Raw genomic sequence first — 71,126 nt, 5'->3', positions numbered from 1 at the left:
ACCTTATTTATAGCCTTATTTATAATTTTATACCTTATTTATAGGTTTATTCCTAAATTTTTATCTTATTTATAGCCTTATTTATAAATTTATAGCTTATTTATAGCTTTATTCCTAAATTTGTATCTTATTTATAGCCTTATTTATAAATTTATAGCTTATTTATAGCTTTATTCCTAAATTTGTATCTTATTTATAGCTTTATTTATAAATTTATACCTTATTTATAGCTTTATTCCTAAATTTTTCTTATTTATAGCCTTATTTATAGATTTATAGCTTATTTATAGCTTTATTCCTCAATTTGTATCTTATTTATAGCCTTATAAATTTATATTTTAATTATAGCCTCATTTATATATTTATATCTTATTTATAATTTTATTCCCAAATTTCTATCGTTTTTATAGCCTTATTTATAAATGTATAGCTTATTTATAGCTTTATTCCCAACATTCTATCTTATTTATAGATTTATTTCTAAATTTCTTTCTTATTTATAGCCTTATTTATAAATTTATAGCTTATTTATAGCTTTATTTCTAAATTTCTTTCTTATTTATAGGCTTATTTCTAGCCTTATTTATAAATTTATATCTTATTTCTAATTTTATTCCCAAATTTCTATCTTTTATAGCCTTTTTTATAAATGTATATCTTATTTATAGCTTTATTCCCAAAATTCTATCTTATTTATTGCTTTATTTCTAAATTTCTTTCTTATTTATAGCCTTATTTATAAATTTATAGCTTATTTATAGCTTTATTTGTAAATTTCTTTCTTATTTATATCCTTATTTATAGATTTATAGCTTATTTATAGCTTTTTTCCTCAATTTGTATCTTATTTACATATAGCCTTATAAATTTATGTCTTCATTATAGCCTCATTTATAAATTTGTATCTTATTTATAATTTTATTCCCAAGTTTCTATCTTTTTTATAGTCGTATTTATAGATGTATAGCTTATTTATAGCTTTATTCCCAAAATTCTATCTTATTTATAGCTTTATTTCTAAATGTCTTTCTTATTTATAGCCTTATTTATAGATTTATCGCTTATTTATAGCTTTATTCCTCAATTTGTATCTTATTTATAGCCTTATAAATGTATATCTAACCCTAATCCTAACCTAACCCTTTTATTTATAGCTTTATTCCTAACTTTGTATGTTATTTATATGTTTGTTTATAATTTTATGTGTTATTTATAGCTTTATTTATAATTACCTATGGTATTTATAGCTTTATTTAGATATTTGTTATTTATAGCTTTATTTCTAAATTTAAATGTTATTTATGGCTTTATTTGTAAAATTTTATTTTATTTATTTTGTTTTTCATAAGTCTGTATCTTACTTAGAGCTTTATTTATCAATTTATGTGTTATTTATAGCTTTTTAATTGTATGTTCGTTCTAGCTTTAATTATAATTTTGTATCTTGTTTAGAGCTTTATAAATGTCTATGTTATTTATAGCTTTAGTCATAATTTCATATCTTATTTAGAGCTTTATTCATAAATTTGGATGTTCTTTATGGCTTTATTTCTATATTTGTGTGTTATTTATAGCCTTATTTATAAATTTATATATTATTTATGGCTTTTTTTCCTAAATTTGTTTCTTATTTATAGCTTATTCCTAACTTTGTATGTTATTTATAGCTTTATTTATAACTATCTATGCTATTTATAGCTTTATTTATAAATATCTATGCTATTTATAGCTTTATTTATAAATCTATGTTATAGCTTTAGTCATCCATTTATATGTTAATAGCTTTTTTAACTAAATTTGTATTATTTATAGCTTTATTTAGAAATTTATATGTTATTTATAGCTTTATTTATAATTATCTATGCTATTTATATCTTTATTTAGAAATTTGTTATTTATAGCTTTATTTCTAAATTTATATGTTGTTTATAGCTTTATTTATAAATTTATATGTTGTTTATAGCTTTATTTATAAATTTGTATCTTACTGCTTTATTCATAAGTCTGTATCTTATTTATAGCTTTATTCATCAATGTATGTGTTATTTACAGCTTTATAAATTTATGTTATTTCTAGCTTTATTCCTAAATTTATATCTTGTTTATAGCTTTATTCCTAACTTTTCATGTTATTTATAGCTTTATTTATAAATTTGTGTTATTTATAGCTTTATTTATAAATTTATATTTTATATATAGCTTTAGTCATAAATTGATACCTTATTTATAGCTTTATATAAAATTTGTATCTTATTTATTGATTTATTCATATGTCTGTGTCTTATGTATAGTTTTATTCATCAATGTATGTGTTATTTATAGCTTTATCAATGTATATGTTATTTCTAGCTTTTGTCATATTTTTGTATCTTAGACCTTTATAAATTTATAAGTTATTTATAGCTTTAGTCATAATTTTGTATCTTATTTAGAGCTTTATTCATAAATCTGAATGCTATTTATAGCTTTATTTCTAAATTTGTTTGTTATTTATAGCCTTATTTATAAATTTATGTTATTTATAGCTTTATTCCTAACTTTGTGTCTTATTTACAACTTTATTCCTAACTTTGATTGTTACTTATAGCTTTATTTATAAATTTATGTGTTATTTATAGCTTTATTGATAAATATGTTATTTATAGCTTTATTTATAAATTTATATGTTCTAGCTTTTGTCATGAATTTGTATGTTATTAATAGCTTTATTTATAAATTTGTATCTTATTTATTGCTTTATTCATAAGCCTCTATCTTATTTATAGCTTTATTATTCAATGTATGTGTTATTTATAGCTTTATAAATTTATGTTGTTTCTAGCTTTAGTCATATTTTTGTATCTTAGGGCTTTATAAATTTATACGTTATTTATAGCTTTAGTCATAATTTTGTATCTTATTTAGAGTTTTATTCATAAATTTGTATGCTATTTATAGCTTTATTTCTAAATTTGTTTGCTATTTATAGCCTTATTTATAAACCTATGTTATTTATAGCTTTATTCCTAACTTTGTATGTTATTTATAGCTTTATTTATAGATTTATGTGTTATTTATTGATTTATTTATAAATATCTATGCTATTTATACCTTTATTTATAAATTTATGTTCTTTATAGCTTTTGTCATGAATTTGTATGTTATTAATAGCTTTATTTATAAATTTGTGTTATTTATAGCTTTATTTAGAAATTTGTTATGTATAGCTTTAGTCATAAATTTGTATCGTATTTACAGCTTTATTTATAAATTTGTATCTTATTTATTGCTTTATTCATAAGTCTCTTATTTATAGCTTTATTATTCAATGTATGTGTTATTTATAGCTTTATAAATTTATGTTATTTCTAGCTTTAGTCATAATTTTGTATCTTATTTCTAGCTTTATTCATATATTTGTATGCTATTTATAGCTTTATTTATAAAATTTTATGGTATTTATAACATTATTAATAAATATACGTGTTAGTTATTGCTTTACTAATACTTTATATGTTGTTTATAGCTTTATTAATACATTTGTATGGTATTTATTCCTTTATTCATAAATATGTTATTTATAGCTTTCTTCATAAATTTATATCTTATTTATAGCTTTCTTCACAAATTTATATCTTATAGCTTTTTCATAAATTTATATCTTACCTATATCTGTATTAATAAATTTGTATGTGTTATAGCTGTATTAATAAATTTTTATTATTTATAGTTTTATTCATAAATTATGATGTTTTTTATAGGTTTCTTCATAAATTTGTATGTTATTCATAGCTCTATTAATAAATGTTATTTATAGCTCTATTCATAAATCTGTATATCTTATTTATAGCTTTATTTATAGATTTATATGTTTTTCATAGCTTTATTCATAAATGTGTATGTTATTTGTATCTTTACTCATAAATTTATGTTATTTATAGCTTTCTTCATAAATTTGTATGCGTTAGCTATAGCTTTATTAATAAATTTTATGTTATGTATAGATTTCTTCATAAATTTGTATGTGTTATTTACTGCTTTGTTAATAAATTTATGTTATTTATAGCTTTCTTCATAAATTTGTATGTTATTTATTGCTTTCTTTATAAATCTTTGTGTTATTTGTGGCTTTATTTAGAAATGTGTATGTTATTTATAGCTTTATTCAGAATTGTATATGGTATTTATAGCTTTATTAATTTATATGTTATTTAGAGCTTTCTTCATAAATTTATGTTATTTATAGCTTTCTTCATAAATTTGTGTGTTATTTACAGCTTTCTTCATAAATTTGTGTGTTATTATAGCTTTATTAATAAATTTATATGTTACTCATATCTTTCTTCATAAATTTGTATGTTTTTTATATCTCAATAAATTTATATGTTATGTATATCTTTCTTCATAAATTTGTATGGTTTTTATACCTTTCTTCATAAATTTCTATGATTTTTTACCTTTATTAATAAATTTATTGGTATGTATAGCATTATATGTGTTTATAGTGATAATAAATCTGATGGTTTAAATAGCTGTGTTTGTGTCTTGATGTTAAGAATAGCGCTGACATCTGTGTCTCAGAAATTGTTAATCTGGTCTGTGTTCTCAGCACTGCCATCCCCTCTGTACTTTGGAATCCACGTTGTGGCAACTATTAATAACTGTACCTCTTGACTTTTCTCCTCGAAGGACCAACCTATGGGGGAGACGTCCTCCCACATCTTCTACCTCCGCACCAGGCTATTTACGGTAGCATTTGGGAATTTCAGGGATTTTAAATGTCCTTTGAATACCCATGAAACCAACCTGCTCCTTTGCTGGGAACCAGTGTGTTGCTGCGTATGGTTCAGGTCTTGCTTAAGGGTGAAGAACGATGTGAGCATACCCCCCAGACATCTTCCCCGAGGCTGTACAGTTATGAGTGGCAGGCCGTGTGGGATAGTATGGCCAAGTACCTAGGCCAGTGGCCCCTGCCATGCTGTTGAACTTCACCCCTGAACAAGTGCCAAATCCAGGAAAACTACTCCATTAGCTGGGAAAAGCATCGTCCTGGCAATACCGGAGAGGCAAAATCACCACAACGTGCTGGGGCCTGTCCCATGCCCACCAAGCCCTGCTCAGCACTATCCAGTACCCTCAAGGAGTAAAGGTCCCTGGATCTCATGGCAAAGGAACAGGCAGTGCTTCTGTTAGCGTAAGGACTGACACATAACCACCGGAATGGTTATATGAGGTGCTTTATTGCAGCGCTGATAAACCAGGGGCACATGCCCAAATCTGGCTTCGACCTCGTCACATCGCGTTCGCAATTTATACACTGAAAGTTACGTAACTAATACATATTCAACACAGATTACATCATTAACTAATACATATGCATTAAGGATTGCCACATCAGTCTATTATGACATCAGCCTCTTCTGCGCTTGCGCAGCCCCTCTCTGGTGCTCGTCCTGATGAAGTAAGGAGTCTTCCTCGGATGAAGTAAGAAGTCTTCCTCGGCTTGTTCTTTTCACCTTTTTGTCCTCTTGACATATCCCAGCCATTATGTGGACACCAGCATTGTTCTATTTTCCCTTGACTACCTCTGATAATTTCTAGGTTCTGTTTGGATAGAACTTCACAATATACTTCTCTAAATTCACTCATACACCCTTCACCATATATGGTTATATAAGCTCTTGCTACCAAGACTACCATTGTATCACTGGTTACAGGTTAACCACGATACCGGACTGCAGACGGAACTGCAAAGTTATAACTCTTTCTAATATACAAAATCTCACTATTGATTTATAAACCTCTAAAACATAATCGTTCCTACCATTTTATATGATTATTTTATCTTAAAAACTTCACTCTTTTCTAACATTTCTACTCCAACCCCAGCAAAGAGCACTGCGGCTACTGCACTCTAGCCATTCCAGCTTTGGTGACAGGTATTGGCACACGCAGGCAAAGCCCAGAACCCCGTCGGGCATTGCAGAAGGTGGGAAGGAGTTGGTGGGCTTTGCAGAATCCTGCTGGCGACAATGTCCGCAGCAGCCCCTGTGCTCCCACAGCAGCAGCTGCCAGGACAGGAGCTGTTAATGGGCCTCCCCTGCCCTTGGCAAGCCCTGCCCCAGCCCCAGCAACACTCTGGAACTGCACGTCCTGAAACAAATAATGCTGCTTCCAGCTCTGTGTGATTCGGAGAAAACTCCAGGAACAAACTTGCCAACAGTTTTCAAGCTGACAAGCAGGTATTCTTTATTGTGGCACAGGGAGACACGGGGGATAGCTCCTCCTAACGTGTGTCCCCGTATTGCTATACAAGCCATCCTTACATAGTCCCTGGGCATATATACATATTCATGAGGCTACGTATGGATTACATCATTTTCCAGAGCGTTCCCCGCATGCGTACAGAATTAATTGTGGTGGTGGTCTATGAGGGTCGGTTACTTCTTCCAACAATCTTCATCACTTCTGGCAGCCTTTGAAGCACGCGCAGTAGATGCTCATACCAGTTTAATTGGTTCGTTAGCACCAGAGACATAATAGTCCTCCTATCCTCCTGCTTACCAGTTAGTTTAACTGTAGCTCATCCTGGACACCTGCAGTTCCCAGATACCCCTTATCCCTGTGTCCTGTTCTTCTAGGCTGTTTTTTCTTAAAGCTATGTCAACTGTAACAATTTATCTTGTGATAATTCTCAGTATGTTCTCTAGCTGCACTCTCTCTATGTATTTTTCTCTATGTATCCTGCACCTCAGTAATTTTCCATTGCTACTGTTACAAAGCCATCAAACTTAACATTACTTAGAACTGATTCTAAAGGTTTCTATATTCCATTTTGCAATTTTGTGCCCCCCTTGTCTGAGTGCCCATATACAAAGAGCCCAGCTCCAACACTGCAAATGTCCAGCCTGTGCTGCCACAGCAAAGGGGCCAGGACCAGGTCAGTGTTGGAACCCAGCACCAGCAGCCACTTGCTCAGCACCCAGGTGGGACGGGGAGGAGAATGGGGAAAACTGTAAAACCCACAGGTGGAGATGAGAACAGGTAAGGAATTGAAATCAAGTACACTGTAATATTAGTGCTACTGCTTTCAAATAATGGAAACAACAAGCAGAGAGATACGGAACCAAAAAGGGAAAAAACCACCAAGAGCCAGCAGTGATGCCCAATACAGCTGCTCAGCACCTGCTGAGCGACACCCAGCCCGACCTGAGCAGCAACCCATCCCTTCTGGGTGACTCCCCCCCTTTTCTATGGCCTGAGGTGTCATGGGCCCACTGGGATGAAAAGCATTTCTACTAGAGTGTATGATGTATAAATTGGTATATATTGAAATAATATCTGTTATATAATAATTATAATTACATAATATAGCTTATTACAAAAATAAGTGAGGGTTAGAGTTAGGGTCAAGAATAGGGGTTTTGCTCAGGGATAGGGTTTAGGGTTAGGGGTTAGGTTTTGTTTTAAGCCATGGCATCACAGCAGGGAGGGGACAAGGACATGAGTTTGGGGAATCCCAACAGAGTTTTGGGGGCTCTGGGGATGTTTTAGGGTGTCCGTTGGCTGTTGTGGAGGTGGTTTGGGTTTTTTTTGAGGTGTTTCATGGGTGTGTCTGGGTGTTATGGGGGTGTTTTAGAGTGGTCCATTAGAGCAGGTTGCTCCAAGCCCCTGTGTCCATCCTGGCCTTGAATACTGCCAGGTATAGGGCAGCCACAGCTTCTCTGGGCACCCTGTGCCAGCTCCTCAGCACCCTCACAGGGAAGAACTTCGGCCTAAGAGCTCATCTCAATCTCCCCTCTGCCAGGTTAAAGCCATTCCCCTTGTCCTGTCCCTGCAGGCCCTTGTCAAACACCCCTCTCCAAATTTCGTGTAGGCCCTGTTTAGTTATGGGCTTAGCAAGGTCTCCCTGGAGCCTTCTCTTCTCCATGCTGAACATCCGCAGCTCTCTCATCCTGTCTTCACCAGAGACGTGCTCCAGCTTTTGGAGCATCTTTGCGGCCCTTCATTGCCTCGTCATTGTAGGATCATACAAGAACAGAGGCTGGAAGGGACCCCAGGAAATCTCAAGTGCAACCTGTCAGAAACAGGGTCAGAACAAGTGGTTCAAAGCTTGATTCAGTCCCAGCTGGAAAACCCCAAGGCGAGAAACTGCACAGCCTGTCTGGGTGACCTGATGCAGCACTTTCCTGAGCCTACCGGAACAAGTTTTCCTTATGTCCTGGCTGAACCTCTCCTCTGCCACTATCCCCCCATTGCCTTATGTCCTCCCACCAGCCATCACAGTGAGGGAGCCTGGCTCTGTATTCTCCATGTCCTCCTTGACAGTACAGGCAGCAAGTTCCCAACAGCCTTCCCTGTCCAAGATTTCAGGTCCCCATCAGCCTTCCCTTCTCCAGGCTGGACAAGCCCAGCTCCCCCAGCCTCTCCCCACAGGCACTGTGCTCCAGTACCTGCCTGTCCTGAGGGCCTGTTGCTAAACCCACTCCTCCTTGCCAATGTCATTCCTGAACTGGGGACCTGAAACATGGATGGAGTATTCCGTAGCATCCCTTCCCTTGTTCTCCTGCTGTGCTCCTGGTCATACAGCCTGCGATGCTGCTGTGCTCCCTTGCTGCCAGGGCACACGCTGCCTCCTATCCAGCTCCTGCCCACCCAGACCTTTCCCATGGGGATGCTCCCAGCCAGGCATCCCCAGCCTGTGCCATTGCAGGGGAGTCCCCTGCAGGGACCGGTGTCCCCTGTTCTCCTGCCCAGGACACCCTGAGAGGTTTACAGCCCCCCCATGCCATCCCATCTCCCCACACCAGCACAACAGCCCTGCCCCTTGGGCTCCTCAAGAGCTCTTCCTGCTACACGAACAGAGCAGCCATCCCAGAGAGCCATACCACAGAGAAGAAGTTGCTGCAGGATCATTTCCCTTAAATACAGTGAGAGACCCCCAAGGACACAAACTCTGTGGGTCACAGAAGATGTGTGGATACTTAAGTAGGAAGGGATGAAAACTGACATTTACATGCAGACAAGAACATCACCAGCTGAAACAGAAAGGCATATGTAAAGCAGGAAAGGCAGATACAACCTGTCATGGTCTACACTGAGAGCCCTTTGCAGAGGAAAGCAGGCAGTGTATGGCTGCTGAAACACATCCAGTCACCAGCTTCCTCAGAGCATCCTTGAGCTCCTGGTTCCTCAGGCTGTAGATGAGGGGGTTCGCTGCTGGAAACACCACCAAGTACAGAACTGCCACCACCAGATCCAGGGATGGGATGGGATGGATGAGGGCTTCACGTAGGCAAATGTGGCAGTGCTGACAAGCAGGGAGAGCACAGCCAGGTGAGGGAGGCATGTGGAAGAAGCTTTGTGGTGTCCTTGCTCAGAGGGAATCCTCAGCACAGCTCTGATGATCTGCACGTAGGACCCCACAATGAAAACAAAACACCCCAGTGATAAACAGGTACCAACCACAAGAAGTCCTGGCTGAGGGTTCTGTGAGAAGCAGGACCCCTGCCCATGTGCTGCCATGGAGTCAGCTTTGCTCGGAAGCAGTGGATTGCCCAGCTCTGATGTTCACAAGGGATGTCAGATGAAATCCAAGTTCATTATAAAGTTCAGCACTCGCACTCGTGACTCAGATGAGTCTGGGCTGCACAAGAGAGGCTCAGCATGGCCTTAGAATCACTTTGATTGTGTGATTTATTGACTAGCATAACTCCACTGAGGTTTCTTTCTAGGGGTATAAATCCTTCTTTGTATGACTGAAAACCTCAATAACTGACAAGTGCACGTGACAGCAAATGATCTATAAGACTACTGCATGTGAATGTGAACAATTCCTTTTGGAGTTGGATCTGCAGAGTCAGGTTTATCTCCAAGTCAACGCAACCATGTACCAAGGAAACAGGTAATTTTCAGCTGTACCTGCAGTGCCCTGCTGGGAACTGTACAGCTGGGGACTCCAGAAATAGCTGGGACCTTTTCTCCCAAGAAGGCTACCCCTGACAGGAAGGAAACACACACTCTTCCCTGTGACACCAGGGAACACTCCTTCAGCTGAGTTCTAATCCCTGTTCAGAAACCACACAAACCCACTGTGCATTCAGCACACCAGTGGCTTTTATCAAAACCTGATCTCCTTGGAACACTTCAGTTGTAGAGGCACTAAATATTTATGTACAGGCTTGAAAGGGACCTTAAAGCTCATCCAGTTCCAAACCCCTTCCACCAGAGCAGGTTGCTCCAAGCCCCTGTGTCCAGCCTGGCCTTGAACACTGCCAGGGATGGGGCAGCCACAGCTTCTCTGGGCACCCTGTGCCAGTGCCTCACCACCCTCTCAGGGAAGAACTTCTGCCTAAGAGCTCATCTCATCCCATCCCATCATCTCATCTCTCTTCTGTTAGTTTAAAGCCGTTCCCCCTTGTGCTATCACTACATGCCCTTGTAAAGAATCCCTCTCCAGCTTTCTTGTACACATCCTATTAGGTACTGGAAGGCAAACTCATTGTCTAAATCATTGATTTATCATTTACATCATCTTCAAATCACTGTGAATTCACAGTGGAATTAAAAATCAGTTACTGCTTAATCACCATTGAATTCCGATTTGATTTTAATTCAGTCCCTGATTAATTACCATTGGTCATTAATAAAGCCCTTTCAGTTATCCCCACAAGGATGACTTCTCTGAACCATTGCCCTGTGAAGCACAACGAGTCACAGCTCCAAGTCCATTCCCCTTCAGGTGTGCAGCAGCAGATCCAGCAAGTGCCCCCGTTCCCCACTGAGGGCCATGGCAGACAGAGGAAGCACGGCACATCCAGATTGGGTACAAACAGAGCTAAGAGAAGGTTCCCGAGAGTAGGACAGCTCCGGGCACAGGGACTGGAACAGCTCCAGCCTGCACTGGAGTCCCTGCGCCTCCCGCCCTCGACGACGGGGTCACAGCGGGGCCCTTTGTGACCCGGTCTGTGACACTCCCCGGCGTGGTCGTGTCCCTTGCGCTGCCCTTACCTCCCCCTGCCCACATGCCTCCATCCCGCGGGAGGGCAGAGAGGCCCCGCAGCCGCCCCAGGGTGCCCTGGGAGGAGGTGGGGGCTCCCCAGGAGAGCAGCTCTGGACTGGAACCAGCCGAGGTGTGCCCGGGGCAGCCACTGCAGAGCGGGGAGTGAGGGTCCCTCAGGCCTGGGAAGGATCGGGGCCAGGGATGCTAACAGCTGGATGCTGGCACTGCTGGATCCTGCTTCCTCCTCACGCTTCCAGCAAGGGCCTGCGCTCTGCCCCTGCAGGGCTGCTGCAGCGTTCCCAGAACCAGGTAACCAGTTGTCTCCTGCCCTCACTCTTTGCTCATTCAGAGTCCTCTCCCCTAAGCTGCTGCTTTGAGCTTCGGGCAGTAAAGGCTTACAGGTCTTTCCACGGTCTAATTGTCTCCTTGGACAAGTCTTTAATCATGTTCACAGCTCCCTCTTTGTATCTACCTCTGTCTCTAACACATTTCTCACGAGATTATCCTTGTGTAGGAAAGTGACCCCATGAAGCGCTGCTTGTACCAGGCACGTGGTGCTCGAGTGTATTGTGCATGACACTTTGCCATGCATTTCTTTGTTTTGCTTGCCCAGAGGAACAATCCTGCTGTGCTCGTGTAGAGTTCCCTAAGGCAGCAAGGCTGGGAGCTGGTGCAGAGGAGCTGCACCATCCAGCTGCCAGCGCCAGAGGAGAAGTCTGATTTGATGCAAGTCCCAGGTGGACGATGAGAGAGCAGTGTTGGGTGGGGAGGTGAGGAGCAAAGTGCTCAGTGCAGCGCTAGACCTTAAGGGCTGCTTTTCCTGCCTGCCCAGTGACTCGTAAAACTCACTGGACACTCCGCAACGAAGCTGAAGTTGCCTCGCAGGTATCCTTCAGTGCAGCGCTGGAAACAGCGCGGGGGATAGCTCCACCTAGCGTGTTTCTGCCGAACCTCAAGTAGACCCTGGTTCTATTGTCGCTTAACAGGCGTTGTCGTTGAGCATCGCGCATATTCATTAACCACCCGGCAACCGCTTTACATAATTCCACGCCCGTTTTCATATGCGCACAACAACGTGGTAGTGTTCTGGGGGTCGTTTACGTCTTCCAACAATCTTCATCAGTTCTGTCCGTCCTCGAAGCACTCGCAGTAGATAATGCTTACACTAGCTTAACTGGTTCGGTAACACTGCAGACATAGCCATCCTGTCCTTCTACTTATCAGTTAGCAGCTGCAGCCCACCCTGGACATCTGCTAGTTTCAGGTACTCTTTATCTACACGTCCTGTTTTTCTATCCTGTTTTCCTTACACTTATTTTTGTACTAAGGTCATAAGGACCCAAAACTACACCACCTACAATGGTTTATCTTATGCAAGGATTCTCACTATGTTCCCTAGCTGCATTCTGAATACTTTTTTGTGAAACATGTCCCTCTGTTATTTTCCATCCCATTTACATTTACATTGCCACTGCCATTACATTTCCATTTACAAAGCCATCAAACTTAGCATTACTTTGAACTGAATTCACTTACTTACAAAGGATTAAACACAAGAGATTATATCTCATTTTGTACTTCCTTGTCTCAAATCCCCCCTTTTCTGTCCTCTTGCAAATTCTTTTGCAAGATCCTTTAAATTGTTGGGTTTTTTTGAAGTATTTCCCTGTTTCTACCTGATGCTTACTCTCATTTCTTTTCCATTCTTCATAATTCATCATTGACTGTTTACAACATTGAAGGAAACATTGAATTGAAATGCAAGTGTCTATAATTGGAATTGTAAACATTATTACCCCGGTAAACAACTGCTTCAATCAGGAAATACTTGTTAACCAAAAGGTCAGTCCTTTCCGGATTTCCTCAAATCCCCATGAGGTGTCATCTTTATGTTATCGTGCAACACCTTAACTCATTCCTCTATCTCATTTAGATCAGTTGCGATTCTTCCACTTTGATCTATATCAGAACAACCACTACCATTGATTACTGCACAACCTCCTCCTTCTGAGGCTAGTCCAAGGCCACTTGGTTTTGTAGAACTACTTTGGATAAAACAGATAATTCCTCCTGTACTGCTTGGATAGCATCTATTGTTCTATTCTCTATGTTCTCTATAGTTGCTGATATATTCACAATGGCCTTTTCTAATTCATTTACACCTAATGATGGGATAAGACATCAAACAAAGTTATGAAAGACCGTTTTTCATTCAGCTATCAGACTGTAACCTCTTCTGATGCATTTAATAAAACTCCTAATCCGTGTTGCAGAAGAACATGTGCTAACAATTGTAAGATTAGGGACTACTGCACCCAAGGTGCATACTCGTTTCCAGGTAAAGGGTAATGCGTTACATGCATTTTCTCCACATAACCAGTACCATCCTTTCCCTTCACAGACAGGTCACCACCTGCCTGTGAACCAACCAAACCAGCCAGTATCTATAGTATGGTTACACTTTGGAAGATTTCCCATCAGAACTGTAGAACCTCCACAATCTATCATCATTCCCATCCCTTTTGGTGGGCTACACCTCTGTATACAGGTATAATATTTTTCACCTGGATTGGGGTTCATTATTGTGAGTCCTTGCTTTTGAGTGTGATTCCCAAAGAAGCTGGTATTTACCCATAGGTTCCAAGATATTTTGTAGGGGATAGGTACACTAATTAAGGAGATCTCAAATTTTTCTCTTGATTTAGGCAGTTGAGTACAGACCCAGCATTTGCTTTTGTTAAGAGCACTAGTTACATTTTGCACTAATGTCAAATACCAGTCTGATCCCATGCCCTTATGTTCACAGTCACATAAATCCAAATCACGATTGACACAGTCTCACACATGTAGGTCCTGAAGACTCAACACACCAGTAGTGTTCCCTCAATACCTTTCACATCTGGGACACCCATTCTGCACCAGGACCTCAGCCTCAACTCCACGATACCTTAAAAAATAGGGTTATGGTTAAGGCTAGGATTCAGAGAGCCACAAAGCCAACAGCTCCAGAGATACTGGGGCTGCCAAAGGCATGCCAAGGGGAGCATGGCACTGCACCAACATTGCTCCTTCAACGCCTTTCACATCTGGGACACCCATTCTTCTGTAGGACGTCAGGCTCAGCTCCAAGATGCCTTAAAAATTAAGGTAATCTTTATGGTTAGGATTCAGAGCGCTACAAAGCCTACAGGTCTAGGGATCATCATGCAACAAGGAGAAATAAATTCCATTTACCTCATTCCGCAGCACTGTGAGGTCCATTTAGGCTCTCAGTACTGCTGGTCTTGGTTTTGCTTTTGATCTCTTCACCTAGGGTATTCCATTTCCCTCCCTCACGGGAATCATAGTCACTGGTCTGTATGCAGAAGGGCTCCTTATTTCTCTGGCACTGCAGCTTCCAAGTCTACAAACAACTAGATGGAGGCAACCCCCACTAACCCAAGAATATACCCAGGTAATCCTGTGAGATACATACATTGCAAAAGACCATCCTAGTAAAATAGAAAAGGAGGAATAGTATTTCTGTTTCCGCCTGACAAAGCAGCAGACCTGTACTATAACTACACAAAAGCAAATGCAGCAAGTAGGACGTATGAACACTTACATTTCCAGGTCAAATACCAATGTTTCTGGGCATGCTGTCCTGAACAGACTCATGTTTGAGTAGATACCAGCTCTTGCATAGATATCTGTGCTTTCAGAAATAACAGTGCCTGTCAGAAATCACATTCATCTTGGCCTTTGGAGCAAGGAGCCACTACTTTTCCGCTCATGGGTTCCTATGAGGGCCAAGGTGAGGGGGAGCAGTCCAAGGCTAACGCCAGCCAAAATAGAGAGGGTTCTCAAACTGTGGAGGGCACACATGACTGATGTACTTTTTGAACAGCCACCACAGGACTGAAAGGCAAGCTCCAGAGATCCTCCAAAACCAGAGCCACAGCACCAAAATGTAGGACCCAGTAGAGCAAGCCACTGCAGAAGGCTTGCATGTGGAAAGCTCTTGGTTCCATGAGGTATCTCAATGCTGGCCTGAGAAAAACGACTTTGAAAACCATTGCCTTCCAAGTAATCATCTGCTTGCAGGAGATCCTTATTTATGAAACCACATACCCAGAAAAAGAAGGTTTAAGATAGGTGCAGTAAAAACACAATCTAAGACAAAGGATGACATTGTGCTCTCACAGGTATCAACACTGCCATTCTCACTGATTTCAGAAGTCAAGATGTTTGCTGATAGAAAACAGAATATCCACCTTCATTTCATATAAGTGGAAATACTGTGAAAGGATAATGAAGCCTCCCATTAAGTGGTGTGAACAGAGACAGAAGAAAGCAATACCGTATCCAGACCGTGCTGTGCTGACCTGGCTAAGCTAATGCAGCTAAGACATGCTGCAATGTCTTCAGTGAGATTCTAATTTATTCAAATCAGGTCTATGCTGTGCTGTCCTGTTGGAGCAGGCTGCGGCTACCATGAGGAGCATGTGGCAGCAAAGGCTCTGGTCCAAATGGGGAAAGCACTAATTATCCTTTAATTTTCTATCCGTGATTTTGAGTCCTTCTTGAGGCGCATAACTCCCTGTTTCCCAGACACAGTTGGATAAATGAATGCTTAAGAGGTGTCCTTTCTCCTCTACCTGGAGGTGGCTGGATGCTTTCTCACCTTCAGTTAATCAAATGCTGCAAAGACTTGACTCCCCTTTTCAACAAAATACTTCATGTTACTCATATATTTAGCTAATAGGAAATAGAAATTATTAAATGCACTGCTGTCTGCGCACAGTCTAATAAACTGCACTAATAGTGGTTTTCCTGGCACCACAAAACATCACATTCTTGCGTGATGCCCAATATTGAACCCTGAGGCAGAACAGAAGACACGATTGATCTGTGTTGGAAAATGCCTCCATTCCCAATTAACCCAGCTAGTTTCATTAAACCTTGTCTACCATGCTGGATTGCTCTTCATGCTGAATCCATAGTTACCTTCTGGTTTATCCTCACAGATGAAAAGTGCTTACATGGGGCAAAGCTAGAGGAATGTCTGGCAATAGATTCTAGTGTCTTTTCCTTATTATCCATTTTAAATACTCCTTAGTATCCTTTTAAAATGGTAACTGCACCATTTACCTCCAGTTCCCCGTGGCTGCAGGTTGCAGCCCCAGGCTCTGTGGTACCAAACAACTGGCATTGCAGGCCTAAGACTTTGTCTTCATTCCCACACTCATTTGTGGTGTCTGCACCTACACAGACCAGTCCCATGGCCTAAAAATCCATCAGGAGAGGTGAGGTAGAGGAATGCCTTCTATAGCACATTAATTTGAAAGCCATGCTTTAATTTCTAGGCAGTATCAATCAGGCACAAGTATATTATCAAATAGAAACCAAATATTAGAGAAAAGCAGTCCTTTGGACAACTGCATTTTTTAGTGGGCAACCAAAGTTGCTATAGATGAAAACCAGCCAATTTCCAGATACATAGACACATTAAATCAGTTTGGGATTTGGGACAGCTCTGCTTAGTTTCAAGAAGTCTACAGAAAACTGCAGCTCTTTTCTATGCCTGCTCCTAGGGGGTATTTCTGCAACTTCCATCAATTTTCTTTTGTATTTAAATCTATTTACAATAAATAGCAATACTAAAAGAAGCTAAAATTCACACACCAACACAGCACACAATGACAGTTAGATTCTGGTAGAATATTTGGCCTAATTTTCATTTTTGCACTTCGAATGAAGATCAGTTTTATGCATCACTGAAACCAACCAGCGCAATGATCGATAATGTGGCACGCTGCTGTTATGCCACAGCAAGTGACATATGGCCGTGGAGCTGCACATTGTAATTAAACACTGATTTACAACAGAAAGAGGAGAGACTGGTACATTCAATTAACTTGCCCTCCTCTCAGCTGACATTCAGCTGAGTGCTCAACACTTCATATTCTTCTTGCAAATTTCCTTTTCCACAAGCATTATAATTGCTGTAATTAGCACAGAGCAGCTATTACAGCAGCGCTCTCAGTTATCCAATGTAGGAGCTTATGAAAAGTTCAGATTGATCAGTTTTATTAAGTAGCTCAACCAGCATTTCTCTTTTATCAACATTCTCATATAGTTCCATGTAGGGTTGTTTGGTGGGGTTTTTTTTTCAGATAATTCAGACACATTCTATACAGCTCTACAGAAAAAGAATATTTTCCTAAGAAATATGGCTTGGGATGAGTGCAGTTGGTGACAGTCACATGCACACCTACGAAGAAGTACAGCAGTATGTGAAAAGTGATAGAGGTGCTCCATGTTTGCCGTTGAATGAGAGCTGGTATCAGAACCAGTATAACACTGGTTATAGAATATAACAGAAGATATCCTGTCATGCTCTTTGTTTTCTTACAGATTTGTGTTTGTCCGTAGGAAAGAGGCTGCCAGCACCCTGAACCTCCTTTCTGACTTTCTTCTGTTTCCCATGTGACAGCCTGCTGTCAGAGGTGCTCAGTGTTTTAGCTGACTTGACATTTTGATGTGCCTTTCAGCACAGAGTTAGGAGAGGTTGGAAAAGGTGACTGGCAAGGCTATGGAAGTTTGCAGTAGCTGGTAACTTACCCACTGGGCAGATACAGAGAGATCTGAGCAAATGTGGTCAGGCCTGATCATTATGGGACATCTTCCTTCTGCAGAAGGACCCACAGAGTGACTTCAGGATTGTAACTGTGTTGTGCTTCACGTCAGTTATGATTCTAAAGGGGCCTGCAGGAAATCCTGAGACGAACTTTTTACAAGGGTGTTTAGTGATAGGACAAATGAGAATGGCTTTTAACTAATAGGGGAGACTGAGATACTAGGAAAAAATCTTCCCTGAGAGAGTGCTCAGGCGCTGGCACAGGGTGCCCAGAGAAGCTGTGGCTGCCCCATCCCTGGCAGTGTTCAAGGCCAGGTTGGACACAGGGGCTTGGAGCAACCTGCTCTAGTGGAAGGTGTCCCTGACCGTGGCAGGGGTTGGAACTGGATGAGCTTTAAGGTCCCTTCCAACACAAACCACCCTGTGATTCTATCTACCCAGGGAACGAAAGCTGTAAAGAATAAGAGCGATGCAAGTACTTTGTATGGCACAGTACAACAAACCACATGGTGGCTTCTATTACATTTGCTTGAAGCCTGAAGAAAATGTAATTTGCTGTGATAAATAAATGCTTAAAGGAGATCAGCCACTGACCTGGTGGGTCATTGGATCATGCTCGGTGTAAGGAGTCCACTCTGTTCAGACTCTGTACTGTGGCATATAAATAAACCTTTGGGGTTTACCCTGGTGTCTGCGGTGGGATTGATGAACAGCTCAGGCTGTTCACTACCCCCACTGCCCGACCTTTCACTGTCAATTGAGAGAAGCAGTTGTGACTGACTGCAGGAACATAACCTCACTGTACGATTTGCTTTAGCCTTTGGACATGCATCACTATCTCCTTGTACTGACTGGCCATGGGGTGGCAATGTCAATCTTCTTAAAGCATTTTCTTACACTGCTAGTCTCAGCCCTTGCTCCTGCTCCTTTGTGCTTTTCCCCTTGTTCTTATTTAGTGTGTTTTTATAGTTTATATATATATAGTTATATAGTTATATATATATATAGTTTATATATGTGTGTGTATTTTAATTTTCATTGCAAAAGTCAAATCAGTCCACAACAAAGACTTTCTGATCGCACTAGGCTGTATGCTTTCTTCTGCTTCCCCTTCATTCTATTCCTTACAGGTGCTCAAGTGCACTCTTTAAGGGAATTACATGTCCAAGGCCAGCTTCCCATAAAAGATTCCTCCCTTTCTTGAGGTGCAAAGGTGAGAGACTCTGTCTTTCCATAGAAGTTCCTTTGAGCATTTGGACTTCTGGTTTCTCTCAGGGCAACAGGATCCAGCATCCAGACATCTCCATTTCACAATGTTTTGAAATAAAAAGTCCTTTTGTTCAAGGTCCATTTTTTATTCTTGGTCTAAACGCAAGAAAGGTTATTTTCTATGAATCTCTGTTACTTCACTGTAACAGAGTGGTACAAGGGTACCACTTCAAGGCAGTACAATGAAGTCCGGTAGAAGCACCAGGGCCCCAGCTGAGAAAGATGAATGGCGTGCTCAAGAGTTCCCACCTAGGGCCATTCACATCTTCAGGAATCCACTGCTCACCAGTATCAGCATAAAGGGGCTCAAAGCCTGAAGCAGGACACCCTATTCTTGGTTCAGGAGCATTTTGTTGAACAAGGGTGTGAGTTAAAACTTCCAGTAGCAAGCCTGCAGTTACTGATACAGAATTGGTCCTCCAAGTCCCTCCTAATGACAGTTCTGTTAACATTCCTCTGTGGAAATTACAGACATCTCCCAGAGGATTATCACAGACCTGTAACACTTCCCACTAGAATGTTTTTAATACTCTTGCCCCAAGACAGTTTAAGTGCCACATCCTTTGAGAAAGCAAACAAATTCTTCACATGTACTCGTTGTCTGTCCTCCTTTTCTTCAGCCCTCTGCCAGAAACAGCCCAGAAGTTCCTGACGTGTTGGCTTCAGGTACCAGGCACACATTTTGTGACATTGGAACTTGACAAGCAGATCGTCAATGTTTAAACCTACGTAGCAGAGTGCAGCCACCTGCCCACAAACGCTCTTGTAGCCCCACACTGGGTTGTTTCAGCACTGATTTCCTGTAGTTGTTGATGTGACAGCAGCAGCGATCAGGATCCTCTCCAAGAAGACGACAGTTGCACAAGTTTCAGGCACAGGGAGGGAAGGGGCAGAAGACCACAGCACAAGCCCTGTCTGATGGAAAGGTGCCTCCTGCCCTTGCAGTCAGGTGGGAGCCAAGGGAGGTTTCCTCCCAAAGCTCTCCCCGCTCCAGTAAGCTCTCAGCTTTATGCCTCTCATTTTGTGCAGCTTCTTCATCCATCCACAGCTGCCTACAGAGACAGGCAGAGGAAGCGTAGTGGGCATTTTGAACTGCTTTTAAAGCTTCGGGTTTAGCCTCTCATTCACCTCTTTTCCCACAGCTCAGTACAAAGTCTGCTTTATACAATGTGTTCCTTCTTTCAAGCATGAAACAAAACTATCCCTCAGTACTTGCGCTGTACAGTGCCTGCTCTTTAGAGTAGGAAGGAATAATTGCAGGGATTATGAATGTGGTACTGAATGTCAAGGCTTGTTAAAGCTGTTCAATATCTCAAGATTGAATAAAGATTCTTCCAAGGCACTGCTTTTCTGCCTGAAATTAAATTGTGGCATCAAATACCTTATAAGTGGCTCTACCCAGTAACTAATTTTGTTGGCATATTTAAGAAGTTATTCATCTTACCATTACCCGAATGCGTCAAAACTCTTTGTGCTCACAAGCGTCCCAGAGTTTTCTTATCCAGTCCTGCTGCTAAGGAACGAAAACACTCTGTCATTCATCGAGCACGGAGCACACGTATCATGCTGCAGTATGTATCACTCCTGCCAGGCTTTGTGAAAAAGATGGATCATACAGTGTGGGCTCCTGGAGAAATTCATTGCTGAGTAATTTCAAGGTATTTGTCCATAAGCACATTTTATTTCGGGTAATGATGCCAAAGCAGTGACCTAATCTGTTCAGAAGCTGGACTGCAGTGTTTCAGTTGGGCAGCTGCAGTGCTGCTAGGGCTCAATGCAGTGTCCAGTTGAAGACATTGGAAATTGTCTCTCCAGCCAGCCAGCTGGGAGGTGCATGCATCCTCCTGCTGTTCTGCTTTGCACAGGTCTGCCCATGCAAAGGCTCAGTACTGAAAAAGCCCTCAGGTTTGCAATTGCACTGGCCTCTGTCTTCACTCCTATCACCACACATAGAACTGCCTGCCACACCAGTGCCTCGGTACAAGGCTGGCAGCATTCTAACACATCTCACAGAGCAGTCTGCATTGGAAGGGACCTTTAAATCATCCAGTTCCAACTCCTCTGCCATGGGCAGGGACACCTTCCACTAGACCCTTTAGGCACTAGAGGCTGCTCTAAGGTCTTGCCAGCACCTTCTCTTCTCTAGACCGAGCAACTCTTTCAGCCTGGTTCCATAGCAGAGCTACTTCTTCAGCACTTAGATCATCTCCGTGGCCTCCACTGGGCTCACTCCAACAGGTTCATGTTCCTCTTGTGCTGTGGGCCCCAGGGCTGGGATGCAGTACTGTGGGGCAGGGCAGGGGGGTCTCACAAGGATGCAGAGAGGAAGAATCACCTCCCTTGGCCTGCTGGACACAGAAGCCTGTCTCGGGCAAAGACTGAAGAAGTGATGAAAACATCTCCTTGGCTCTGCCCTGAGCTGGGGGAGATTAAAGCACCTGAAACACATTTAGGTTCACGCTAAATTCAAGGGCAATGCTTTTGCAGCATGGCTCCCTAATCTGGTAGCAGGAAAAAGTTCTCATGGATAACCAAAGAAGCTTAGTTATGAATATGATGCCATATGTGAGACAGTTGAGAAGCTCCTTCCCAGGCTGAATAGCTAAGAACCAAGCCTCAGATTTGTCAGAGGATTCAGCTAGAGCTGAACAGGAATCACTCAGTTGCAAGGAAGCTTTAAGAGCCTTGCTGCTATTCTACCTTTAAATACAAAAATCTCATAAATCTATTACATACTTCTAAGTGGGATCCTGAAGCAAGAATAGCAGAAACAGTAATGCTAGAGAGAGGTTTGTGTTCCGGTTCTTTCCTTCTTCCCTGCTTCAAGCATTCAGAAATGCAACTACTTCATGATTACTCAGATAATCCAAAGAGATGCAGCTTGAATCTCAGCTCCCAGCACCTGTCCACAATATTTCAAGCCAACTTTACATCCTGGACAAATCTATTCGTCCTTGACACCTGCCTGCTTGCAAGGCCTTTGGTAAAAGGCAGACAGCTGCTGAGATACAGAGCTGTGCTGAAGTGACTGATTATACACTAAAGCTTATTTTGGCTTTGTGCAGCAAAAGAGGGGGGTGTATGGACTCAGCAGGAAGCAGTAACAAGGCAGCAATGCTAAACTAGTTGTTCAAGATGAGACGGAAGCGAGAGATGGGATGAACACTTTTTGTGTGTCAGAAAGGATCTCCCCGGCTCAGGATGTTCTGAATCATTTTCACAGTGCTTGTATCTTCCTCCAGTCAATACAGGGGAAGCCAAAACCAGTAGTCTAGCTAAATACAGTTGAACTGGTTTTCTTTAACTGCTGAAACGTGGGATACAAATCCCAGTGAACTAACAAGCAAATCTGGGGAATATCAGTGCTGGTATTTTGGGGAAATCTTTCTATTTTGTGATTTGTTAGAGCAGATTTCTCAAACACTAACAGCTTAGGGGCATGAGAGTCTGATGAAAGCTGACATGTGCTATGACAGTTGGCTTGCACTTGATTCCAAATGTTAGCAGATATAACCTTATCCCAATTAATTATTCAACCCAAATTATCAGCAAAGTCTGAACTGCAGATTATTAACAATGAAACCATCATGCATTTTAAGAACAAAAACTTAGAAAAATATTAATATGGTGATTGTTAAAAAAAACGTTTCAATTTCAGATTGTATCACAGGTCACTGTTATCAGTGCTGGTCCAAGTCTTTGCCAGCTTCAACAGTCTCCTCCCCAACAGTTCTACAACCTCCATACCGTGACTAGCTGAAAAAGAAACCATGTATGTGTGGGTATATGTATAAATGTCCACACACACATATATATTACGTGGTTTTATATATATGTTTTAAATGAGTCACTGTTCGGTTCCTACTCTGATAGGAATCCATGATGCTGTTCAAGTTTCATGCACAAGCAAAGTATCTTTTCAGAGAAATCATGGGATGTTTGTTCATTATTTGGGTTCACTATGTGGACTGAAATACCACCACACCCACACCAAGGACTTCTTGTGCCAGTACCTGATGTTCCTTCATTTACTGTTAGGTGCTGCAGAGGTAAAAGGTGGAATTTCCTCTCACCTCCTCTGAAATCTATCCTCTCCCAGTAGAAAAATCTACCACCACAGTTCTCACCAAGAAACTCTACTGCCAGTATTAGTCAGCATTAACGACGAGAACAACGACTAGGTAGCTTGTCAGGAGCACAGTGTGACTCAGCCTGGCTTCCCCAAGTCCTTCTGCACCATTACACTTCAGTATTGTCCCAGCACATTTAGAGTAACAGATGATTAAACAGCCTCATTTCAGGAATCAAGTTAATGCAGCAAGCACTGTGCAATGTAAAGGCCTGCTTTGTAAAGGTTTCTGCAGTCACGGTGACTTTCTTCCCACTATCCTGAATTAGCAGATGTATTTATTACCTGGCAGCTGTGGGTGGGGAGAAAACCCCCACACTGAAGACAGCTTCCTTACCAAGGTAGATTAACATAAAACATGAAAAATAACTATTACAAGCTCAGTGCAGGCAGCTAGCTGTAAAGTCTGTAGAAACAAAGGTAATTTCTGTACCTGGTCACTAATCACTTCTATGGCCTTCAAACACCCCTCTCACTGTGAACTGTGCAGAGGCTCTCAGGTGCTCTCATCCTCTGCTAAGGGCTGCTGGGGTACCATTACCATCTTCCATACTCATTACCACATTCTGAGAAGAGGTATTCAAATTCACGTTGCCTTTTACCAACCAATAACAAATCTGACCTGAAGCAATGTAAGAGCAGGTTCTGAGCACAGCCTTTCACCCACTGTACCTGAACAGCAAATCTTACACACTGACAGGACAATCACAGCATCAAGTCTAATTTATACCTTTTGGAAAAGAAAGCAGCCTCTGAGTACAGACAACTGCCTAAATTGCCAAGCTCAAAGGGCACCAAGGTCAGCTGCAGACCTGGCCTTACTGGGGCAAACCACAGGTCAATACCCAGGGACAGGACAGTTTAACATTTTCATCCACAATGGTGGGTGATGGGGCAGAGCTCACCCTTGGCATGCTTGCAGGTAACACAAAACCAGGAGAAGACAATATTGTGCTGCCATTCACAGGGACATGAACGGGCAGAAGACATGAGCCGACACATGAATCTCAGGCACCAGCACACACAGGGACCAGAGAGCTGGAAAGCAGCTTCACAGAAAAAGCCCTGGAGAAACAATGGGAATGTGAGCCAGCCACATGCACTCATGCAGCAACACATGCATCCTTGCGGCAAAGACATCCAACAGCTGCGAGATCACCAGCAGCTCACAGTAACAGAGTGAAGACTGCTGGATGGAAGATCTAATAACAGAGACACATTGCAGATTATACCTGTGTTTCAAGCCATTAATATATTATGTAAATATATCTATTCCTCTAATGTACATAATTATTCTTATACATTTATATACATCTTAAGATAATAGCCATATTAGAATAATATATATACTGGAATAATGCTATCTATAATAAATATATATTAAGACCACCGAAACTTCCAAGTTGCCCAAGCAGTGCTACATTGCTGACAGGACAGTCATCTACTCCTGCCATCAATCAGTTTAAAATTAATCTACTTGAACGCACCTTTCATGCACCAGCCAGTGTGGTCAGCAAGGTGACTCACCTGACAAGGCTCTATAAAATGGGTATTCAGCATATTTTAAGTAATGTGGTCTGTGACTTCTAGATGTGTATAATGAAAATGGAACAAATACATCGCTATCTATTGTGTATTTCATCAACAAAGCCTGCAAAGAGGCAGCAATATTTTCTGCTGAACAAAGTATTTCCACAGGCATACAACTGCAAAAAGAAGTTTATTTTATTGCCCACATTATTAAACACTAAACAAGACAACCTTGCAGTTTATACATTAGGAATGTGAGTTTTCAGGTATAATGAAGAGAACAGTTCACTGTAAAAAGGTGAAATACTGCATTAGGAAAATACAGAACAGCGTCACACATGAAAGGGAGAACTTGAAAGAGTGTGTACCCTAAACTCAGGCTCTCAGGTGAAGACAGACACCTATAGACTGATGCAGCTATTCCACAGACTTTGGTGAATATTAGAAATGTACACATCTAGTCTTAGAATTGTACAAATACAAAAGGCAATATATTACACACCTATATACAGCACTGTAACCCTCAAACACTGACAAAAGGTATCAGACAATAATAAGTTAGAAATTTCTAGAACCCTCATAGAAATCAGAAGAGACCTCCTTAGAGAAAAGTGTAGCTAAAATAGCGCTATATTTCTGTACCTGTCAAATCTGTCAGGTATTCAAGGCAATTCAAGGACATTTCACTCCCTTTGGAAAAAACACTGAAGCTCTACAGCAAGTGGTTAGAGGCCATCCGCTTTTTGCGCAAATGGTACAGATGCTCGCAACAAAAATAATTATTCTCAGCTTCAATGGTTTTAAAAGCTCGAAGCCATAATTGGAAACAGTGCCCTTTGATTTAAAACAGTAAGGTCAGTTGTAAGTAAATGTCAGCATTAAAACAACTTCTCTTACTATAGTTTGAGAGGATTCAATCCTGCATACACATTCTTCAGGGAAAGCGTTATGTCTGGAGTGTTCTCCACTGCCAGCTAGACAGATTACAATATGGGATGTCTTTATAGGTCTTTCTTACACTCTTAGGAGACCTATACTACATTAACACACATTTTTGATTCATCGGTCTGAAGTGATCCAGTAATGCTCAAAACCCAAGAGCCTGACAGTTCTAGAAATATCCCGAAAGAATTAGTGTATCTGTCTCCTGCCCTGCTTTCCCCCTACCTCCAATCCATGGATATTCTGAAAACAAATAATCCTGCTTTCCCTCTTCCCTATCCTGCTTTCCTGCCTTTTTCCTTTTTTTGTCTATTTTTAAGGAAGAAAGAAACACAACTGAAAGTTTTACTGCTCACATCAGGAAAGAAATCATTCAGACTTGATCAGTATCAAACATGTAATGTCAGTTCACAAAAACACCCTCATTGCGTAAGTTGCTCCAAAGACCAATACATACATACTTATATGAATCCACATATGCATAGAAACAGCAGCCTTTAGTACCAAGAACTTTTCATCATTTTCTCAAAAAAAAAAAAAGTGTGAAGCTTTATATTATTTGAGTTGTACCAATATGAGCCTATTGGTCCCTGGGTTCAAGCCAGACTTGTTAGAATAATTAGCTGGAGAAAATAAAAGGATAAACTATACAATAACTTTGTTTTAACACTGTTTGACTGGTAGACAATGGTATTGTAAACATGATGGCATTTTAGATCCTTCAAAATTCTATTTATAGCTAAAGTGACTATATCTTCCCAGTATAATAAAGATCTTTTAAACTAACACCCAGCTTGAAAAGAGTGTGCACTGTGGAGATACCAATCAACCACAAACTAAATGAAACAAAAGAAAACCAGTAGAATCACTTCAAAATTCTAGTCCCTTGACACTCAGAACTAACACCATTACAGCAAACATCTATCAATTGCAATTTTGTGTATCTATTCTAGTTTATATTTCAATTTGAATTACTGCGAAGTACTTCCTAAGTATTCTCCAACGCTACACTGCAAGAGCAGATCAGGAGGCAGCTGTAAATTCTGCAGATTATTTCCTCATACCATCTAGAACAATTTCAAGGAAAAGAAGAGCTCCACATTCAGTATGTGTAGTGCTAGCCAGGGTTTGCTATCAGCTGCCTAAACCCTCCTACTTCTTGTGGTTACGCATGCTCCAAGTGGCCACAGGCATTAGTCAATCTGAAACAAATGTGCTGTTGAAGAAAAACCTGTTAAAAAGGCAAAATTTTCTGCCACACAAAGTATTTACAAATACATACAACTTCAAACAACCAGTTTATTTCACTGGCTAAAGTATTAAACACTAAACAGGACAAACCTGCAGTTTATACATTAGGAATGTAAGTTTTCGTGTACAATTAAGAAAACATTAATCTGTAAAAAGTTGAACTACTGCATTACTAGAATAGAACAGTCATACAACAAAATGAAGAATGAGAAAATGTGGCACACTCATTTAAAGTCAGGCTTTCAGGTGAAGATGAACAACTACAGACCGCTCCAGCTATTTCACAGGCTGCAGTGAACATTAAGAAGGGTACACACCTATTCTGCAGTCTTAGAAGCAGAATTACACAACTTACTTGTCCCTATCAACTATGTCTCCTCATCTCTTTTCATTAACCAACCAACTTATTAATTGCTATAAACCTGAATAACGTTAGCTGCTTAAAAGTTCATTGTGCTGAAGTTTAAGTCAAAAAAGGGGTATCTAAACCTATCTTCAGGCAAATAAGAAAGTCTATCAGAATTTTAGTTTGCTCTGTTACAAGGTTCCAGACCCTAAGGGATCACTAGCTGCAGAAATCTGGATGGTTGGGAATGACTGTGCCTTAGATCTTTCTACTTCATTCATAATAAATTGTCTGTCAGCTAATCACTGCTATTGGAATAGCTGTCAGCTACTGCTTCTCCAAATTTCTGCATAAGAAATTTTAATACCATTTTTAATTAAAACCTTAACATTATAAAAGTTGGTATCAAACAACGTCAAACTAGCTGAAGGTTAAAGGTTTGGTAGCCTAGAACAGGCTGCTGTTTTAGAATTTCGAGCTAGAAAAATAATAGATATAAAAGACTAGGAATTACAGTGCTAGCTATATTTACATGATAATTTCCCTTTGTGCTTGCAAGTTACTGAAAGTACACATCCTTTGGTAGTATTCTCTTAGTCTCAAGTAAGAAGTCCATGTTAAACACATTTACACTCCTGATTTGCTTGAGTCAGTGCAAAGGGCTCACACCTTATTTCCTGCATAACATTGTGACATAAGCACATCTCTTCCCCATAAATAATAATACTAATGACAGTGACTTTTCAGTGAGTAGCTTTGTGCCTGATATTTAAGAATCTGAAACAAAAAACAGTCTGTCACATGACTCCTAAATCTAAAGAGTGACTACTATAGCAACTGGTAAGAACTGCCATCTGCAAGTATTGCTGCTGTATGACTTTCGGCCCAGTTTCAAAGACATACAGAAAAACCAAAATGCTTTCATAATTCAGACTTGTACAGGTGTAAATACGTATGAACATTGCAACGTGTACTAACTACCATTACAAAAACCACCAGAACATCAAACACTGAACTGATGCTTCTAGTTTTACATGTAAGCACAGCTTTCTCATGGCTAACACACAAGCATGTTTGTTCTTACCATGCTGTTCCAAAATGTCATGCCCATACTGCAAGACTCAGCTTAAACTAAACAAGTCCTTGCAGTTTTGCCTATGCCAAGTGGTATTGAAAAAGCAGAATCTTGGAAAGGATTTACTTTTTCCCATACTGTGCATTTGTAAAAAGCCAAACATCTTGGTCAGTGGTTAAACAACCAGTTAATGCTTCTTAGACTGATGATGTAACTTCACATGAAGCCATAAACAACTGGGTATATAAATACAGTAAGTCAAAGAGGACCTTTGCAAGCTATTAGAATTTGATGCAAAATAATTACAACTGTTGTCTATTCACTGTTACTGTCAAATACGAGCGAAGTAAGAATTTATGGGCTTGTGGTTTAAGAAAGTAATGTATAACATATTAAGGAGCTTAATGTATCAATGCACCAATACCAGCATAAACCCTCAATATTTTAGTTTTCATACTTGCCAATTGAGTATCAATCTGTCGACAAAGTTATGCTAATACTAGGAGGTCGCTGCTGGCTAGGTTGTTTGCTTAAGATCGGAAAATCTGATCTTTCTGTTCCATATATCAGTTTTTCCTCCTGGAGACTGCAAGCTGAAAACCTGTTTGCCTCTGTACCAGATACACCACCACGATTATTTGGAACTGTGACACCACTGACCTGTTCAAAGGATTTACTAAACACTGTAGTGGTTGTTCTGGCCAGACTGTGGCTGCCAGGCTTAGGCAGGGACTGGCTAGTTGTCAGTGTCAGTCTCTTCAGAGAGACAAGCTCTAGATTCTCGCTCATGGCTCTCTGAGTTTGTTTTCGTGACAAGTGTTCTCTGCAGGTTTCTCCTTCTTTTTCTTTTCCTCCAGCTTTGCTTCCTCCAGACCTTCGCTGGCTCTTCCCCAATAGGTTCTTACTGCTTGTGTTGCTGCTGTTAGATAGGGCAGACTGACTTGTGCTAGAAGTAGCCCTAGAGTAAAACCCTTCATCACTTTCAGATACTTCGATCAGTTCTTCTTGTATCTCTAAATCAGTATTACCTGTATGGTAAAAAACAAAATAAAAGAATTAGCATTTGACTTTCTCACATTTACTGATTTTATGTATTGCTAGATTTTAATATTTACAAGCATGAAGCCATACAGCAACAGATGAGAGAATAGAAGACAAACCACTTAGCTACTCCATTTTATTTTGGAATTAAGGTTCATTAGGATAGAAAGTTGCAGCAAATAACGCTGCATTAACTAGATCAAAAGCATGCCCCAAATCTCATTTTGTAGTGATTTGGAAAAGAAAAAAAACAAGCAGTCTTGTTAATTCATGCAGATTAGAAATTTTAAGAAACTTACAGATTAGAAGATACCACACAGAACAAAATGTGTAAATTTTACTCTCAGCAAGTGCTTCCATACATGATTTTGCAAAGCTCGTTAATTATAAAGGTATGTGATCAATGCTCCAGGGCACCCAGTATGGCACTGGCATGTTTAGCAACCTAAGAATGTTTCAGGACTGAAAGGTCACCTTCTGCATCACAGGTCTAGTGGTATGAGTTGGAAATTCAATCACGAGATCTCCAGTATACCATAAAAGGTGAATTTGGCAAATCTGAGGTACAAAGCAGAAGACTTTTCACATCCATTTTGATGGATTCTTCAAACCATTGATCACTGGATTTTGTAAACCCAATAAATAGAGCTTAGTGAACTCAAAGATATATTGAGTCTCGAAGTGTATTTTCTTGAGATTAAATAAATCTACTTGTAAGTATGTTGCCACAGTCTGTGGCACAGACAAAGCTGTATGCAATACATGCATTCGTGTTGTTACACATGCAAATATATTAACTGCATACTTTAAATCTCCAAACATGCAGCAGTGACCCTTTCAATCAACAGTGGTACCTTAGAGTGCAGCTACAAGTGCTCTGCTAAAACTGCACTCTGCCAGATGAGTTTATTCCATCCTCCATCATTTTTCTTACAGATTTCTGTCTCCTGATTTCTGGCATGCCTTTGCTGTCAGTTCTAGGATCTGTAGCTGTTTCCTGTACTCCCTGTAAATGCTGAACATCATTCTCTGCTAGTGCTCTGCTCTTTTCCCCATTCCCGGTCCTCTCTCCAGCCACACTTGTGACACTAATCTCAGGTATGATAAAGTTGCCCAATTCAGTAGCATCATTACCATTCTCTGGTTGTTCTAGAATTAAAGATGGATAAGAAAAAAAAACAACAAACAAAAGATGGCTGAAACAAAACATGAAACAAAAGCCAATAGATACAGATGACTAAAGCATTATAAATTAAAGCAGATGTTCATATATTAACCTCTTGTTAATTAGCAGTATTAGCATGTATGCAATTTTGCTTTATTTCTAAATCACAGGCTTGATTCTTCCAATCATTGGCCTGCACCCGATTATTGGAAAGCCCCATGCTTGTTCTTTCAAAACTGAAATTTCTAAGGATCATCAAAACAAACATTTATCAGACTATCAGAAATCAAAGAATTCTCCATAATACACTTCTATGACTGTATTCTCTGTATCACAATGCTAAAGTGAAACTTATTTTTACAATGAAATGGCATATCAGCTTCACATGTTACCATGCAAGACTAGAAATTCTACACATACAATGTCATGACCCTGCACAGTGGTCAGCCTGAAAACTAAGAGTGAAACAACTAAGCCAACCCAAGCACACTGACCTCCATTTTCTTTCATCATATCAAAAGACTGTTTTCAACCTGGAAGATTTACAAATAGAAAAATTCTCCAGTTACTAAAATCAACCTATTCAGATAAAACCTATGGAGTTTTACCGCAATTTTTGCCACCCACTAACAACATAAATGTAGATCTCCTCAGCCTTTTTTAAGCATTTTATATGAGCTTACAACTAAATTGGTTTGCAATAAACCTATTTGTCACACAAGTCAGCTACTAAGTACAGTTGAAAAAACAGGGATTAAGCTGGGGGGAGGGAAAGCACCACAGCTTTCTGCTGCACTGGGAGGGGGGGACGGGAGAAGGGGAAATAAAAGTGAATACCATTGCAGCTTGTTTCTAAGACTACTTCTTTTCATCTGGGTAAGACATCACTAGCACGTATACAAATGCTCAACCTGACCAAAAAATTATTTCAAGACAGTCAAAGATTCCTGCAGACAGCCAAAAATCCTCAAGCAAAAAGCAAACTCCAGTGCTACTTCAAGTCTGAGAACGATGGTTGTGTGTCAGCACAAGAGATTTAATAATGACATTTAGTGATAAGAATGCAATAGTTCCTACAGGGTCTTGGTAAAACAAGTCCCAGCTCAGAAGATGCCTGTCTCTACTACATGAAGACAGGTTTCAGACGAATGAACTCTCAAAAGGAAAAAAGTGAAAATAAAAACGGGAGTTGAAACTTTATGGAAATTCCAAGTATATGGAAGTAACAAATTACAATCCTAGCAACCTGTCAGCTCCACAGTGTCTAAGTCGTTTCAGTATCAGAAAGTCTTTCTAAACATATTGAGAATTGCTTTTTCAGCAACTAGCTCTATAAACAGAAAACTGCATTTAGATGACCTGGAGAAGAAGAAAAAAAAGAGAAGCCATAAATTACAGATAGTCAGGGCACATCCTCCATGAAGATGTATACCACAAAAATACAAATGAGCAAGAACTACACCATTGCTACATATTCATATACTTTATGTATCTATATATATATACACACTTACGCAAGCAATGTGGCCACAAACTTGACAAGATTAAAAATGCATTGAAAGCACAGCTCAGAATAAAGCTCAGCTGAGTTCCTGTGTTTTATTCATAACAAAGCTCTTTCAGACTGGAGGATTCAGTAACGATGATCCAGACTATATTGCCAGTTTGCTACTGCATACGACAGAAGCTGGCAGTACAGACATTTAAGTGACAAGATGAAGTACAAATTCAGGGGAATTTATGATGAGATGATTTTTCACAGTGGCAGCTCTAATGCTTTTTAGCTGGAGGAGATACTATCTTCCCCCAATGCACACAGTGAGGACTCTTGTGCAGGTGCAGTGAGTGTACTTCTAGGTCAAGCGGGCTGTGGCACTGGGCTTTTTGCTAGCATTTACACTGCCTGCATTTATCAGGACAATAAATCTCAGAGCTAGAAGGTAATCTGGCAGGGATGGACACAACTGTCCCTTGGTGTGAGAGCTATCCCCGATTTTACCTGCAAATGCTAAGCATCAAGATTCTAAATAGTCAACTACAAATGAAAGTACGTATTGTTGTATTATCCAAAGGAAACGGCATTGATAATTACTGCTATTAACCACTAACTTCCTGATATTTAGTAGGAAAATCAAGTTAGACCCGTTTCTGTGTTACTCCTCCTAATAGCACATTCTGCAAAAGTCTGCTATTGTCAGTCGCAAAGGTACAACCAAGCACCATGAACTGCAATAGTAATAAATAATATCAACAATAGTGGTAATAATAATAGTAATGCCATCATCATATACAACCTTTTTTCTAAAAACATAAGAGCAGAAAGGTTAGCAAGGAGAGAAGATCAACACTGATTGGCCTCATTACTCTAATTTAACTACGGTGAGGTACCTGCACTTTGTCTATGGCAATCTTCAAACTCCTTCCTGCTACCCCATCACTGCAGCTACAGGCACCTTACTCCAGCAGAACATCTCCCCAGGATCCACTGATCTCCATACACTCATGTTGATTCTGATAGAAACTTCATTTAGAGCCAGGACACCAGGGAGAGGAGAGGGCAGAACAGAGCTTATTGTCAAGTCCCTTCCCCTCTGAGGGCAGGAAAGCACTAATTAATCATCCAGCTGCAAAGAAAGAAGACTCAGACTGCACAGCAGAAATGAAAGGAGCAGAGGAATAATATTTTGTTACAGATTTTGCATAACAGCAATACTTATAGTCTGTTGGTGTGTATTTCTAAACGTAATACATTGCTGTGATATTAGCACTTAACCCATCACTGCTGCATTCCCACAACTGTGTAACCATTACCACAATAAACCATGAACGGGGGGGGGAGGGGGGTTAGGGTGAACATGGATGGAGGATATACCAAGTCAAAAAAATGAAGAGTTTTACTCAGTACAATTATGTCCAATCTTTTAGTTAAATGCTATTAACTACTTCTAATGAACTACCTTTCTCTGGGTTTAGCATTGAACCAGAGGAGAAACTTGAAACAAATGGAACACTGGGTATCTTAACTACCATAGCACCTACAGTCTCATGGCAGGGATAAGACTACACAATCCATGCTTTCCATAATAGCATTGCCTCTTCATTTTAAAACTTTTAAGAACACCTAGAACAAACCTTCAGCTTCATATTGCTTGGTTTTGAACAGAATATTGCTTCAAGCTGGACAACTCTGGGGGCATATCTTTTGTGAAAGAGATATTAAAACCCAGTTCACAAGGCAAGGTAGCAAAAGAGAAAACAAATGACACTGCTAAATAGTGTAGAGATTAAACTCAATAAATTACATCAACTTGAAAGTTAATATAAATATGTCTATAGCAATTGAGGAAAATTGCATTTGGAGTCACATTCTGAATGCTATGAGTAGTACAACCAACCTTGATAAATGCATTTCAAGATTACCAGCTGCTGAAAATTCATTGAAAAGATATTTCAATTATAGCCTACCTTATTATTATGGTTGCCTAGATCATTTACCTCAGGCTGCACAGGCAAACTGCCCATTTGGACTGTAACTCAATTTTAATCACCACAAGCTCAAGCTGCATTTCCTGCACAACAACGTTAGCATTTTGGATTATTCACAAGAGCATCAAGCTTATATTCCAAAATTAACATTCATTCCAGGTTCCTCAAAGTTATATTTCAAGAATAATAATGTTTCCAAAAAAAGTGATTCAAAGACTAATGTTTCTAAACCTTGTGTATGATAGGAAAACCGACTCCTGTATTGGTGAAAAAAGGTAACATCTTGTTTCTGTTCTCTAGTTGATGCCTTGGGTTTTATGTTATGTATCATACCAATATCTGTTTAGTTCTTCTTATTCAGTCTGTTACATCAGATTATTTCTCTTACATGCATTACACCCCTACACAGGACTTCTTCCCAAACAACACTTGTATAGGGCAGTATGGCAGGGAAAGCACTGCTAGGGCTTGCTTTGGTTTTTTCCTAGCTTCCATAAATAACCTTAATTTAGGTGCTTATGTCCCTCATCCACCACATGATTTTTTCTGGTTTTCCTCTATTTGCAAATGGAAATGGAGATGCCACTCCAGGCTTGTTTTTAAAACATTTTAAGCTCTACAATTTATAGGTAATCCAACTCAAGAGCACTCAATAATTCGTTGGTAAGCGGTGGCTAGTATTCCCTGACTATAAATACTATCCGTTTGTGATTAGATGGATTGATTTTGCAAATGACCTTCATTTTTAGTATATCTAGAGTACCTACCTCAGAGGGCCAAACGCATAATATTAACTTGATCTTTAAAGAAGTCTTAAGTAACACTTGTAACTAATGAGTTACAGGGTTGAGTATCACAACAAAATTAAACGTTAAACCAATCTTTTTTCCAAAATTGACTTCAGCCCTGAGTTCTAGCACAGGCTTGCAAGATCTGATGTCTGAAAACTTACAGTAAACTGAGGGGCTTTTAAATAAAGTCTCTGCTTCTCAGCTTTGAATGTATAGAAGCTATATACTAATATAGGGAAGCTATATATTACAACTTCTCAGAAATGTAATTATTTACAATTCTGTTATTTTACACAAATAGCTAATGATTAAAAATTGTTGCCTTGCTTCCCCAAGGGATGCTTCGCTTCATCAGGTCTTCCGGTCCACATAATGTATAAGATCAAACTGCCTCTCAAGTTGTCTCTTCTAGCTTCCTCATTCATTTATATAGCTCACTGTTGTTATACTCAAGCACAAAAATAAAACCCCCAATTACATTTTTTTCCCCTTACACCATGGGAAAATAATGGTTAGAAGGTACAAGGTTTGTCACCTGATTTCTACCAATTCCAGTGATTATTTTAATTCATACAAACACCTGTAAGCTCATTATTTTTTCTGCACGCTGACCTCGAAGATCTATTCTGTATCTTTATCAGGAATTGTGGGGCACTGAATTATATTATTAGGAATTTTGAAATCAGCAGACCATCCATTCCGACTTTAAAAAGGCTTTTCAAGTCAAACTGAACAATTTTGTTAGTATTTTATAACGAAAACGTTTAGGAGATTAGCTGAAGTAGTATATGCATGGAACATTTACTATTTACAAACAAAACAGTTGGAAAAGCAGTTAGTAAAACATACCATAGACTCAGTTTCGGACTAATCTTTATACAGCCTTTGAATTTACAACTTCACCCACAATCTACCATAGGAGTTCCCCTCCACACCCACCCTACAATGAATGATTTTCTTCCTCTTCATTAAACCCTGTACCATTGAGGCAAATCCAAAGTTTTCACAATAATCCAAACAAAATGTTGAAAAGAATTTTTTTTGTTAAAGTCCTTGATCTTTCAATCCTCATCCTTAAACACTGACTGCTCCTTACTTGGGTCATGCTGACTAGGTATCACCGTTTCTCTCATCTTGTCCTGCTTTATGAGACTCCCATAAAACACAGCATTCTGCTCCATTTCTACAAGTTGTTATCCTAATTTCCCTTTCACCTTACTGTTATCTGCTGCAGGGCACACTTGTCCCACCTATTTTCCCTTGAACATCACCCCTGCAAGAAAGCAGTAATTGTAGTAACTTCCTGATTTCTGTATCTGCTGAAAAAGATGCATTCTTATAAGGATGGTTGCAATGCTGATTCTGTAACATTTACTTTTTTTCTGTAAATGCGAAGACAAAAGGAATGTTTATTTTCATACACTTTCAATTCCTGTAAACAAACTGGCACTCAGTATCCCTAATCTGTGCTCCCTGCCACCACCTCATCTGATCAAGCATCAGAACCACTAAAAACTAAAAGCTAATAGAACTGCCAAACTTCAGAGGGATTTGTCCATTTAAAAGCTGAGCTATCATACAGTTTTCTTGCACTCAGTCAGTAATCCCTGCTTAACAACTGTAATCATCAAGAAAGGAAAATAAAGGATAAAGACTAAAACGGTCCTTAGCAGTCTTCAGGTTTCAGTAATGACTTGTTCCTGGACCTCACTCAAGTTAGACACCAGTGTTTTGCTTCTCAGGTCTGTCTGATAGTTTTAAGCAGTTTTTAATCAACCAATAAGAAGTTTGGTTGGTTTAACCTTTGTTTGCCCCTCACTCCCTCTGGCAGCTTACTATTGGTACTACTGTCACCAACGTGTACCATCACTGCTCAGAAAGCTCCATCATTATTTTAAAGTTACCTTTGATCAGCATATTCATGAAATATTCTCAACATTTACCTGAATTAACTCTCAGTCCCTCATGTTATGTGACTTGGCAATATTTTTCTAACCAAACTGTCCATATACTACAAATGCTCCTACAGCACACATCATACAGAAATTTTTATGATACTACTTCACAACCTTTATTGAACCTTTTAAAGAGCATTCTCATCAACACTCACTCAGCCTGTCACCAGAATTACAAGGCCAGCAGAACAAGCCACTGTCAGTTGCGATCGCTGGTCCAGTGGTGCTTCCCTCATCTGAAGTTGGTAGAAGAAATAAATATAACAGTGCTCCTTTTGCAATTCATTTAGCACCATTTTTCTACCTCTGGGCCCAGTTCTACTTTGTCGAAATCTTTACATTAGTTAGCTCAAATGTGCTGGTTTTGGCTGCGACAGAGTTAATTTTCCCCACAGTAGCTGGTATGTGGCTGTATTTTGGATTGTGCAGAACACAGCATTGATTATATAGGGAGGTTTTTCCTTTCAGAGTCCGGGCCTTTTCTGCTCCTCACACCTCTTCCCCAGCAAGTAGGCTGAAGGTGCATGAGAAGTTGGGAGGGGACACAGCCAGGACAGCTGACCCAAGGGATATTCCAGACCATAGGATGTCATGTTCAGCATATAAAGCTGGGGGAAGAAGTACAAAGGGGGGGGAACATTCATAGTTATGGCATTTGTCTTCCCAAATAACCATTACGCATGACAAAGCCCTGGCTGGGGTTAAACCACAACACCAAAACGTAATTGTTCATGTTCTCTACCCTTAAAATATTTAAATAAAAATTGGATTTAAGAGAGATGAGGCTCTGCATAGAGCTGTTAAATATCTGCTTTGCTTGAGGTACTATAAACTACTTTTCAGAAGACAGGAATATCAGTCTCCATAAAGAATCTGTAACTTTGTACAGCTCCCCTCCCCTTTCAGAAAAAGGGGATTTGTGGATTTTGTTTGTATGTTCATTTATTTTGTTGTTTGGTTTGTTTTATTGGGATTTTTTTAATCAACTCCCCCATGATTAAGAAAATAAAGAAAACACTTCATTTGAACTGCATTAAGGCTCCCATTCACTAGTCAAAAAAATAAAAACCTCCAAACTGCTGCTTGCTTACTAGCAATGAAGATGAACAATAACAATTATATAACACAATATAACAGTATATATATAAACCACAATATAACAGTATTTTTATATATATATAACAGTATTTATATATATATATATAAACACAATATAACAGTATTATATTAAACACACGTAAAAAGTTGAGAATTCATTGCAAAATGTGCTTCTTACCATGCCTTTTCCATCTGTGCCCTCGGATAGACATGCTAGTCACAGCATTTCTTGATATTCTGGATGAAGTAGGTGTAATTTCAACCTGAATGCATCTTGTACCTTCTTTACTAGATTTCACAGCACCTTGAGGCAGTGAAGCTTTTATTGCATTAGCAACCTAGAACAGAAAAGATGGAGTTAAGTTCTTAACACAAAGATGCAAATTTTATAAGAATTCTATCAGGGGATTCGTATTACTCCACGAAGGACACCATTTACAATTCCAGTTTAAAGTCAAAAAGCACACCAGCTTTTACACAGCTTACAAAGAATGCTGGTTGCAATTAACTCAGTACTAACATTTGCACTTTGTTTTAAAAGTGTTTCCAGTTCAGAGATGTGGCTATTACTTCAGAATGGTTCTGTACTACCCACAAGCACAGCCACATACACCTTGTGAGATTTAGGTTCCTGGTGTGATGTTGCACCATGTGTGTTCACAGGAAGGATTTCCTAGACTAAGCTCTATTCACAAAAATGTTGAAATACAGTACCTACCAGCAAAGGTTCTGGATACAGTTCCAGCTGTGCTCTATACAAAATGTCATCCATAGCTTTACGAGCCAGATCCCATTCTCCATTATAACTACAAAGGTAAATATATACATAATAATAAACACCTATATTAACAGAAGAACCTTCTTGGCCACATAACCACCACAGACTTAGTGTCCCTTCAGAGCTCAGTTTAGAGGCCTTGAACTACTTGTGCTCAGTAGCAGTAAGCTTGCTATTTAGTGAACTTTTTCTGAAGTAGCATCTATGGAGACACTGTTTTATTTACAATTGCCCATCCTGAGCAGTTCAGAAATTACATCATTTGTTACTGATCAGCTTGTCATGAAATACTCTGAAATTCAAGCAGAACTGCTTTAATACTACTCAGCCTTTTGAGTATTCCTGTGTTTCTAATCTTTAACTATTTAACAGGAGAGCTTCATTAACTTGACTATCAAAGGGTAGACAACATCAGCATTTCAGAGAAAAAAAAAGACCTTTTGTCCTTAACTACACTAATGTAGAAACTAAGCATGCAAAAATGCAGACAGCACACAACAGATAGAAAAGGGTTGGGGTTTCTTTAAAGTTGGTTTTTTTACATCAGCAATTATACCCTTTAAGTGCTGTTCTAGCTCTCTTTCCCCAGTATGACGTAAGTAACTTCAGACAACTAGATGGAGAACTACGTTCTCTTCCTAAGAAGGTTATAGTTAGACACAGCATCATCCACTAGAAAATAAAACATTTCAGTGGTAACATGCCTAAACAAGTTTAGAAATTAAGCTGACGTTTCTTTATTTTGTATGCATACAGGAAAACCCAAACAACTTACAAGGCATAATAAATTCCTGTTAGCATCTGCACCATGAATTCAGATGAAACCGGAATCCTACAGTTGACTCCCTTGTACTTTCTTACTTGCTGGCGAGGATATCCACAGACACAAATTCTAGAAAAATCATGCATTTTTCATTAGCAACTAATGTGGAACCAACGACCCTTGTATAGAACACTACAAAATGACGTGTTTAGTATGCATTTTAACTACAGTATACCCACACGAAGGTATAAATCAATGACCCTGTGCTGAAGCAGCCTATTTCTTATAATGGAAGAAGGGTATGCCCTCTGCTGGCAGAGTTCAAATCCTTCAAAAGGGAGACATCCTAGACAGGCCTGTTACATTTGTACTACAGGGAGCCATGAAAGAAAACTACCAGTAGAAGCCATTCTGGATCCACACATTTGCTGCAGAACAGACAAAAAATAAGTTAATGATACTTAAGGAAATAAAGCAGTATAGCAATATAAATATTACAGACAGAAACATACGTGACATTGCATATAAAATGGAAGTTGCATGCAAGTTGTCAAGCAAAGAAACCACAAGTGCTCTGGTCAAGTAATTATTAAAATTATCCTAAATTCCAGTAAAAGTCAGCTTTAGAGTTTAGTTCTTAACTAAATCCCATGTCAGGTCCTGTAGACAACACATTTTGTAAAACAAAAGATACTGGGTAGTTCAATATTCAATTCGTCAGCTACTACATGATCTGTAGAATGACCTTTAATGACATTAAACAAACTACTCCTCCAAAGCATGGACTAGAAGGTTTCGTCTAAGACAGGTTCAATTCTTCAGCTTCAATATCAGAGAGCTTTTAAACTCTTCTTAGATCTATGTTTTTTCCAGAAAAATAAAATAAATGAAAAAAATAAATGTATCAAAGTACCTTTCAAGTTACACCTGTAATGGGTATTTCAGGAGTCTTTTTATTAACACTAACTTCACCACTAACCTACTGCACTTTTTTCCTCTCCTGTCTAGCCCACAATACATCATTATGAAGTCTCTGGCTACATAGAACAACAATGACAACAACAACAAAAAAACAACAAAAAGAAGACTGTGCCCGCAGATCTTTATAGCTCAGCAGCAATCCCAGTCTGCACGTCATAACTGGCATGATCAAAATCTGACTCTTCATGCTGATATCACCATATCTCCAAATTAAAGAGACTTTAAACACTTCATCAGGAAAGACAGGAAGCTACACTAGTGACAACATGGAAGGAAATGAAAACAGTCCAAGATGTCATGTTTATAAAGGATGAATTATAGAATAGTTTGGGTCAGAAGGGAGACGTTCAAAGTCCATTGATTTCCAACCCCGCTACCATCAGTAGGGACATCTTCTGCTAGGTTGAGTTGTTCAAACCCCATCCACCATGGCTTTGAATATTTCCAATGATGGACTGAGCATTCACAATGTCTCTGGGGAACCTCTTCCAGTGCTTCACCACTCTCATTGTAGAATTTTCTTCCTTATGGTCATCTAAATCAACCCTCTGTCAGTTTAAAACTTTAAGCACTTTGAAAAAAAAAAAAAAAGTCAACTTTACAGGCAGCTTTTGGGAACCCTTTGGGAACCAAGCTTTAAAAAAGAAAAAAAAAAACCCCAAACTCATTGCATTTCAATTTGAAAATGCTGTTTTAAGTGTAATCAACCTACAAAAATTACCTTGAACAAATCCGACACAGTGACTGAAGAGAAACTGCAGGCATGTAGCTCAAGGCAGCATTGTAACAGAGCAGAAGGAAAGTCAGCACTTCAAATCTGGAATTTACAGAAACATTAAAATTACATCACCAATTTTATTTCTTAAAAGAAAGCACGTTACACAGAAATTTGCAAGAGCTACTTGGACAGATTTGGTATCTCATTTCAATAAAATTGACAATGGAGTAGTTTGGTTCTGTCAGCTCTTCTTCATGTAGTAATATGCACTGCTAGTCTTTCTGCATCTACATTTACATGTCTTTAAAAACAAAAAACCCGCACAAGACACAGCATTCACCTACCCACCTTCAATCTTTAACTATATTAAAAAATTACAAGATTTATAAGTAATTCTCAAGCAAAATCCTATTATACAGTTTCACCTGTTCTGCGCTGTTAACATCTCCCTCTGAGGATGAGGTCCACTGTATACAACCCTGGACAAACCATGCTGTGATAAAGCTCCTTCAGTGAGAGCCATGGAGCCAATGCTGGAAGGCTAAAGGAAAAAAGGGTCATTCAAAACATGTCTGCCTGATGTCTTGCTACACTGCAAATGAAAATAGGCAACAATCAGTAACATCATATTTATACATGAATTTTCAACCGGCTTAAAGTTATCTGACTGCTTAGCTATCTTAGATTTGAGAAGTTATTCTACACTAGATAAAGTATACGGCTTCAGAATACAAAAAGACATAGCTGGTGCACGGATGTTATGGAGTTATGACTATTAAGTTTTGAAGAGGCCTCAGAGACCAGTTAGTAGTCCTCAGAAGATTGAGAAATATGCTCCTTATGTCACCAAGCAACACATTAAATCTACTTTTTACTTTTCCGCTTAACAAATAGGCCCCCAAAGCATACTGCCTTTTTTGATCAGTAACAACTTTATGTTGTAAATACCACTTACTTCATGATAGACTGAAGGTTTGGACAGAGATGGAATTGTGAAACTCAGCACTTTGCTATGTCCCTCTTTGTCAACTATCTCCTGAAAAAGACAGAAGATACCAATGGTTACACCGTACTACAGAAACCAGACATTCAAAATGTTAAATGGTGGGTGGGGGTAAATGGATAAAGAAAGACAACAAATTATTATAGGGACAGACAGAGATAATGTAACAATCTGAACTACAAGCTGAAAATTATCTCTGGATTTGCTTTCTATCACAATGCATTTGCTTTGTTTCTGAAAACTATATAAATGATTTAGTAAAGGGCACACACACTTTCATACACAGTCCACCCTAAAAGCACTAACTGGGAATCTCAATATGTTTAAAAGTGTTAACTTCTCTTTTTTTTTATGCACTGTTTGCTAATTGTGAAGTTTAATGCTCAATAATTCTGTTCTGAAAACTATTTGCCCATGAAGTAATAACTCTACAAGTAATTCGTTCTGGAAATACAGTTCTGGAATGATTGCAGCCACATATGGTTTGACAGCAGCAGACATCATAGTATTTGAAAAAGCCCAAGTTTGATAATTCTTTATTTAGAGGGTTAAAACAAGCATGGATTCACAGCTTAAGAGAAGCTTCTGTCCTGCAAGTTACCGACACAGCAGTACGTTGGCAGACTTCTACTCCTGTTAAATTAGCAATAGATTAATGGGTAAGGGAAGAGAATAAAATAGACGTATCACAGGAGAGCACTGAAATACTTCAAATAAACTTCAGAAGTTGCAAAGCAGACCTCAACAACATCCAACACCATATACACATGAACTCTTCCCCCCCCCGCTTAATTTCAGCACCAGATTTCATGTATCCAAAGGTAGAGATCACAGAAAGAAGCTTTAGCGTCTCCTAACACCCCTGCCTTTGGAAGGCTGAAGACAAACTTCACACAGTAATTACTAAAACTCATGCCTTCAAGTAGGATATTAAATGGTAAAGGAAGACTGAGAAGTGTCAAAAAGGCATACAAAGCTGCTCTGTCTGAAGAGTTATATAGGTCTTAACTCCACAAAAACCACCAATAGTTTTGACTTCATTATTGCTTCTGCATCAACAACAAAAACTGTTTCTTCAATTTATGGGAGGAGAAGGCATGAGAAACTGGCTACATCCAAACTTTTAAAATCTAAAAATAAATATTTTTAATCTTTATTCTAATCAGATTTGTAATTAAGTTTCAGGAGTGCATTTCAAGAACTGAAGTGTACTAGGAAAAATATTGATACCTACAGCCAGAAACATCAACTGCACGCACTACCACAGTATGCCTCCGATCTAAAGGCAGAACAAACCAGTTCATGATCTCAAAGTTCAACCACAATAATTCCATACCCCTGACAATGTAGTGAATTTAGAATTATTCTGAGCAATACTTGATTTTTCGTTCTCCTTCAGTAAGAAACTCCAGGACTCTGTTCAGCATGTTAATTCCTTCACATTCCAAGACACTATACATTTACAGAGGGATTACTATTTGTATTAGGCTAGGTCTTTCCTCTTTCCATTAAAAACGAAGTAGCTGTTTAAAGAGCACAGAAGCATCTAAACAGGTATCTAAACTCACTACGTTTTCAACCTTGTATACTGAAGAACAGTTCCATCATGACTGTTATAAAGTTACAAATTTTATACAACATCAGCAGAGGGGAAGAAATCAGCATCAGTAACAAAGCATTCTTTCAGCATAAGCATTCATTTTTTTTAAAGCAGAAGGTGGGGGAGCGTTTCCAAAGGTCAGGTCTATCTGCAGCTTTCTACAGAAACTTGCTGTAAAATTCTTAAAATCCCAAGCAGCTGGAGACGGACGGCTATGCTACTAACGGAGGAAGAAACTGTTCATAGCTAAGAGAAGACGTTACTGGACCGATTTCAAGCTAAACTGTAAATGTAATCTCTCCTAAGAGAAAGACAAGTGATTGCAGCCACATCCATCAACTGTTTTAGATTACTTAATCATGGAAATAAAGGAGTGAATTGACTTAAGGCATAAGATACACCAAATGCTTTCCAATAATACTTTTCTTCTCAGATACAACTAGGCACACAGAAAACACACGAAGTCTGCACCGTGAGTTGAATTTAAGGGCTCAGTTCTTTTTAAGTAGACTCCTGGGTAAAAAAAATTGTGTTTTCACTCGCTTGGTAAAGACACTTGAGATTATTTTTATAAGAACGGAAGGTGCCTTCTCCAGATTTTCAGAATGAGAAGACCTGAAGTGCATCACTCTTTCACTTCCCAAAAAGCCTTCCTACAACATCCAGAACATACAAACTACACAGAAGAGAATCCCAGTGGATGTAACACTAAGATTTTTATAATAGCCATAAAAAGACAAAATGCATAATTAAAATATGGTGCTCTTCAAGGTCTCTTCAAAGCAGTAATTTAGTAACAAACAGTATCTTTTAATATAAAACATGAAAAAAAAGTGCTGAGGTTATTCCAAAATTAAAGATGACATTTAATTTCTCAAAGCTAAGCAAGCTGTTCAGCAGTCAAGTGCTCAGAATTCGTGATTTTTGTGTATGTTTTCTAGTTAAGAGAGTCAAAATACCCCAGAAAATATGGGCAACCACTTCAAAAGTAGGACCTCTAAAGGCTTTCAAGCAGAATGTAAGTTTAATCACCATACCATGAGTTAAGTAATAAGGAAATTAAGAAGACTCCTTCGCCTCTTTCAGCCGTTAGCATATTAACACTTTCCAGGAACCACAAAAAGAGCAGAGAAAATATTTACTAAAGTAAAAGAATGAAAGTGCATGTTGCAGATTTGTGACATGGATACCAATTTGAAAAGTCAAAACTAAGATACTCAACACTTTAATTCTGAAATGAAATTGTTAATTATTCACCAGTAAAATACTCTACAGTACCCCCAAAAGAACACTAATATTTTTAGGCCTTAATAATTACATGCAAATACAAACCAAGTTATAAACTCCTAGGAGAAGAGCCTCTATGCATCCACTGCTCTGCAAATCCCTGCTGGCTGAGACAGCAAGATAACACCACATCAATTCTGGTAGAAACTGCAGGGTGAATCGTAGCAATTGTTCTTCACCACTGCGATAGAACTCAAAGAGCTGATGGCAAACTGGCTCCAGAAGCTGAAATACAAATGACAATTGTGAATGAATAAAATATTACAAGAAATGGCAAATTTGTCTGGATCAATTCTTTGGACAAAACTATAAACTCATAAATGTTACATTTTAGCTGTTAGGGAGTGACTGATGCAGTAACTCCTCAAGTCACCTTACACACTTGCATCTTTTATAACATACTTTCAGATGGTAAAAGTAGAGCCTTCCATCCTGCATGAAGAATGAATTCCAACTGCTCCTTCTTTCATTTTTGGCTTACTTCCTCCAGTCTCAAAGGCATAAATAGAGGATACTGCTTATCACTACACCCCATACCATGCTCTCACTATCTCTGATATACAGGAAAAGTACTTGAACAGTTCTTGCTATTCTAGAGCTCCAACAGCACGCACAAATTGCCAGAAGCTTTTACCCACCAAATGAGAAGAGCTGCATAATTCTCAAAGTATTACAATAACTTAGTACAGAGTAGAATTAGTTCATTTTTCCACTCACATTAAAATCATCTGGAAACTTAAATGTATTTATAGGTTTGAGACAGAAGTGGGAAGCCCCAGGAGTAATTTTACAACCAAATTTGTTAAGCTGCTATAAGTGGAAATACTGTATTGAACTGGAAATAATACACTGCGCTAGAACAAGTTAAAAAATGAAAAAGACTAATAAACAATTAAGCAATCAGCTTGCACTGTGCTTCTGGATTTAATGTACATCCTTGTGCTAACACCTATCTCCACTAAATGACAAAACATAGTGTTAACCATCTTGTGTCAATGCACAGAAGCTATATATTTATGTTGGCACCTAGCTAAAAGATTTCCTAACCCAAGTGGAAAATAACGTCTAAACCAGTAGGCCCTAACAAAGCCATCTGAACTGGATGCTGAACTCTAAAGCAAAAACTCAGAAGCGCACACTCAAAAATACTTTTTGGCAGCAAACCATTCATAAGTATGGACCCCTAAAAGGATTTCTTAAAAAAAAAAAACAAACCAAACAAACCAAAAATAAAGCAACAAACAAAAAAAACCAATCAACAACAAACAACATTTGGGTAGAAAACAAGAAAAAGGGGATTTTAATTAAATCTTCTAAAATAATTTATTGGGAAGAAATAACAAACAGGAGGACCCTATCATGTAAGAAACTATTACCTGAAAAACGATCTAGGCAGCTGATGCATTTACATTAGCAAACTTCACAATATGAACTTTGAGATTCCTGCTGTTCAGAATTAATTTTATGAGCGCCAGTTAACGCACTTTTAAAAAAATAATCTAAAATATGATATTCTCCAATTGCTAATCTCTGAAAGACAAGATTCAAATGTAACATACCCAAAGGACTAGTTATTTTACCTTGCTTCTAAACTCCAAGACTTAAGATCTTAACAGTTCATCAACATAGACTCTAAATTAATTTCAAAATCAGAGGAGTGTTCAGGCTAGTAACAGATCTTGACTGGAATGTATTCCTGCACAAAATTGCCAAAAGTTTTAACCTGAAAAGAATGGAATCCAAACCAGACATGCATTTTAGTTTAGAGATTGCACTGAGAAAAGATACCATAATCATTAGAATTGCCACTGCATGTCAGTTCAGAAAGCAAAGTATTACTCAACACCTTTCTGAAAATCCTTAAAAACTGCAATATATGCATGTACTTTAGTGCTAGTAGCATGCAGATCACACTTTCCATTTTATTATGCCTAGGTCACAACTTCAGTTGTTCAATGGAACAAGCTTTCAAAAAGCTAAGAAGCCCATTCTTCTACATTTCCCCCCCTTTATTGCAGCAAAGGGGACACCACCACCAGAAGAGCAAGCTGGAAAAAAGTCTTCTTGCTTTCCTAAGTGTTTCCTGCTCAATACAAAGAAAGCTGAGACAACATTTCTTACCTCCCAAAGTTACTTCTGAACCCAAAGAATCTTAGCAGGTTTTGGTGCTTTTAAAAGTAATTTGGGTCAATTTGATCCCTTCAAAAAATGCGGAACTTTTAGCTTGTGACAGATACAGCTCCTCTTTGGAAAAAATCATCTGGGAAAAAATAACAGCAATGGCAAAATATCATGCCAAGCTAAACTAGTCATCAGCTTAAAGAGCAGAGCATCAAAGATCCTTCTAGAAAACTTCACCAGCACAAGCGCTTTCCACCTTCAGCTTGCATATTTCACACGATTTGCATGCTTCCTTTAAGGAAGTATCAGCTCAGAACGATGTGCTTGAACTTTAAAGGGCACATCAATAACTATGACAGGTACCCGTGTCCACATTGTTATCTCAGTTGAGACAGCTTTATATCAGCACATTTAAATGCATAATCAGTAAGAAAACAGATTTTCTTCCTCAAAATACCACCACATGCTGCAAGCTAATATCAAAACGAGCTAATGATTGTTGCTGTTTCCGGATAATGTTTTACATTAAAACAGTTCTAAAAGAGACCTAGACTGAAACAATTTTTAATGCTGCAACAGAAGAATGTCCAAGCAATTTCATCCCTCCTTCATTTAAGCTGCATACAAATGTGTTAGACACTCCAAACACTTTATATCCTAACGCAAATGCCTACATATATAAAAGAACAGCAACAGTGTTTTAGGTAGAAAGCCAGAAAATCTTGAATTTCTGAAGAAAAAACCCCTCAGAATTGTTATTCTTTCTGTTGGATTCTTGAGTCAAAAGTCCTTCAAATCTTCAAATCTACTCAATACTCGTACTGAATTACATTTTTCACTTACCAATGCCCCAGGAACCTCAAAAGTAATTAACAAAATCTTTACAATCAAAGCTACTATGAATTGGGTTGTGGGTTGTTTTTTTTTTTTTTTTGCTATAGCAAACAAGTAGCTCATTTCTGTCACAAACTTATTTTTAATTATTTTTGAAATGCAAACAAAAAATCCCTTATGAAAAGCAAACACGAACCAGCAGGAAAATACAGTCACAGATGCAAATACATATGATTTTTAAGCATTTGAAAAGTAAAGAACACATCCACCCCCAACTGAGATTAATCACAATTTGAGATACCGTTAGCTGTTATATTAGAAGTACATTTATCCAAAGGTACATAGAAGGTTGTTCGTCTGGTTTTAATCTCACCAGTATTTCTAGTGTTCATGCATTAATCCATCCTTTTTGCAGTACACACACAAGGTAAGAAAGAACAGCACACATCCTACACTGTAAAGCAAGTTACCATTACACAGTGCAGCTAAGAGATGTCTAATAACAGTTGAAAGAAATAACTTGTCTTTTTAATTGCTAGCTTGTAAGTATTTTCACAACATAGAAAGCTCCAAGTAGCCCTTTCCACAAAGTGACAGGTACTCAGAGAACAGCCCAAAGTAAAGATTTTTAGGACTTCTCCCAAGGCAGCACAACAATCGGTCAGCACTGGCTTTTCATTTCAATTCAAAGTTTCACAAACAGGGAAATCTTTGATACCTTGCCCCTAGAATTATCCGAACAACCTTTTCAAGCAGAATTTGCGTCCTTGATCATCCCTTTACTAAGGTTTTGGAGAAATGGAGTGATAGCTAGAAGTAGTAAAAAAAAATCAAAGAACATATGAAAGGATTAATTTGGCTACCATCAAGGAGACTCATCAGATTAATTTACATGTTACACACATTCTGAAGACCAGACAGGCTTGACTCAGTAGCTGGAATGACTCAGAATGCCTCTCTGAGCAGTAAAGTAAAATCACATTTCTTCTTTGCTAGACAATCTGGGAGTTCATCTACCAGCATTCTCTCTAAAAAGTATACACTGAAAGCATCTTACCCGCTGACCACTACCAGCATAATCTCAAACTTTGGAAAGGTTCCTTATGCTGGGTCTTTTCAGAAAAGGAATTAAGGGCTTGGTCAATTTTAAAATAGGCTTGCTGAACAGTAGAAAGTGAGACGACACAGTTAACAAGACACAACCAAAACCAGCTCAGTCTGTTCTGAACACTTTAAACCAAGCGCATTTGTAGGTGTGGAACCATGCCTGGCACAGGTACATAAACTGTCCCCTTCTCTCCAGTTTTGGGTTTTTTTTTTTGCCATCATCTCAGCAAGGGTACATCCACTGTATAAATGTGTATATTTATGTTTTATGTTTTTAAAACAACAACAAAAGCACTAAAACCAAAGCAACAGCTTAAAAGGATTGCACACCTATCTAACACTGTTCTCTTGGGTTGTAATAGATGAGCTTCTGACAGCTACAGATTCACATTCAACTGACACTGAATTACAAGAAGAATTCTGTCAGTCTCAAACATCTTTTCAATCCCTTAACTTATTCATCAATTCTATAGCCAAGTTCTGAAGGCCATGAGTACGATCTACAGGCTTAGCTATAATCAGTGGGTTACAAAACCTATGAATAATTTCCATGGTAATATGTCACTGTTAAGAGCAAACATTTTGATGGAGATGCTTCATGTAGTTCTGTATTTCGCATAGTTAGAACACAATTAACTAGTATGCAAGGTTTTCTTTTATTCTGCTGATGTTATGTCAGACATGTTGCGTGAGAGATCAGATATACTCAAGATATACTCACTTCACTCTGTGGCTCCTGAATTACTTTGTAAAGAGATGAAATCAAGGCAGTCTTATCTTTCAAGTTTGTAGCATAGCTGGATATGGATGCTTCTGGCAGTGTCTGAAATAAAAATATTAAAACTAGTAGAAAAATCAATTTTTATCATAAAAAGATAACAGCTATTTCAACAACTATTTCCCATTACAGATTACTGTTTACCAGTTTACTGTAAATTAAAACTTGTTTCACAAGAAATCCTCATTATAGAGATCACCATACTTTCAGGACAACAAAATTGCCAGAAGACACACTGCATTTTATCACTTTGCAGGCAGTTTCATACAGAATGTAATGACAGTGGGTGGGTAACATAAAAAAAACAAGAGTTTCCAGGTGCAGCCCCATACTTGAAGCTTAGCACTTTGCAGAGCCATACTTCAAGGAATTTTCTCTGTACACAGCTAGTGAAAATTACAGGACATAGTAAAAATATATAGACAGGATATAGCCTCTGTTGATGCGAACAGCTCTTCTCTAACACTGAACAGATTTTCTGTCCGTACTTAAGAGGGTAAAAATCTAATCCTTTTAGCAACCCTCTGAAAGCTGTACATTTTAACTTACTATTCATAGCTCTTACAGTGCTTCTTATCTGCATTCCTTCAAAGGAGATAATACTCCACTATAGACAGGAAAACACATTCCCAGTTTATCTAAGCAGACCAGAAGCATGGTCCAGTCCATACTCAAATCAACAAGACCATTTATCTGTGATATACCTTTTTACTGTATAAGGATGTAATCCCAAAGAGGGCAAGTTAAAAACCAATCGTCTGTATATATCACATTACCTCAGCAAAATACATGGTTACTATTCTTTTTTATTTTCTACAGCAACCAAGCACTTCTCCATACCACTCCACTCCAGCAGAGATTCAAACACTATCGGCTAAATACCTGAGAGTATATTACCTTGAACTCTGATAACCACTCCTCCACAGCCCCAGTATCCACAGCTAACATCTTCCAACATCCGTTCCAAGACCTTCAGCCTGAAAGAATAAGCAGAGTTTGTGAAAACTACAGTCACTGCATAAAGTAGATGATGAAAATTAAGTCCCTGTGAATATTTAAAGAATCTTATCATGCTTTTACTTGTTAACATTTCACATGCTGACATTACTTTGAACTTTCATTCTACCTCACTTATGGAAGCATTAAGCATGGGAGACTTCATGTACAGCAGTTTAATAAATTCCAAGTATGTATTGCGTGGGAAGCTCAATAAGTCAAAGATTTGCAGAAATGGCATTTTGAAAACAGAAAATACTACTTTCTTGATTTCAATTTATTTTTCAGCTTACAGAACTCCACAGAAAACTGTATGGACTCACTGAAGAGAAATGACTGTTTAGCTTTTTCTTAGTCCACTGCTATTCCTAACTTGGAAAAGGTCACTGAAATAAAGGCTGATGGAAAACCTTTCAATCCTCTCCCACCATGGCAACTGCAAGACAATGAACCTGCTGCCTCAGCAGGTAGCCTGAGCCCCTGCCCAATACCCTTTCAGAACAAGATAGTCAGGACTAAGACTCAAACACACAAGATGCTTTCTGAGGATGAAAGGGGAATAAGGAAGGGCTAAGGAATTATAAACCACAGAGGGACAAATTTAACTTAACTGATGATAACTTTCTGAAAGAGGTTACTAAGGAGCTAATAAGGGCAGACTCTCTGTTGAGAGTCATACTTATAAACATGGAGAAACTGGGCAGTGATGTGAAGGTCAGGGCAGCCATAGCTGCAGTGATCATGATGTGGTAGAACATAGGATCCCAAGGAGAAGAAGGATCAGAGCAAGAAGGAGGATCAAGAATGCCCAGAATGGTTCATGGGCTTTTGCAAAAATATCACAAGCAACAGGAAGACTAGGCTCCATGACAGAACGGGGCAGAGGACTTGCTGACAGAAGACATGGAAACTGGTACTCACTGCCACCTCTGCTTCTGTTGTTAGCACCAAGAGCAGCCCTCAGGAATCCCAGGCCTCTGAGCAGAGATGACTGCCTCAACTGCCAGGTTCAAGGGCTGACCATAAGGGTGTGCAGTCATTCACAGGGACACCAACAGGCTGGAGACATGAGCCAACACACAAATCTCGGGAAGTTTAAAGATATTATTCAAAAAACTGTGTGTAACAAACACAAATGATGGTCCTACTACAATTATTGAAGCAACAACCTCATCAAGTCCTACAGTACCACACATTCTACTATCCCTACCTTCATTCCTGTGAAGGTGGACATAGGCTTTTGCAACCTCACATGCTTCAGCAGGGTTGACAATAGCAACCATTGCCTGAGAGCCATCAATAGCACAGACCCCTGTGGCAATATTTACTGCTCAAAGAAATGCATGATTTAAAGGTGTCCAGAGGAGTCCTGGATACTCCAAGTCTGTTGCTGACACCACATTTATCCAAGAGATACATGGTTGGTTTTTTTTCACCTTTCTTACGATCTATCAAGCAGATGGATCAGTATTTTCAGATTAAAGGCTCCCAGAGAACACAGGATTTGTTTGACTAGGAAGAACAGTAACAGCACCCTTGGCTGGCATTATCCATCGGACTAAGGACGGTATTTCAAGCTTTTATGACTAAGTATTTGAAGGCAAATTGGGTTTTTTGTTGTTTTGGTTTTTTTGTTTGGGGTTTTTTGCAAAACCATGAACTTTTGAGATGAAATCTATAAAAAGCTTAACTAAAAGAAACAGGACAAAGTTTTTGCTGATCAGGTCTTTGATTTTTTTAGGTAGCAGACGCATTCCATTGAGAGTTAAGTCAGTTGAGATGCACAGAAGATAAACTGTCCTTATTTTACCTTCATACATTAAAAAAAAACACATATACCTTTCTGAAAACTCTGTTTAACTCACACAGAAGCACCCAGTAACACACTTTTGAGTGTCACAAATAAGCACTCTAATTTTGTAATTATTTCCCTCAAAGACAAAGATTATTATCTGCCAGACTGATCTATCCCCAGAAGGAAAAAATCCCCTCCATTCCACACATCAGGTGTGTGGGATCTATTAAAACTGGCAGACAACCTACTGCTTTGCTGAGGATTGACACATTCCGTGCTAGTTAAATAATATATTAAATTGTATTGCAACAATGTACAGACAGAGTCAGAAAACCTAAGACTGTTCTAAAGGAAGGATTAACAAATTTCAGTTAACAACACAATTTTTAATGAAACCCATATAAAGTTTACAAAAGTAACTCTAAAATGGAATTTTTTAAACACAAAGTGGGCCAAAATAGAGCCTAATTTATAGCATCTGTTAATCTTTTCTTGGAAAAAAGCCCAGAAGGATTAAAAAAGCATGCCTTAATTACAGCTCCATTCCAGTGGATTCGATTGCAAGATAAAGGCCACTACGAGCACTACATGTCCAGTCACTATGGAATTAAAACAAGAAGTAGATAAAGTAAACACATGCTACTTCAAAAAAAGCTGTGAAGTTATATTGAGAATGTACTCTATAAATACCGAAACTATAATGAAAATTCAAACAGTGCAGCAAACACTACACAGAGATTCTCCAAGAAAAGTCTTGTTTTAAAGTACGTCGGCACGTAAACAGCCTTCAAGTATTTTTTTCCTTGGTGTCTTCCTCTTAAGTCCCTGCAAGGAGTGCAGAGGAGTGGAGTTTGAGATTTTCTTTAAAAACAAACTGCTTTTGTCCCCACAAATCAATACTGCTGATGAACAGCTTTGAATCATAGCATGTCCCCATGCACCTCAGTCCAAGAGAATAAGAGGCAGAATCATTTGGATGCTCTGATGGAAGACAGTTGCAGGAAGAGTAAGGAGTCACAAAGATTTAAATGATACCACAACATTATTTCTGATGGATCTCTGAGTCAGGTTGTCCATCTTTCTTGAACTTTTACTAGAAACATACATATATCACACAAAGTAAAGCAACTTCAGGTGACACTCTCATTGCAGGTCTTACCACATTACTTCACATTTTCCACCTCATGAAAGCATGTGTAGCTACTGCAGCCCAGCTAACACATGACAAATTTATCTGTTTGTTTATGCCCTGTGAGTTAAAAGTACTTAAGAGTATTTTCCACAGGACTCTCAACTTGGATTAGCATCAACAAATAGGATTTACACTAAACAATAATTAAACCAGCTTTCCTAGTAAAACGTCTATTTAAGGTAAGCATACTTTAAGCCAGAGAGCCCTGAATAATCTCTAACATTGGAACTGTCGGACATACGGAACTTGAGCTCTAATATCAACAAGAGGAGAATAAGTCTAACTTACATTCCATTTGAAGTCTGCAATCCATTCTGATATAGCTTAAGCTAGGGCTTGTCTGGATATTTTCCCAAGTAATAAGCAGCCTCTAAGAGCTGTAAATTGATCATGCTCTATTCTAATATAACAATAAAGCTCTCCTTACATGGGAGATACCAATTCTTGCTTTAAGACAAGTAGTACAAACAGAGCAAGATATTAGGCAAATTTATCTGACCAAAATGAGTCTTGTTTAGAAGAGACTTCTACAAAAATCTCTACAAAACCCATGATTTTTCCTATTACAGCACAGACACAACATGAACTTACTGAATTTACTATTTTTAGGGGAAGGGGGACAGAGAGAAAGTTGCTATGCACTGAGCTAGCGAAGGGCAAGCCAAGAGGAATTAAGATGTACTCTCTGGCAAACTTAGTAATGGATTCACCTACTTAAAACAGCTTCAGTTTTTCATACCAGTCACTCAAGAATTATGTTTTTCCTTTAATACAATAATATCAAACCATGGCCTTGAAGGAAGTCACAGACAATACATTCACAGGCTGCTCTTTAAAAAGAAATTCTCACAATCGGTGGCTTTCCCATTCGTTAAAGCTACCCAGCCTTTGTAGAATTCATCCACAGAATCCATGCATCTAAATGAAATCTGGATTAAGTACAAGGAGGCTGGACTTGGATGAAGAATGAACTCAAGCTCTGCAGAACTGACCTTCTGGAAGCATAGTAGTGGGTGTTTGCTAGTGGAAGTCAGAACTGGAAAAATAAAACCAGAAGCCAAAGACTGCTCAAGTCGTGTCCTCTGGGAATTGGTAGAAAAGGAGGGAAAGCATATACTGCATCCTTACCTAATCTGAAAAGTATCTGCTTGGAAGTTTGTGCTATTTACTAAGAAATTTTTTTTTTTAGCCTATGGGAAACATGGGACAGAATTTTTATGAATCCTCAGCCACATTTGTCAACTCATCCCAGAACAACAACAAAATAGACTTGTGAGCATTCAGATATACCAGACCCTTAAGAGGTTAATTTCCTGGTACATGTTGATCTTGTATTTGATAGTAGTTTGTACACAGAAGTAGAGAAGGGCCAATTAGGACTCAACTTTTCCTACCCTTTCAAGCAGTACAAGTACTACTAAAAACTTTTTAATCAGCTCTACACCGTACGTCAAGCTCACTTAAGAACTACAGTCTGTACTTAAAATTCACACTGCCAAACCCCTTTCTCTCCCAGCTTGTTTCAGAGACAAAGACACAATCCTTGGTAAGCCTCAGAACAGGAAAGAGCACTTGGGCAAGTGTATTCTTGAATAAATTGACAAAGAAGAGAATGTATTTCCCTGATTTCAATGCATAACTCATTCTAGTGATACAGGCCAGGTCTGGCTTCTTGACATTTTTCAAACTTGCACAAAGAAAACAAAACATCCATTGTGCTCAGCCTGAAACAGTCACACACTCTAATACACAATGCAAGCAGTGCTTGAAGACTCAGTATCAAATATTCTCTGATAATTCTTATCAGAATAAAATCAGGAGTGTCAACAAGATACCTATGGTGCATTAAGCATCACTGACACAGGCTCAAGCCATTCCTAAAATGACAAGTGATTGCGAGTTAGCATCTTCTTACACGAGAACTAACAAGCATTGGGTGAAACTGTAGGAGACAGGCTCAAAGCAAACAGGAGTTACCAAAAAGAATGTGAAAGAAGTATGCATTGAGTCACAAGTACATGAACTTTACATAAATGTGCATAAAAAGAATCTTGGAGACAATCATGGAAGAATCCATCCACAGCCACTAAATATATAAGCACTTCTTCCTGTTCAGATAGGTCAAGTCAGAAGTTGCTCCTGCAAAACACTCTTCCAACTTACCCTGTAAATTCCTCTCTAGGCCTCTATTAAAAGCCACTGCTAGACAACAAGGTTTCAAAAATTCTGGTCTGATTCAGTATGGTTATTAGTAGTCTTCTTCACAATAGGGCAGTGAATCTACACAAAGACAACTGTTTTGAATGTTTGTCCCCAGTGATTTGTAAAGGTTACTGAGCTTTAGGAACTGAAACTGCAGTCGATTTGAATTTCACATTGCCAAGGGCATTTTTCAGTTTTGCTGCTCTCCCCTCCTACTGTTCCCTTCCCTCCATCAGTGCTAGAAGCAACCACCTTAATTGCAGCTTACACTTTAGATCACAATGTGGAGCATCAGCCTTGAAGAGTCAGGGGTCAATGGACATTTCCATAACAAAGATTTAAAAAAGATTTCCTCTGCACATATGCTTCTTGAACGCTTTACACTTGGGGTACAACAAAATGGTATTTGCCAATCAAATGGAAAAGTCCTCTTGAAGGATATACATTACAGATTTTTAAAATCACAGGTCTAATAATATTCAGCCACAGATGAGACAATTCAGTTTTAGTAACAGCAAATAAGGAAAAAAAATAGTTACTCTAAAGAAAGAAATCGTACATTCACTAGACTGTATAGAAACTATAACTCTCTTAAATGCATTTGTTCCTTGGGCAAACAATCCAGCACCACAGAATATTGACACTTTGCAGTCCTGAAACCTACACACAACTACTTGACACATCCAACTATAACTCGGCCTTTACAACATTTCAATTCCGTTAACAGGAAAAAGATCCCCCACACCCACCCCACCCCGAGGCCACCTACAGTTAAGGTGATAATTCCATTTACAAAGCCTGCAAATAGTTGTGAAGGAACACATGACCCAAAACATTCATGACAAAAGCTTCCTAAAAAACTCTTGAACAGAAGGTAGTATCCCTATAAGAAATGGCTTTTAAAGATTTTAATCCTGATCTTTGACTCCTGACAATTCTATTTGCTCAACTTCAGATTAGCAATCAACAATTACAAATCACCTTTTTACACAACTAACCTTGTATTTGCCCTCAACCAGTAAGGCGATAACTTTCAAGACAACCAAATGACTCATGACAGCTAAACAACTCGCTGAGATATGAGATTCTACTTTGAAATATTTGCTTGCATTTATACAAGCCATTGTAAACCAGATTTATATTGCTAGAGCAGTACAAAAGCAGCCCTAGCAGCACAGTACCAAACTGAAGATAAAGATGAAATCACTTCCACAACTTGTTTTTTTTTTTATCCCACTTTACTATTTCTTTCTTGCTGTCTTCTGCACTAAAGCAGACTGTAAGTACAACTGCTGTACTGATAACCACAGTGAGACAAAACTCACCACCTATAAGTCAGCTTACTCTGATTACATCCTGTTCTGTAGCCTGCAAGAACCCTACTCTCAAGCTATTCCATTTGCCGTATGTCCTCAAGTGTCAGCTTTTCTATGCTTCTTTCTTATGTGTTGTTATTCTGGATTAATATAGTTAACAGTTTAATATACACAAAGAAAAATCGAGGTAATAACTGCACACATCATAAGGAAAAAGAAATTAAAAATAACACTAAAATACAACCACAACTTAACCAAACATAACTGAAATGACAAAAAGAAATGTGTTAAATGGAATGGTGAACTAATAATACAAAAGTGACCTAACCCACACTGGTTTTCGAGTTTTTGCTTTAGCCACATAATTTCATAGTACTAAAAGAAATGTATTTTCTTTATGCTCTGATAAGAATGAACTAGAAAACTTTAAAAATGTTCTCTATTTCCTGGGTATCAGCACTCCTGTAACTTCTGCCAAGAGCATCTGTGAGCAGGCAATACCACAGTTGATGACACAGTGCTCTTACCACTTCTGTGAGGGAAAGCATCACTACAGAAGTTACCCACTAACAAGAACGTTCTCTATGGAACCCCAAGCAAAGTAAACTTACTGTTCTCACATGCCCTAGTTTCCCTAAGCCCAAAATGTGTTACATCCCTATGAAATGAGGAAGTTTCCCTGAAACCCAAAACCAAATATAAGTAGTGAAATAGAATAAACTATGCAGAGAGAGAGAATAACTATGCTACAGCTGTTGGTCCAGTGCTGCATACAAGTCTTGAAGTAACCAGTGATCTTAGCAGATGGCATTATTTCGGTAGCAATGCTGTGACATCTAGTTTCCTGCCTTCTCAAACTTCAGTGCTACTGTAGTATACCTGTACAAGCAGTTACTCATTTAATCTAGCTGTTCATGAAGTCTGTTTGCTCAAGCTAATTTTAAAAATAAGTTTTCCAAGTGAAAATTGCAAGTAATCTCAGTGAGACTTCTTTCAGAACTTTCAGCCACATATCAAAAACAAAGGTGTTAGGTAATTCAGCTGTTGGAAAGACTCTCAGTGTAAAGCATGCATAAGCAGATACTGCACAATAGCTTGGCATGACCTAAATAGCACATGGAGAACTGAGCAGGCACAGTACTTCATCTCTAAGCATCAACTGTTAAAGGCACAATTCCAACACCTTCTACCATTACAGCATGTAGCTGCACCTACAACAAATGGAAAAGCATTCATCTGTCAAGTAGCTTTGCAGTGACATATCAGAAGCAGAAAGACTCAGCTCACAAAACAGGGACAGGAGTTTAGGCAGGTTCTTTGCCTTCCATTTGTAATACTCTTCAGTTTCTACTTTTTTAGCAGCAACATCATCCAAAAATTCCCAATTCCACTAGCCGAGAATGAGATTCCACGTGATTCTGCCAGTTTTCAAGCCCATTCCAGGTATCTGCACCTCATTTAATGTGAAAGGCAGAGATGCATACCTGCAAGCCAGAAGCTGATGTTAGTTAGATGCTGTTACACAAGCCCCATGGGGAAGAAATTTTGTAGCAGCTTCTGGGACTTCACTTCTACTGACTCTTCCTTCTGCCTCTGCAAAATGTGATGAACTCCACAAACTGAGGATTAAGTTGCAGAAGTTGCTTATGCTTCAGAAGTGACTTATTTTTATTTGCCAAAAAAGTAGTTGGTTTAAGTTCTAGAAGCTTTTAACAATAGCACGTTAAAAGCATTAACATTATTTTATTGCGTGTGTCCAGTTAAAAGGTCTCTCTACAACCTGGACTCCTACTGCAAGCATTTGTAAACTTTCATGTAAACCAAATACGAACTATCCTCTCAAAGAGCTTCTGCTTGCAACTTAGAAAGACCAACACACTCCATGTGAAACAAGCATGAAACTGCACTTTTGGCATAAATGCTAGCACAGGTCAGTGATTTGGATGTCCCAGAAACAGGCTTTAAAGAACACAGAAACACACTGCAGAAATAACCATTATGGTGCATTTACCCAGGGTAGATCTACAGTATAGTGTAATAACATCAGACATTATCAAATAAGACTGCAATGGAAAGATTTGAGCCTACTTTTACTCCAGAGCATCTGTTTTAAGTGAGTGCTATGATACATCCCACCACCCTAACACTATTCTTTGCAAAATATCATCTCCAGTATACCATTCTACCATTTCCCCAAAGATCATGAGAGAAAAGCAGGAACCTTGCTATTAGGAATACACCACAGATTTTATAGCAAGAAGAGGTTTATGGTGGTCTATTAATACATGCTTTAGTGGCTCATTTTGATAGCAAAAAATAAAATATATGAAAGTGTATTTTCCAGAAGGGGGGTATATCAATACTGAAAAAAACTTAGGATTTCATTTGCTTTGAATGGTTGATGATTGCTCCCTGTTAAGTTGCAGGATTAAACTGATCCATCAATATAGGCACATAATGCTGTGTTAAACAGCTTCAGGGCAAAAATGCTTTATCTCTCCTTGGCAGTCTTCTTGCTCTTCCTCATCCCCTCCTCCCCCACTGGCCACGAACGCCCTCCTGCACGAGCCTGTTATACTCACAAGGACCTTCAGAGCAGCCAAAAACTCTGTGGTTTCTACACACTCTTTAAGCAACAGAAAAACGTGACTTTTAACTAAAACTTTTAAAAAGTAACAGCAGGACCCAAAATTCTCTTTCATTTAGAAAAGATGTATTCATGAAATGCTCTACTGCCACATATCATTTCAGTGCTGCAGTACTAAGTGTGTGTGCAACTTGAAGTCTCAGATAATCTACTTCCCTATACATCTTGTATTGTATAAAAAAACCCCAAAACCTCAAAACCCAAAAGCATAATAGTGACAGAGAAGGAAAAAAATAGGTGTTGTCTCGCTTTGTACAGCATTTTAATTTAGACTGAATTAGTATTAGATGAGAAAGATCTTCAAGCAAAGAGTTGAAAACATGAAAGCATCTAAACTCAGAACATTAGTTATTCCAAGAAAGAAATACAAACCTCACAAAACTCAAGTTACATAGGTTCTGGAGGGACACTTATTTGAACAACTGATATAATGATTTGCAGAGTAAATGGTGTCATTTATATGCCATTGTTCCAAAGCCATAAAAATAGATAGTGTCTGATGAATTTATATTGATAATGCTTAGGTAGCAGAGAACAGTTTAATATTATAAATAACAGAGCATGCATGCATTTTCTTTTCCTGTTTATTTGTATTCTCACTAAATCCCAAGATGTCTTCTGCTCAAAACAGAAAAAAGGCCTGATTTGTGTGAACTGTGAGACCTACGTATCTAGTATTTCTAGAATGAAAGAGTGGTACTTTAATATTCAAGTTACAAACTCAGACCCCTGGTTTAGAGCACAGAGTTCATTATTTAGAACCTGACAAATATTTCTGTGCCTAACACCAAAGTAGTCAAAATTTGTTTTGATAATAATCTGAAGCTCATGAGCTTGGAACTAATTTAGCATATTCCACTTGCATGCAGCAACTGAAAAGTTGCTTGAATGGCAGATGCCATTATGACAATATATTGAAATTGGTCATTGACTACAAGTGTATGTGGGACACAGTGGACTCAAATGAACCTGAGCTGAATGATATCAATACAGTTTAACAACCCTAGCAAGCAACATGTTATGCTCGTACAAACTGTCCTATCCACAGGAACGAGGCGTTGCAATGGACCAAGAGCAAAGTAAGCTGTGCCACATGAGAGGAAAAAGCAAATATAATCTCAGTGAATGGACACTTTTCAAACAGCATTTGGAGGGTGGAGGCTAATTGCACAAGACAAAAAGATCATACACCTATCATTTAAAAATCAGTAGACACATTTGAGGAACTTCTGGAATCGTAAATGTGGCGTTATTTAGTTCTTGTTTCATCAGTTAACTTCCTATTCACACTTTTGTCAGTTCCTCTGTTTACTGCACAAGCAGGAACCTTCTTTTAGCTGCTCCTTCTTCCCTTGATGTGAAGCATGCATCCTACTGCTGCTACTTAATTTATACAGGACTTTTTTTACCACACACACACAAAAAAAAACAACAACCATAACCAACTGTAGACGATTAAGGAAGTCAGTCCTGTCACTGTTCCACCAGATTGCTGCAACTTGGTGAACCCAGAATCAGAGAATGGTTTGTGTTGGAAGGGACATTAAAGCTCATCCAGTTCCAACCCCTTGTCACAGGCAGAAACACTTCCACTAGAGCAGGTTGCTCCAAGCCCTGTCCAACCTGGCCTTGAACACTGCCAGGAATGGGGCAGCCACAGCCTCTCTGGGCACCCTGTGCCAGCACCTCAGCACCCTCACAGTAAAGAGCTTCTTCCTAATGTCTAATCTAAACCTACCCTCTGTCACATTTAAAGCCATTCCCCCTTGTCCTATTCCTACATGCCCCTGTAAAAAGCCCCTCTCCAGATCTCTTGTCACAGCCTTTAGGCACTGGAAGTTGCCCTAAGGTCTCCCCAGAGCTTTCTCTTCTCGAGGCTGAACAAGCCCAGCTCTTTTCAGCCTGTCTTCACTGGAGAGGTGCTCCAGCTCCCTGATCATCTTCGTGGCCTCCTCTGGACTCACTCCAACAGGTGAACTATTCAACATAGGTGAGCTTTCATCCAGTTCTTTGCCAGAATAGGACAAAACATATAAGACACTTTTGAATACCCATAAAATGGGAATGAATCAAAGATTTTCATTATTCCCTTAAGGAATTAACATTATGCATTATGGATGCAAAGGAACTGGGTAGTGTAAAGAAATCTCATTATGTTGAGTTTCAGGTGGAAAACCCTCATCAGTTTCCCGTTTACAGCTTCACCTTGCCAGTAACAACAGCTTGGGATAATGTATCACTGCAGAAAAAAATATTACATTCTAGTAAGAATTACTGGTAACCAGTGAAGATGCATATGCTTCAGACACACTTAAATTTTAGCATAAGACAAAAAAGAATACTATTGCAAATACATCTATCAAACAAAAATTACCAAGGCAGCAAAAAATTGCAAGAAGAAGAGGTATCAAGTCTACATCTCTAATACAAGGCAAAAAGGGCAGGAAGACTAAAAATTCAACAAAATTTCAACCAATTCTGGCCAAAACAACAGAATTCTGATAGTTCAAGCAGTATCATTAAATACTCTACAAAACAGATGTTCCCTTTGTTGAGTTTCACTAAGTAACATGACAAGCCTTATTGTCTGCAGCGTCTCATCACAACACCACTGTGGTAAGAACGCTTGTTATTTACAATACTGACACAAAATGCTGCTAAGAAAACAGTGAACGGGGAAAGGAACTTGATTTTTTTTTCCCTCAGCTTTACAATTAAATGTAAATCACATTCTCTCAAGACAGGCAGGAATTGGTAAATGCTACACCAATGCTGGAAAAGCTACAGAAGGCATGTGTAAGTGGGTGTGCAGAACTATCATCAAAAGGCTTTCACCTGCTCCTGCACTGGGAGTTCAGTTCAAAGCAGGAAAAAAGCAGGAACCTATTAGTCTTTCTAGACCTGACATATGGAGTCAATATAATAAAAGGCATAAGAGATGTGAATGGAAAGACTATGCTTATTGAGCCTAAAAGCTGTAACTGAGTAAAAGCAGTAGCATGTCCACAGCACATGACATGAAGCAGACAGGTATTTTGGCACAGCCTAAAGAAAGTCAATAATAAAAGGTATTATATTAACTTAAGAGACAGTAATTAGTTCAGCCAGATGTGCTACTAAATGACAAACTGTAGAACACTCAGAATTTCACTGGCAAAAATCCAGTGCGAAGTTACCATAAGGAAGACAAAATTATTGCTTTAGTGGGAAGTACCAAGAGCTAAGGAATTCTCTAATACAAAACAATTCCCCTTCATCAGCCTAACTCAGAATATATGACAATGCAGCCTAATTTTGCAACCTACTTCAACTCTGGCAGAGTAACCCAACTTCCTGCAGCCAGCAAACACTGAGGAGTGCTACTGGGGAGAAAAAAGTGCTAAATTCTGTACCCACAGATCCTATAGTATGCTTCCTCAGACAGGGATGTTTCTACAGTATATCCAACATGCCTTACATGATAGACATGAAAATATTCACAGTATCCTAACTTTCAGAGATGGTGTCCTGTTTAAAAACATTTTAAATGCAGTTTTTGAAGATTAGGTCAACTTAATGCTTTTACATGTATTACAGTCATTTGTTTTAATATAGCAAATACTGTAGTATTTAAAATAATTCAAAATAGGAAACAATTGTCTTTATGTATGTGAACAGGATTCAAGCACTTGAAAATAAGTCACAATGATATAGTACAGCCTTGTCCATCAACCAGACACTCATGAAGACCCTGTAGTATGCAGCACTAGCTTCTGTACGATACTCAGACTGCTAGACAGTTCAATTATTGAGTATCAGATTTAATTCTCTATTGCATATTTAAAGTGTAACAGGCTTCTTCCCCCCTTTCTAAAAAGAAATAGTGAGTAATATTGCAATATAGTAATAGTACTGAATAATGGTGTTTAGCATTAACAAAAATATTAAAGCTGTATGCACTATTCATCAGGTTGAAGTTAATGCCTTGCTGAAGCATAAATATTTATCCCGTGCAAACAGCAGGAAACTGTAGGAGACAGCACGGATTTAACACTGAAGCGAGTTAATTAGTATCCAGTGAGGCTTCAGAAGGTACTATGCCATTTCTAATTAAAGGTTAGTTTCCAAAAAAAGAAAAAGGAGGCAACAAAATGTAAAGGTTATCTCTTAACAAAGAGAGATGCCTTTAATAGCTACCAAAGTGCCCAAGATATACAGCTTCTGTCACTAAATTTAGAATGAGATTTTTAATCCAGTCAGGATAGAATACAACTTCTGCATCAGCAATAGTTATGTTTCACTACTCAGCTAGCACTGCCTTTACCTAAGTGTCTTTGTTACACTTTCATTGCTACACAGCATTTCAGATCATCGGAGGCTGAAGAGAGAAGATGACAAATATACATGTTTTGGACAAAGAACCGGTTGCCAGTCTTCCTCTCAATGATCAGATCATTCTTCAGCAATGCTGGTCTTCTAAAATAAACTAAAAAATGTTTCCATGCACACCATCGCTTTTCATGGCATTCTCCACACCGAAGAGTGATAATGATTGAGTACCTGTTCAAATTCTACATGCTTTATTGATTCCAGTTCTAATAAATAATACTCTTAGTAACAACTCTTTATTGAACCCACTTGTATTAAATTTGTATGCCATTTGGAAGTTACACTCACGCTTTATAAACATAGCCCTTAACTTATCACACAAACAAACACACCAACATCCTCCCATTTCTGCCACTGCAGTGAGAAGAAAGTGTCACATTCAGATGGTTTCAGTATGCTTCAGACTGCTTTCATTCACCACTTTTCCAGCTGTTACTAAAGCACATAAGTTCATGTGGGGATGCATCTAAAGAAATAGCTGTAAATAACAGTCGCCCTCCCTGTCTAAGCTGACATACTATTTTTATTCTGCTGCTCTTCAACGTGGTCCTAATTAGGACAAAGGCTTCACAACAGGTTCACCAGAAGTACACCTCATATCCTGCATTATTTTAGCTGTGCTAAATTAAAACCATACTTGTTGGATCTCTCAGATGTTGTTTCGGTGGAGCTGTTTTTTGTTTGGTGGGTTTTGGTTTTGTGGGAGTTTTTTATCTAATCCAGGAGTGTTTGAACTTTCAAGCAAAGCTCCAGCACAAATTCTGATAGAAATCTTATTATTTACAATAACAAATGCAGAAGCATTTCACCCTATGGACTCACGGAAAATCTTTCAAATTTTGCCAGTGTTTTCAAATAACTTCAAATAATTTAAATGTCAGTTATTCATAAAGACAATCTTGAGAATATGCAGAAGCACTTCACCTTAGAAGCATGTGTATACACTTATAATAGACGTATAGGGAAGATTCTGATGAGGCACTGGAACAAGTTGCTCAAAGAAGTGGTAAATGCTCCGTCCCTGGCAGTGTTCAAGGTCAGGTTGGACAGAGCTTGCACAACATGGTCCAGTGAGGGGCATACCTGCTCATAACAGTGGGGCTGGAACTAGATGATCTTAAGGTCCTTTCCAACTCTGCTCTATGATGCCATGATATTAATGGCATGCAGAGCTTGAGCAGCCTTGAAGCTTTAAACACAGCCTTGCAACAATATGCAGTTGCTCCACGTTCAAAAAACTTTCATCCTTTTAGTAATCCTTGTCTTCAACACCACCATTCTGACACAGATTTCAGTCCTTATCCTGACAATGCTTTGTTATTGCCTTCCAAGACTATCTCAAGAAGCATATCAAATTAATTAATCCAATTTAAGTTCCTAATTAAATGAGGCTAATAAAAATATGTTTTAACGCCAGCACATTCTCTTCCCAAATGTGCATTTAATACATCACCATGTCAGTTCTGGCAACTGAGGACAGCAAACTGACAAAAGGACCACTTTTTCCAGCGAAGAAAGAAAATGCAGATTTAAAAGGTATCATGCCTACAATTCTAATGAAGGTGGGAAGATTTTATGCTCACACAAACAACAGCATTAACAGATCAAAAGCTGTAATTTTGTTAAGGAGGAAAACTATCAGATTCCAGTAAAGCAATAAATACTTCCAAATACATCCAACCAACTACAAACCAACACACTGAAAAATGCTGCATATAAAATGCAGGTTTTAAGCACATTGAACTTTCATAACAATGTACAAGAAGTTTTGGAGATTACACAGCATATGCTAGTCATCAGGGTATTACACCTTGGTAAATAAATACAAATCTGCAGCCTTTAGTTTTTCTAAAGTGCGATAGTTTCAGATTTGAGCTCTTCCAAATTCAAAGACACAGCATGCACACAGCAATGGTCATATAATCATACACCCTATACAGGATGACAGGATCTCCTGCATAAACTTTATCCATATTGCCCCTGGAAGATTGGTCACTGGTAACACTTTAAATAAGACACAAATGCAGAGGTTCACATCTGTAATCTCCATTTATGCTAACAAAACTACCCCCACAAATCCTATGGCAGACTTAAGTACAAGCTTTGTACTCAGTCTTGCATTTGCAAGAGAGAAAGCATGCCAGGATACACCGAGAACAGAATGATTTGGGTTGGAAGGGACCTTAAAAGATCATCCAGTTCCAACGCCCTTGTCATGGGCAGGGGTGCCCCACACTAAGACCATGCTGCCCAAGGCTCTGTCCAACCTGGCCTTGAACACTGCCAGGGATGGGGCAGCCACAGCTTCTCAGGACAACCTGTGCCAGTTTATTCCACCATCCTCACAGTAATTTCTTCCTAAGATCTAACCTAAATCTGCAATCTTCTGGTTTAAAGCAACCCCCCTCCTTATCCTACCACTACATGCCAGTATCAAGCAAAGGCTTGATAATTAAACCCAAGAGGGTGATCCACTCAACAAATTTATGTCTAAACTGTTCCTGATACAAGCTTTGTACATTTGCAGAGTGCCTAGGTGATCTTTGTTAAGAGCTCAAGTGCTACTGTATTTTAATATTCTTATAACATAAGCATCTAAGCCTCATGAAAATTTCATCTGAAAGCCTCAAATGTAAAGAGTACTCCACAGGCTCTTAGTCCCAAAGGAAAGTCTGGGAACTGTGAATTTTTGCTCATAAATCATGCAGATTTCTCAAGCTATGCATCTTCCACACAACCTGAAACAAAACAGTGTCACATCAGACCATAAAATATGTATTTACTTTGTAATTAAGACAGCCAGGCATTAGCCAGCATTTGATAACCAGTAAGTCTCTAGAATGAACACAACAAATTGCATGTATTAAAGTCAGTGATGGGTTAAGAGTTCCTACCTTAAGGCAGGAACTAATGAAAATTAATTTCCTGACATGAACATACAAAGAAGGTTCAAGATGTTGGGGTTTTACACTAAAATGCACTAAAAATTAGACTTTAATTCAATGACTTACTATTAGGTTTGATACAGTCATAACATATGCATCAGTAAATGGGCTCTTCTCCCAGCTTAATGCCAGCTCCATTGTGCTAGGTGAAATACAGATGACACATACCATTTGTAGTGCCTAGCCTTGCAGTATCTCAAGCACACGCTTGTTTGCAATACAAGTCCTTACAAAATTAGAATCCAAGTGACTTAACTACCCAGCTATGCCTGTGAACATGACTACCATGGACTCTCAAGTGAAAGAAAACCCTCCCATTCACAAGACCACGGCAGGAGTTCAGCACGATTCTGCCCATGAAAGCCCTTTTCCTTGTAAAAGGCATTCTGAATAAATCCAACTCATAACTTAAAGAGAGCTCAACACTGAAAGGAAGTGAACTGCTACAGTTAAAAATCACCAGAAGTTATACTGAACTTCCTGAAAATTGTCATCCCTCTGATAAAAGGCTGGCTTAAAGTACCTTGTCTCATAAAGAGATTATCACAGAGAAATGCAGCCGAGTTTTGCATTTCAGAAGTAATATTTTCATATTGTCTTCTTGGGAGGAAAAATATGTCCAAGAGTAGTGCCAGATGGATCTAGAACTCAGCTTCAAAGACATTACTGGTACCAAAAGTACTTCACTGATGAAAGTAGAACAGAGTGTAAGTGAAATTGACCAACCTTTACAACTCTGGTTACTTTTCACAACATCCGAGAACTTGTTGGAAGGAGGAGAGGACAACAGAAGCAAGGCACTGTCATAGACGAAGGCATTCTGTGAAAAGCACAAGCTTCTGAATAGACTCCATAGCATCTATCTGCATTACTGGAGAGAGAAACTGCAGAAAAGCTTTTTAGAGGCAGTGAAAAACAACCACCAATGTCACTATGCTTTCCTGCACAAAACTGCCTTTTTGCCCCTTTGCCGTGTCATTTGTTCAAGTTGCCTTTAAAAAAAAAAACCCTCATCACCCAATCGGAATTTGCAGCTAACAGCAATCACTTCATAGAAACTTTCATCTTTTGTTCTTCGACAGTCGTCTTCACACACTAGCAGCCGATACTAAAGATTACGACAAAACAATGCTAACAAGACTTGAAAATCCTCGAGTACACAGATCTTTCCTTTGAGAACTTAAGACTCAGGAGCTTTTTCGGGACAGAGTCAGAATCCAGCTGGATGGAAAACAAACGTGAGGTCTTTGGGGACTGCAGGGACCAAGACATGTCCACTACCACTATCTCTGTTTTTACCATTACCTTTAAAACACCAAGCAGATGGAAAGTTACTTCAGTGTAACGTGCGGGAAGTCAAATATCGAAGCCTGCACAGGCACAACCCCCCGCAGTCTGCGGCGCTTCCCACTGGTGAACCTCAAACACAAACTCTGAGCAATTACAACTGTTGCAGCCACCTCCCTGCGTCCCTACCCGCGGACACCGAAATCAACGCGGCAGGAAAAACAAAAAACACGCGGAAAAGATGGGTTAGAGTGGATGTATTCCACAGCACGTCACTGAACTCTGTCCCAGATCTTCCCACGAGCGAGTAGGCACACGCTCACAGCCGGGGAGCGAGAAGTCAGCTCCAGGCACCACGCTGCTCGGGGAGACCCGCGGGAGCAGCTCCTTTGTCTAGCCCGCAGCCGGCTGCCCGCACCCCCCACTGCCTCCTCCAGCCGACACAACTGACCCCGCTGGCCCGAGCCGCCGCGCCGAGGCCGCCGCTTCCCTCCTCCGCCCTCCCCGATCGCCGCCCGCGACCCGAGCGAGACCGGGCGCGGGAGGACCCAGACGCAGCCGAAACGCCAGCAGCGCCCGGGGAGGACCCCGGGAAGGGGAAAGCTGCAGCCGGCGTCCGGAGCGCGGCCCCGCCCCGCGGACAGAGACCAGCTTCCCTTAGCAAGGCGGGAGGGGCGACGGCCGACCCCCTCAGGGCGCCGGCCCTGCCCCTCCACCGCCCCCCGCCGCGCACCGAGCACCGGCCCTTCACCCAGCCCTGCAGCGGCAACTCTGCCGCCCCGTCCATGCCTGCGCCCTTCGCACACCGGGCGAACCCCGCGGGTAACCGCGCACCGACGGCTGCCCCGGGGAGGCGCGCGGGACCCCAGAGCCTGAGGGGCTCACTGCAGCCGGCCGTTACCTGCCCAACCGCACAACCATCCCGCCGGCGCTGAGGGGCTGCTCCAGCCCCGCGAAAGAAAAGTTGGCCCTACGGGAGCGGCCGCTAACCGAACTCACCCGTCCCGCCCGCCGGGCCCGCCTCCGCCGCCGCTCGCCGACTTACTCGCCCGCCGGGAGCGACAGCGGCGAGCGCGGGCGGTGGCGGGCTGGCACCGCCCGACCCCGCTGCTGCCTGGCGGCGACCGCAACCAATCAGAGCACAAAGCGCGGTCACGCCAGCCAATAGAGTGGCAGAGCGGACCGTGCGGGCACCCTCTCCCTCCTCTCCCCCAGTGGGTGGTGCTGCCCCGCTCCGAGGGCGGGCGGCGGCGGGGCCGGGGTTGGGGGGGTCGCCGGTCTGTGAAGGCGCCCCGGGAGGGAGGGGGGCGGTGGTCGCGTCCCGCAGCCGCAGGCCCGGAAATGCGAGAGGCGGTGGCAGCTCCGTGGGGTGAGACAAGTCATTGTTTCCCCGCCGGGGCTGCATCGGCAACGTGCCTCCGGCGCCGGGCAGAACCCAGCCCCGCGGCCGAGGAAGGCGAGGCTGACCCGGGGCGCTGGTGAGGGCCGTGCCCCGAGGGGAGATGGTCCATCCGTAGCGGCGGGAAGCGCACGCTGCCGGAGCGCTGGCGGGAGCTGTCACACCGAGCGAAACGCGCAGGGGGCGCGCCGGGGGAGGGCTGGGGGGAGCCGGCACGGGGAGCGTGTGTTGCCGCTGTCAGAAAGCACATGGACACCCACCTCCTGCCACCGCTGGAAACGAAACCGGAGCTGGTGACAGACTGAGTCACGGACTGTTGAGCCAAGTACAGCCTCTAACGCCCCAGCCCTCGCAGAGATACTGGCTGACAGGTCCGCCAGGGAAATGGGAATGCCTCATTGGATGCCTCTCCGTTTTTCATGTCCCGTCTTCAGCGTTCGTTAGGTTCTGGATTCCTATGAGCCTTCCCAGAGTGCAGCAATTGTGGACAAGTTCCATTCCACAATACTCTAAGGCCCTTTTCAATTACAAGTACTTATTTTGTTTTTACTCTCTACTGACTTCATCCTTGGATTGCTCTGAAGAATGGTCTTGAAATAAAACTGAACACTGCATAACCAGCTCCTTTTTGTTTTAACTGAAGCTCAGTCTACTTTTTTTTGTTAGGACCAGAGTTTCTTTGCAAGCGTGCTTTGAGGATGAAGCTTTAATCCTCAGAAGCACACGCTTATGGAAATCTTCAGGATTAATAAAGATTAAGTTAATCAGCAATATAATCGCTGTGTGCCGACACTGAGGCAAGCAGGTTGTGATTTGGTCAGTGTCAAATACCATGTAATGACAGAGCCCGAATTAGCTCCACCAATCCTCACTGTCACAAAGCCTTGTCGCACACAACTACTCATTTAAAAGCCATGCTCTTCTATGCCTTACCAGTCTTAATTTCCTAAATGAGTCTGCACAGGTAGACAATGTCTTCACATAAAAGTTTATTGACTTCCCTGGAGCCTTGAACCTGAGACAATGGCAGGTTCAATGCACTTCTGCAAGCTTCCCTGGCCACCCTGTGTACATACGTCAGTATCTTTCTGTCTGAGCTGTGTCTAGACTTGTACTGTTGTACCATTCATTCCCGTGGGTATCTAGCACATAATTTTAATTTACTGGCAACAAAATGTATGCATTATTTTCAAGGATCTTTTATAATACAAATTATTATACAGAAAAACTACTTTTAGAGTATAAATGTCTTTCTTAGTGAGCCATTTGTCTTTATAATACACCCACTATCTTGCGGCCTAAATTCATTCTGGCAACAGTTTCTATGACAC

General features: G+C 39.5%; 1 protein-coding gene across 6 annotated transcripts; it reads right to left on the bottom strand.

The window, feature by feature from the left end:
- Window positions 1-24,710: 24,710 nt before the first annotated feature.
- HYCC1 (hyccin PI4KA lipid kinase complex subunit 1) lies at window positions 24,711-69,513 on the bottom strand. 6 transcript variants are annotated; one of them, XM_061370329.1, is made up of 12 exons: window positions 69,396-69,513; window positions 50,546-50,625; window positions 49,592-49,693; window positions 44,854-45,033; window positions 41,874-41,954; window positions 41,344-41,459; window positions 40,922-41,017; window positions 39,232-39,348; window positions 38,397-38,484; window positions 37,857-38,016; window positions 30,318-30,332; window positions 24,711-29,170 (listed from the first exon to the last, which is right to left on the bottom strand). In XM_061370329.1, exons 2-12 carry the CDS (start codon window positions 50,594-50,596, stop codon window positions 28,614-28,616), a joined length of 1,563 nt encoding a protein of 520 aa, XP_061226313.1. In that variant the 5' UTR covers window positions 50,597-50,625; window positions 69,396-69,513; the 3' UTR covers window positions 24,711-28,613. The 6 variants fall into 6 exon arrangements, with proteins under 6 accessions (XP_061226313.1, XP_061226314.1, XP_061226315.1 ...); XM_061370330.1 differs by having other exon boundaries at window positions 69,442-69,495; XM_061370333.1 differs by having other exon boundaries at window positions 29,027-29,170; window positions 30,038-30,332.
- Between the last annotated feature and the right edge of the window lie 1,613 nt (window positions 69,514-71,126).

The sequence above is a fragment of the Neopsephotus bourkii genome, unplaced genomic scaffold (genome assembly GCF_033783945.1).
Source record: "Neopsephotus bourkii isolate Nb327-2 ecotype Australia unplaced genomic scaffold, CSIRO-AGI_Nbou_v1 NB_1539, whole genome shotgun sequence".
NCBI classification, from domain to species: domain Eukaryota; kingdom Metazoa; phylum Chordata; class Aves; order Psittaciformes; family Psittacidae; genus Neopsephotus; species Neopsephotus bourkii.
Note: the sequence above shows the minus strand (reverse complement) of the source record. Positions and strands in the feature narration are given on the sequence as shown.

Bases quoted from the DNA above. Each gene is read 5' to 3' on its own strand.
- HYCC1 (XM_061370329.1), bottom strand. From the start codon at position 50,596: ATGTTAGCTGTGGATACTGGGGCTGTGGAGGAGTGGTTATCAGAGTTC. The intron at 41,955-44,853 runs GTTTGTATTTGC...TGTCTTTTTCAG, and splicing joins TCCTAGGAGTTTATAACTTG to GAGATAGTTGACAAAGAGGG. The intron at 38,017-38,396 runs GTAGGTACTGTA...TTTCTGTTCTAG, and splicing joins TGTATCCAGAACCTTTGCTG to GTTGCTAATGCAATAAAAGC.